Here is a 69,436-nt window from a genome sequence, read left to right as displayed (position 1 = left end):
GGGTGAGAGGATCAGGGGAACTGGGAGGGGGGAGGGGGTAATGCAGTTTAAAAAGTGTGTTGATGTGTGTGTCCGTGTGCATCGAAGGGTGGCCTCTGGGGCTGAGGGGCTATGTGTGTGTGTCCACTCATAGCAGAAAGGCTCGCCTCTCGAAGCATTCACCCCCATCCCTGCGTTAGCCCAGGCCCTGCCCTTCCAGGGGGCCTTACTCAGCTTCTCCATCCCAGGCAGCCACCAGCCCCTCCCACCTCTCTCTGATGCCAGCGTCTCCCCATTGCCCAGCCAGCTTCCCAAACCGGTGAGACCGAGTTCCAGTGAGTCCTAGCGTGGGCCCTCTGGGGCCCTGCAGTTCATTCTTCCAACCCCACCCAGCCCAGACGCCCTTGCCCTTGCCTCCTCCACGTCTCTATCTCCCTCAGCCCTCTCCTTACCTGGCCCCCAACTCCCCAGGCGGGCACCTCAGCCGTCCTACCAAGTGTAGCATAATGGCTATAAGGTTAGAGACGCGGCCAAAAGGGCAGTGGGGATGACGACCTCACACAATAGGGCCAGACTCAGATGCCACAGAAGTGTCCTGGACCCAGAAAGCCCCCATCCTGAAGAGAGAATTACTGCTGCAATGTATCAAATATCTACTGTGTGCCTGGCTCTTGGCAGGTTCTTTACAGCCTCAGAACAGTCTTGCAGGGGCTTCCCTGGTGGTTCAGTGGTAAAGAATCCGGCTGCGAGTCACAGGTTCAATTCCTGGTCCAGGAAGATCTTATGTGCCACAGAACAACCAAGTCTCTGTGCCAAAACTACTGAGCCTGTGCCCTAGAGCTGGTGCTCCGAAACAAGGGAAGCCAACACAGTGAGAAGGCCGAGCACTGCAGTGAAGGGTAGCGCACTGCAACTAGAGAAAGCCCGCACGGCGATGGAGATGCAGAACATACAAAAAAAAAAGTCTTGCAACATAGATAGCAATTCCCTTCTGCCATAGGCGAGGCCAAAGAGTGAGAAGCAACCTGCCCAAGATTCCCGTGGGAGAGGGGTGACTGAGCTGGGTTTGAAACTTTTCTCCCTAAATCCATGTTGCTCAGAGAAGGGAGCTAGAGAAGGAACACTCTGGTCTCTCTATCCCTTTAGGCTGTCAGCTGAGGGAGGCAGAGAGTTCCAGAAGGGAGAGAGGGAAGGAGAGAGGGGTAGGGAGGAAGGGAGGAAGGGGAGGAAGTAGACCAACCAGCCTCACTCTTGGGCCTGATTCCATAGCTGGGTCCCACCTCCCATGGTCAGCTCCCTGCTGCTGCTGCTAAGTCACTTCAGTCGTGTTCGGCTCTGTGCGACCCCATAGACGGCAGCCCACCAGGCTCCCCCATCCCTGGGCTTCTCTAGGCGAGAACACTGGAATGGGTTGCCATTTCCTTCTCCAATGCATGAAAGTGAAAAGTGAAAGTGAAGTCGCTCAATCGTGTCCAGCGCTTCACGACCCCATGGACTGCAGCCTACCTAGCCTACCCATGAGATTTTCCAGGCAAGAGTACTGGAGTGGGGTACCATCGCCTTCTCCGATGGTCAGCTCCCTAGATTGGACCAAATGTTAGTGGGCCTGGGATCATCACACAGACTTGCTGGGATCACTTAGAGCGTGTGTGTGCTCAGTCCCTCAGGCATGTCCAACTCTGTGACCCCCTGGACTGCAGCCTATGCTCCTCTATCCCTGGGATTTTCCAATCAAGAATATTGGAGTGGGTTGCCACTTCCTCCTCCAGGAGAGCTTCCTGACCCAGGGATCAAACCTGCAGGCAGATTCTTTACCACTGGTGCTATCCAGGGAAGCTCCAGGTTATTTAGACCAGCCTCTTTTTGAATCTGGAGAAATGATGGCCAGGGTCAGTGGGGGTGGGGAGGGGGAGTCCCATGGAATCCCCCCAAATTCTTGTAAATTCCAATGGAAAAAATTCCCTGCTTAGGTTTGAGAAATAGCTCTTGAAATCTCGCCCTAGTGTTCCTTTTCTCTGGGAGAGTAGGGTTTCCCTGGGGACAAAGAATGACGGGTCCAAGCCCCACTCAGCTTCCCCACTCAGGGGCCTTCATGGCTCCAGCAGATGGCCCCTATTTCCTGGATGGAGGAAACTGAGGCCCAGGGAGACTAGACTGGGCTCCCAGGACTGCATAATCAAACTCCAAGATGGCTTGGGGATTAGGAATATAAACAGTGGACACATCACCCCATAATCACTACCTGCTTCGGTCCCAGCTGGCGCCGGGGAACCTGGATAGCATCTCATTTGACCCCCAAACAGCCTTTGGGGTGGGAGCACCACTCATGCCCATGACTCAGGTGGAGAAACTGAGGTAAGAGGAGGACATAGCTTGCTTACCCCTTCCTGCCATGTAGACCTGATCCTCTGTATCTGCAGAACTCACTGTGGTAGGTCCTTTGGTGAAGAAGAGGCCAGGAGAACTTGACATCTTCTGTTTTGAGTCATTTTTTCAGCCCTCCTTTAACAAGAGTGCTATGTTATAGTTCTGGAGCAGGATAAGTGGTGACCATTCGAAATTCCTTCCTTTTGTTTTGAGCATTTGACTAAATCCTGGTGGCTTTCCTACAGGAAGAGGCTAAGAAGGAGTGAAAGTGAAAGTGAAGTCACTCAGTTGTGTCCAACTCTTTCCAACCCCATGGATTGTAGCCTACCAGGCTCCTCCATCCATGGGATTTCCCAGGCAAGAGTACTGGAGTGGGTTGCCCTTTCCTTCTCCAGGGGATCTTCCCAACCCAGGGATCGAACTCAGGTCTCCTGCAGGCAGATGCTTTACCATCTGAGCCACCAGGGAAGAAGTGAGGTTCAGTCAGTCTAGCTGAGGGGAGTCTGGTCTCCTTCCCTGGCCCCAGGTGGATGTGGGGGACAGGGGGCTTTTTGGAGGCTTCACAGCCATGAAGGACATCTCATTAAAAATTTTTGTTATCTCCAAATGAGGTTGTGTACACAGAGACAGAAATCAAGTCAGGAAATGCTTATCACATAACTTTAACCTTTTGAGTTTCCCTGGTGGCTCAGATGGTAAAGAATCTGCCTACAGCGCAGGTAGATCCGGATTTGATCCCTTGGTCGGGAAGATCCCCTGGAGAAGAGAGTGGATACCCACTCCAGTATTCTTGCCTGGAGAATTCCGTGAACAGAGGAGCCTGGCAAGCTACAGTCCATGGAGTTGCATAGAATCTGACACAACTGAGCGACTAACACTTTCCAGTTTTTTTTTTAGACATAATTATTTTGATAACCCATTTTTTTGGTAATACCTTGAAATCCTCAAAAATGGAAATGTCTCTGGCCTTGGTGCTCTTCTCCTGCCCCCAAAACATACTCTGGGTGGAGCTGGCTTCTCAGGCACCATCATCAACGGCCGGGTCCAGGGTTCACCCGCCCCCACTCTCCCTGCCCTTCCCCCTCACCGCTTCCAGGTTCTGTGCAGGAGTCATAAATTATCCATGAGCTGTAAGTTGCATGCTTCTTCAACTGGAGGCTGAAGTGCTGATGAAATATTCAAGGATCTCAACTCTCAAATTCCCTGGTGACTGCTGGATGGGACTAGGGCAGCTGGCATTAATGTACCAGGCTGGGGGGCCTCCAAACCTTGGCTCTAGTTCCCAGAGAGGTGGAGTCCAGGGCTGGAAGACTGGGAAGGCCAGAGGGCTGGAGGAGGTTGGGGAAGGGTCTCTCTGCATAATCTGCATAATCGGTGGCTGTGGGTTGTGGAGTCACCTGCTTAGAGGGTTTAGGGGAAGTGAGGGAGGTTACTGATTTAGACCCCTGAGGAGGGTCAGCCAGCCCTGGGCCGCCCCATTCCTCCCCCAGGGTGTCTCTCTAATCCCAAGGTTTGCCTCAAGTCCTCCTTCTCCCCCAGGACTCTTAACAGGTAGGGGAGAAACTCCTGCTGTGTGTGTGTGTGTGTCTGTGTGTTCACACACATGCACGCGTGTAGGCAGGGGAGGGGTGGCCTCTGCGTGGGAAGGGCACCTGTCAGGGCAGGCATCCCTCCTGGCTTATTGAGCGAGGGAGGGGCAGGCAGGCTGGCAGGGCGGGTGGGGCCCCAGCTGTGTCAGCCTGTGCTGGAGTCACCCAGGCCAGGAGCAGGAAGTGGGGTGACTCAAGCGGCAAGGCCTCGCCTCCTCCCTTCCCCCAACCCACTCAGGACGGGGAGGGGGTTGCTCAGAGACCCAGGGAGACTCAGCTCCAGAATAGAATCCTGATGCTTGAGGCCCACCTTGTTGGGCTCCTGAAGACCTTGGGACGTTGAGGGTAGGTAAGGGCTTCCCTTGTAGCTCAGACGGTAAAGAAGCTGCCTGCAGTGCAGGAAACCGGTTCGATTCCTGGGTGAGCAAGATCCCCTGGAGAAAGAAATGGTAATCCACTCCAGTATTCTTGCTTGGAGAATCCCATGGACAGAGGAGCCTGAGGGCTACAGTCAGACACGACTGAGCTACTAAACCACCACCAAGGGATGGAGGGAGAAGAAAGACATTCTCTGGAGAGGCCCTGACCTCCTCTAGTCTCTCCGTTCACCACCCCGGGCCCCTGGTATCTCGCCCTGCCTTTTCTATTTCTGGGCCATCCTATCTCTGTTTTCTTGTCTCCCTGTTTTCCCTTTGCATTCCATCCCCGCCCACACGCCTTGCCGAGAAGTGTGGCGGGAGCTACCTCTGTAATTTAAGAGCCCTCTCCTGGCGCTGGGCACACACCCACTGGACCAGGCTGTGGGCAGGCTCTGGCCTCCAGGCGCCTCAAGGACAAAGGGCAGCAAAAATGACAGGAGCACCCCGCCCTCACCTCTGGGGCCTTGCACCATCCGGCCCTACTGCCCCTCCTGGTGAGGCTTGGGCCACTCCAGCCAGAAGCATTTCGGAGGCTCTTTTGTAACCCCTGCCCTTTCCCCAAACCTGACGGGGTCACCCTGAGCAAGTCCCCTCACCCAACGCCAGCAGACAGGGGGCAGCAGCGCACACGGATCTAAGTAAGGTTCAAGGCAAGCGAACTCTTCAAAGATATACCAGCAAGGACCTCCGGTATAGCACAGGGAACTCTGCTCAATATTCTGTGATAACTTAGAAAAGAATCGGAAGAAGAATGAATATAGGTATATGTATAACTGAATCACTTTGCTGAAACAAACACAACATTGTAAATCAACTCTAATCCAATTAAAATTAAAAACAAACAAACATGGGTATGTGAAAATGCTTAGAGAAAATGCTGGAAATAGGAACAATATATGAACAGTGATTATCTTACTATGATGGAAATATAGCTGATTCTTTTTCTTTTTTATTTTTTCAATACTTAACAGGTATTGTTTTGTAATAAGGAGAAGAATAAGTGTTCTTTTGTTTAAAAAAAAAAAAAGTACACTTTGCCAAGTATACCTCCACCCTGACCTGAAAGCTGGGATGTAATTGAGACCTCTGACGCTTTCTCAGAACACGGCAGCCTGTGGAAAACTCCTTCCTGGCCCCCAGCCCCTGGGCCATCTCCCCTCTCCTTCACACTCCTGGCTCCTGCCACACCACCAAGGGCCTCCAGCACGTGGGTGTAGGCAACTCAGCTTGCACGTCCCCTCTGTGTGCACCCCTTTCCCATTGGTGCCCCTTTGTCGTCTTCCCTTGGCCTCGGAAGCACACACCTTGCACGGTGCTGCTGTCCGAACAGAAGGAAGAGCCCAAGCAAGAGACCCACAGGCCCAGAAGCAGGGTCAGTGCTGGACAAATACCTGGAGTGTGGTCTCTAAAGGGAGAAGCGTGAACTCTGTGTAAGTTCGTTCCCTTGGCCCTGTGTGGAGGGGCGCAACCCCAGAAGGACCAGACCCAGGGTCGAGGCCCTTCCCTAGGTCTACAGATGGCTCTGCCCAGTGGCCTGGGACTCCAATCTGCCACTGGGAGTGACTTTTACTTCTCTGTGCTCCTTTTCCACTGCTGGGAAGAGCTGCTGGGTGGTGGAAAGGGACGGTCATCAGCCTGAAGGTTAGTGTCCCATCTGTTCACCTGGTCTCCGTCTGTGAAGGCGGCCATCCTTGAGAGTGCTGGTGTGGCTGGGGTTCATGTGTCTTAATCTGTACCTGGGAGTATATGTCCCTGAGATGTGAGCATGGAAGCTTGTGTGTGTGTGTAACATGGTGTGTAGATCTAAGTGTCTTGCCTGCCTCTGTCTGGGGAAGGGGCCCCACAGAGAAAGGGCTGATTGTAAACAGACAGAGATTCGTGCACCTCCTTATATGGCCCAGAGGCCTCCTGGGGGTTGAGAGGAAGTGAGATGGTCACCTTCCTCCAGGAAAGCATTTCCCGATCCCCCGCCAACTCCCCTCATGGGATCCCTCTTTGGCAGTAACTCCTGTCTCTGGGGCAACTTGGGAGGGGCCACTTGATGCCCTTTCTTTCTTTACTCTGAGGTCCCAGAAATCTCCAAGTTGAATTAACCATATGTGTTCTTGGTGGCTCAAGGACTCTGCTTCCACTGAGCCCCGGGTGAGAGAAATGAGTTTAAATTGCAGGGACATGAACAGAAGCTAGATACCAGAAGGAATTTACCAGTGTTGGAATAAGGACACAAGGGTATTCATATAAGGGAGGCTGGAGAATAGCCTTTCCTGGAGATTTGTCAGAGATATCCGTGCCTTTAAGGGCTTGGAGGTAGGGGACTGGGTAGGATGGTCTTGTGGTCTTGCCTTCAGGCTCAAGTTCCAGAAGGGACTTGACCACAGGGACTCTCATCCCTTATGCCTAGGCACCTCTCTGTTCCGTAAGACCAAATTCTCCTTACAGACAGTTGAATGTAGTAAATATTATTTTCTGATTCTTTTCTGTATCCCACAGATGAATCCTCAGTGTCAAACAGCCAGTAGTAGGTACTTAATGAACGCACAGAAACCCACTGGATATGGGAGTCAAAGCTGCTAGCTCAGTCTTTCCTGCTGCTTGTGGTAATGCCTCCACCCAGTCCCAGCCTGAGCTTTGGGGCCAGCTTGTTGCAGCATGTTCCAGGCTGATATGCAGGGAGAATTCTGCATGGGACACACACACAGAGGCTTTATTCTGAAGCCTTATTTCTGCTTCTCCACCCCACTCAGGCTCCTCCACCCCTCTGCATTCAGCGAACCCTACCCTGCCTACATGCTGAAGTCAAGAGAAAGGAAAGGGTTAAGCCAGGCTTAGGTCTGGGAAGTGTGCGTGTGCGTGTGCGTGTGTGTGTGTGTGTGTGTTTGTGTGTTGCCTTTGTGTGGGGTGTGGGAAGTGGGCAGGGAAAGATGGCAGGTAGGAGAAGAAGGAAGTGAAACCGTGGTGGGGGTAGCAGCCTAGAATTGGGAGCTCTTTTTCTCCCAAGCTGGGGGCCAGCTGCTGGATGGCTTGGCAGGGTGGCAAGCAGGTGGGTGGGGCAGGGGGAAGGTAGACAGGAAGATGCTGAGGTAAGCTGGAAAAAGGGGAGTAAGGGAAACAGCAGACAGGGCAGTGGCCCAGACATGTGGATGGTAACTGGCTGGGGATGTTGATGTCTCCTCGGCCCATTCCAGGAAGACTTCTTTGATGGCACAAACCTCAGAAGTGGGACTGGTTTGCCACGACTCCTTTCTCTGGTGGGGAAAGTGGTCAAGGATGCCTCTAAGATACCTTCATCCAGCCCATCCTGTGTGCTAGCTTTGGGCATGTAAAGGTTTTTTGAGGGGAGACCCTTTCCTGAACGATCTCCTCTCCGGCACTGACACAGAGTTGTTAACAGGACCTATTTACACTTGGCCCTCCGGAAGTCCTTTGAGAGTTGGGGTCATTTTGCTTTGCCATGTCACCACAGTCTAACCCAGTGTCTAGCACACAGTTGGTTCTCAATAGTTGTGTTAACAAAGCATTCATTTTATCAACCACAGAAAGGAAAGACCCTTGTCTTCTCAATGTGCTCATTGGAAAGTTCTTTCCAATAACTAACCCAGACTCTTCCACCACTGAGGGGCCTGCTGCTTCATTTCTTTATGCCAGTACAGATCTCTTTTAGATCTGCTGCCTGACTTCTTCCAAACCCACCACTTCCTTCTCTTCATCACAAATCATTGCTGTTCTGTCTCTTCCCCAAATATTTGCTTCCACTTTTTCCTCAGCCCCTCCTCTCTGCTTGACATTTTATGGCTATGCTATTATTCCACCAGGAGAACGTGTGGTTTGGTGGGCCTTGAAATTAGAAGAGAAATGGGTTCTTGTTTAGAATGTGCCATTTTCTAGTTTTGTCATCTCTCTGAAGCAGTTTCCTCATCTTTGAAACGGTCATTTTGTTGCCCTAACAAATTTTCAGAATTGTCATGAAAATTAAATATATATGTAATTAATTTAATCCTAAGATTTAGCAGTTGTCCAAGTGATTTCACAAACTTTCTTTCACTCGCATGAGAGAGAGGTGATGTACCCATTTTACAGATGTGGAGAAACAGGGTGAAAGACAAGTAACTTAAGATCATCTAGCTACTAAGCAGCAGAAGTCAAATCCAGGCTAATTCTGAATCTCATAAGCACGCCGTCTTTGGAGAAAAAAATCCTAACCCAGAAAAAAGCCTATGAAATGCTATATTAATATGTTATTACCACTTTGTGGCAAGGGTGAATAAGCTCAAAGAAGCATCATGCCTGACGCTGAGTTGGCTGGCTAGTGAAGGCGTCTGTCCTTTCCCATGGCGCACCCTGACTCACCTGTTGGACAGGTAGGGGGAAGGGGAGAGTAATCAGCCTTACCTGCTTGGAGGTAGGGTGGGGCGAGACACACCCCATCCCTCCCATTGGTTCTTTCCTTAGTCTTACTGACAGTTCTTTGCCCAATCAGGAGGAAGTAACCTTCAATCTGCCAATAGGTGCGGAGTTAGGCTGGAACCTCAAGTTGGAGACCGTCCCTAGGGCCGAGTGGCAGTCCCTGAGGCCAATGGTCAGCGGATAAACAGAGGCGGCGGTGAAAGGGGACTGGACGCGAGACTCCACCCCCTCGATGGGACAGTCTGGCGAGGCAGCCAGTGAGCCCACATCGGCGGGTGGGCGTCTCCCTTAGGGGCGGAGCTACGAGGGGCGAGAGGCGTGGCTTGGCTGTCAGGTCCCTTCGCCTTTTGTTCGGTTACCGAGTTGCTGCCTTGGCCAGAGTCTGGAGCAGCCGCCGCCCGAGCGCGCAGATCTCAGTTCGCAGCCAGCGCCGGCTCCCATCCCGGCCCGACCCCTACCCAGCCCGGCCAGGCTCCAAACGCAGGTGCGGACGATCGGTGGGCAGGTATAGCTGGGGCGAGGGAAGGGTAGAGAGAGGCCGAGAGGCCGATCCCTGTCGTCTATGGGCAGGTAAGAGCCGGAGCCAGGGAGCGCCACCCTGCACTGGCGGCAGGGGGCGCGCTGGGGTCCTGGGCGCTGCTACCAAGCGGGCGCGAGGTTCGGGCGGAGCGCTACTGGGGGCTCTGGGAGAGGGCGCGGAGGGGTCAGGGCAGGTGCCTCTGGATCGCGCCTCCCCTGGGGCCCGCGGAGCTCTCTCGACGCCGCGTCCCTGACTCTGGCCCTGCCTCTTGCGGGGGAGACTTTCACCTGCTCGGCCTGCTTCCCAGCGCTCACTCTGTAGTCAGGAATTTACTGTTTGGGAAACTTGCTGCCGCTGGTCTCTTTGGGGCCACCCTCACCCCACCTCACGCGTCATCCTCGCTTTCCCTCCCTCTCTACTCCCCCAGGCCTGGGTGGGGCCCTATTGTCTGCGCCCGGTTTGCCCAACTCTGGGGGCTGAGCGCACATTTTCCCAGCGACGCGGGCCCCACCTGCCAAGCAGGTGAGCACAGGGAATCCAGAGGCCCTGCCCTCCAGCTCTGCGAACCCAGTCGGGACTGTACCTGCGGCGCCTCCCTCTGCTCCGCTCCCTGGGTGCCGGGTTCCTAGCTCTGCCATCGGAGGCGGGATGGGATGGCAGTGGGATTGGAGCTGGGCCCGGCTTCCCCGTGCAGCCGGTGTCTGGCACCCGCGTCAAGAACTGGGGTCTGGGCGGAGGGGTTGTGCACGCCTGGAGAATTCACCCGCCCAGTTACCGCAGCTGAGGCTTCCAGAGTGTTATGGGAACAGAACTACCCTTGCTCTCTGTCCTTTTCTTGGAGGAAAAAATCACCCCAAACAAACTTTTCAGGAAGTATTTACCGCAGCTTTCCCTAGAGCTTTGCCTGCCTCCTGGCCCGGGGCTTCCCCTCAGGCTTAAGGGGTCCTTCCCGGAGCAAAGTCCCCTCCCCCATTCGTCCAGGCTGAACCTGGGCTAGTGCCTGCGCTGTGACCCCGTCCACCCTGCCCCCACCTCCATCCTGTTTGCTGGGCCCCTGGGGCCTGAGATGGGGCCCGGAGTAAGGGGGGGCGGTGGGTGGGCCAAAGGGGAAACAGCTTCTTCCTTCTCTTCCTGCCTCCGGGGACCACCACACCCCCTCGCAGGAGGCCTGCCCTACAGGCTCGCTCCCGATCTCCGCCCCCCTCCCCAGGAATGGGGGTGGGGCAGGGCCGGGCGGGGGGAGCGATTGCTCTGGTCTTTTTTTTCTCTGTCCCATCCCCCACGTCATTTAGCTGGCTGGTGACTTGAGTCCGAAAAGCGGAGCGATAGGGCTGGATTTCCATTAAATTTCTAGGTTTTCGAAGGTACATTCCTTCTGGAGGTTTTCGCACCCACCCCCTTTCCTGAGAGAGTTCGAAGGGGAAAGGAGGAAGGCTTCAGCAGGAAGGGTTTCAGGCAGAGCTGCTTTCGCCGCCGCTGCCTGCCCCCTCCTCCCGTTTCCTGAGAGCCCTTTCCCTGGCCTCCTTGGGGGAACAGAGTAGGGGATGTAAGAGCCAGGCTCCCCTTCAGTCCTGGGATAAAGGGAAGATTCAGGGGGTCAGGGTTGCTTGCTCTGATTTGCTTGGGAAGACCCTTCCTACCCTACAACTCTACTGTGGGGGTAAATGGGAGAGTGGGGGTGAAGGTCAGAACCCTCCCCGCCCCCCAGGAGTGCCCTGGGTCAGGGGGGTCCCCATGCCTCTTTTGCTCCAGTGGGTGTCACAAGGGCAAGGAGTTTGGGCAAAATAACCTGATTTCCCTCTTCTCTGTGCCAAAGTGGAGGAGGGGAAGGCATTGTAATTACACTGGTTAGATGGTTAGTTTAGCTAATCTGGTTTGTGGCTGCGATGAAAAGATAATATTGAGGTGCGGAAGTATTGCTAGGAGGAGCAAACCAGCTACTTACTGGACTGGAGGGAGAGGGGAAAAGGTAGGATCCAAGTGGTCACTTCTTGCTAGATCAGACCTCAGCTAGAAACCCTCTCCCTCCTTTCTCCCGGACCCACCCCAAACCCCAGTTACACCCTATTTCCTCTGGAACCTCTGTTTGGGCTGCCAAGGATGAGGCTTTGAGAATGCATTGTGTAAAAGGGTACCGATCAGGCAGGTACAGGTGAGGGGGTTCTCTCCCTGGCCTGGGAGTGCTTGGGGAAAAGAGCCACCTTCGAATGAGATGGGGGCAGCTGACTCCTGTACAGAAGAGCTGTTATTTGGACAGATATTATAGTGGGGCAGTTCTGAGCATAGGGATTTAGACTTGGTTTGAGCTAGGTTTGGTTCCCAGCTCTGTCACTCATTTCCCATTGGAGTAGTCACTTCACCTGTCTGAACCTCAGTGATCTCCTGAGCAAAATTGGTAACTTAAAAGACAGGGGACTACTTACAAATTCCAAGCACTTTCATTAATTATTCTCATTTAATCCTTACGATCATCCTTCTAGGCAAGCATCGTTCACCATTCTACAGGTGAGGAAATGGAAACTCAACTCAAGGGAGTTAAGTAACTGTCCAGTATTGCACAGCGAGACCTGAGCAGGCATTTGGGTCCTTTGGCTCCAAGCCCAGAGCTCGTCCTGCTATATCACTCCACTGAGGCTCTGGGAAGAATTTTTCTGCCACTGCTTTTTTTAAGAGCCTCTGCTTGGGAGTCTGGTGAGATGAGAGTTCAAAGGGGCCCAGGATGTTGTGTGTGGGTGGTGAAGGTGGGGGCAGGTTTGTCAGGGGTGACTCATGTCCCAGCCTCCAGCCTTCTGAAACCTCCCTGCTCCATGGCTTGGTTTTCTGGAGGGGGCTGTTTCCCAAAGGCCAGGGGCTGTGGCGGATGTGTGGAGGAGGTTGTGACAGGGAGAGGAGGGCAGGGGTCAAAGCTGCTGCTGCCTCCCGGCTTGAGCTGGGCAGAACCACGGACTTTTCTGGGTTTGTCCGTGTATAGGAAGTGGGAGTTGTCTGCTTTGCTGGGGGCTGGGGCTGTGCCAAGCAAGTCGGGGGTGGGGGTGAGGTGGGGTAGGGGGAGCTGTTCCCTGGGGAGTAGAGAGAAATGAGAGTCAGATTTAGGACTGGGCTGGTGTCCTACTGGACTCTACCAGTCAGCGCTGCCAGGCTGCTCTTGGGCAGGAAGTTGGCTATCCTCAGCTTTGGAGCTGGGAGCCCTGGGGGCTGGGAGTAGATTTTCTGCTGCTGAGAAGGCCTTTCTGGTCATGGGGGTGGGGTCAGCAGAGCCTTGGTCCTGGAGGGAGGGGCTGGTGTCCCTGTCCTCAGACCCGCCTGGCTCTGGCACATCTGCCAACTGGCCACCTGACACCCGGATGGACCTGGGAAATGGGCCTCTATCTGTTTCAGTACAGCCTGGGTACTGAGCCTGTCAGCCTTGGGCTTCCAGATCACTTGAGGTCAGGAGCGGACCCTAGGCATGGGGAATTACTGATCCTGCAGAAGAGAAGACTGAGGGGACTTGATACAACAGATGAGGAAAGAGAATGAACTCAGTCCTGGCTAATTGCTACAAAGAGGGGGACAGGCTTGCAGTTTTCCACCCTTACCTCCCCTGCACCTCCCACCCAGAACACAGAAGCGATCAGGACTCTTTTTTTTCAATCTTTTAAAAAAATTATTTATTTTTAATTGAAGGATAATTGCTTTACAGTATTGCATTTGTTTTTACTGAACACCAACATGAATCAGCCATAGGTTTACTCATGTCCCCTCCTACTTGAACATCCCTCCCACCTCCCTCCCCAAGTTGATTTCTTTTTCTTCTTTTTTTTTTTTTTCACCTTTTTGGCACATGGGGGTCTTAATTCACTGACCAGGGATTGAACCCGCACCCCCTGCATTGGAAGGCAGAGTCTTAACTACTGCGCCACCGTGGAAGTCCCCAGGATGCTTATGGAAGGAATGGAGGCTAGACAGGAAGAAGGACTTCCCACCTGTTAGAGATGAGGTCTTGAGTTGATAAGTAAGAGGGAGATGCCAATGGAGGCTCAGAGTTGACTCTTCTCTGAAGCAAATGAAGCAGGGCCCCATCCATGTGAGTTGGGGAGGGCCAGCCTACCCTAAGAGAGCAGGCAGGAATCACTACTGTTTGGGGGCAAGTCTGAGGTCTGGTGGGTCCCTGCTGGGGAAACTTTTAGTCTTGTGTCTTCTGGGAGGAGATATTTGTCTCCTAGAGGGGCAGGGAGCCATGAGCCACTTACCCACTAACCCCTGCGAAGAGAAAGAGCAGTGTGACTGGGGCAAGTCATCAGGGTTTGTGTCTCTGCAAGGGACACCATGAGGCCTGCCTCCTGGGTTGAATCTGGTGGAGGTCTTGGGAGGCATGGACTGCCTTGATTTCCAGAAGCTTCTTTGGCCAGGCCAAAGAGAAAACTCTCTGACCACTCCCCCTTTGCTCAGCCTCTTGGCTCCTCAGCTGTTGGGGGCCCTCGGGGCAGGAAGCTCAGCTTTCTGTGACCTACGGAGTGTAGGTTAATAGGTCAGCTATCTTTCCTCACTGTGGGGACAGCAGATTCTTGTCTCTGGCAAGTGGCAGGCATGGAGGACAATTGAGACAGGGCTGGCAGTCAAGACACTGCTTATTTGGGGGTGAGCGGAGGTTGTACTCACTATGACTCCCCCTCCCGCTTGATTGAAAAAGTAATATCTGCTCACTTTGCAAAATAGTTGGAAAGTTTAGGAAAGTTTATGAGAGAAGAAAAAAAGTCATCCATAATCCTATCCTTTGAGGTATCTACTGCTAACATTTCTTCCCTTCTCTTTTCTTAGCATGCTCCTGTTTCTCAGCCTTGCTCTTGGATGATCTCATGCTGTGTATACAATAACAAATTTTAACCAAACCATTATCCAAATCCTGGTTTTCTCCAGCAAATGCTGAACAGGGAAGTAACAGTTGGATCTTTCTTGCTTTTCCAGGAGGTCAGGCAGCAATCCCTGCAGAATGAAACTCTAGGGAATCACAGCCTGAGGGGTGGACACAAGCTGGGGTTGGGCTCTCCAGGCCCCCCTGGGGTGGTTGGGTGGGGACAGCAGGCACTTGTGTATTGAGATATGACACTGACCCTAGTGAGTCTTTAGCGGTTGTTTCCTGAGGCTGGTAAAGCGTTTTTCCATTCCCAGGAGTCTTGGTTTGGGGGTCTCTGCTGGTTTGGGATTTTTGCCCACCCAGGGTCCCCAGCAGGGAATGGATCTCCAGCTGGAGTCCTCTCCAGGGGAGCCCGGAGATTCCCAGGGTCCAGCCACCTGGCCGGGCATTTCCCTCTCCTTCAAGTCCCCTTCATTTTCCCACCCTGGTTTGTTTGCTTTGGGCAGGAGCCCAGAAGGAAGAAAATAAACAGCAGCTGGGTCGGCCTGACCTGAACCTCCTCCACCCCCAGCCAGGCCTGGGCCGCTGCTCGGCTGTCTTCCAGACCGGAAGTGAGGGGTTTCCTCCGGAAGCTCAGGATGGGCTTCTGTGTCTTCTCCTGGGCCTAGAGCCCTGGCCATGGCTGGTGCCCACTTCAGACTCTGCCCATTTGGAATGACCAGTCTGATGGGGGAGACCACAGTTTTGGCCAAGGAACATCTCGTCCACGGGTGGGGGTGTTTCTCCTGGAGCCACTAGTCTGAGGGGAGTGGCCTCTCTGGGAAGCCCCAGCCTGACGAGGGGGAGACAGGGCTCTCAAGGGAAGTAGTCACGTCTCTGTACTTCTAGAGTCTGTTTCCGACTGTGCTTGGGCCCGCCGGCCAAGTCTCTGCTGGAGCCAGAGAGAGTGAGGAAGGGTGGGGGCTGGTGACCCTGCAAAGCCCAGCCTCTCCCCTGGGGCTGCTATGCGGGGAATGTCCAAGCGTGATTGGCCTGCCCGCCCCCGACTGAAGACCGCAGCACATGTGACCTGGGAGAGGGGCAGCACTGTTTCTGCCCCTTCCCCTCCCAGGACCTGGATATAACTCATCCTTCCCAACCACACCCTGCTCCCCCAACCCCAGGGCCTCTGGCCTAGGACCAGGAGGCAACTCCCCTCCTAGCCCGTATCTGAGAGGTCAGGGAAGAGAAGCTTGGGTCTTAACCTTGGGTGTGCGTGCATGCTAAGTCGCTTTAGTTGTGTCTAACTGCGACCCTATGGACTGTAGCCTGCCAGGCTCCTCTGTCCACGAGATTCTCCAGGCAAGAATACTGGATTGGTTGCCGTGCCCTCCCGCAAGGGATCTTCCTGATCCAGGGATCGAACCTGTGTCTCCTACGTTGGCAGACAGGTTCTTTACCACTAGCACCCCCCTGGGAAGCCCCTGGGGTACTGGGTCCTAAAAAGCAGGCTGGCTGCCGGCTACCTTACCGGGCCCATCTTTGCTGGCCTCCTCTGCAACTTCTTTGCTTTCCTAATGGAAGGACACTTGCCTGGGTTCTTCCTATCAACAGAGGCCTTCTGCAGTCATGGTTGTGTACCATCCACAAAACTTAACAGTGGTCTGAAGAAAGCAGTGTCTTGATTGTCTCCACTTTATTTTTGGCTGTGCCGCTCAGCATGTAGGATCTTAGTTCCCCGTCCAGGGATTGAACCCATCCCCCTGCAGTGGAAGTGTGGACTCCTAACCTCTGGACTGCCAGGGAAGTCCCAGTCTCTACTTTACAGAGGAGGAATATGAGGCTTCAAGAAATCACATGACTTGCCCAAGGGCACAGGGTCAGTGTGAGGTGGGGCTGGATGGAGATTTCCCCTGACTGCACCCTGTCCTCAGTCCCCTTTCTCTGTCACTGCCTGAGCCCGTGATCTGCATCTGCAGAGTCTGACCTCTGGCCCAAGGACCTTCTGGAAGCCCTGCCTGCTCTGCTGCAGTGCTTCTGAGCCAGGGCCCAGCCACCGCTCGGGCAACCAATTCCTGTTCTGATTTCCAGATGTCTGATTGAAACTTGATGTCATACAGCCCAGCCCAGCTGGCGGGGGAAGGAGCCTGTAGCTCTGGTGGGAGTTTTTAAATTTATTTTTAATTTTTAAATATTTTTGGCCGTGCTGCACTGCACATGGGATCTAGTTCCCTAACCAGGGATCGAACCTGTGTCCCCTGCAGTGGAAGCGCAGAGTGCTAACTCCTGGGGAAGTCCTGGGAGTTATTTTTTTATTTCAGAGCTGGGCTGCACTCTGCCAGGACAGTGTTGGGTTTAAAGTGCCCAGTGACAGCCCACTGGGTTGGCCATGCAGAGGAGGAAGCAGGAGTGGAGGGCAGAGTGTGCCCCAAAGCATCCTCATTGCTTGCTTGCAGATTCCTGGCCAGTGTGGACCAGTGGGAGAAGGGTCCCTTGCACCCCCCTCTCCAGGGCCCCTGTTCTCTCTTCCTGCCCCTTGCGAGGTCCCCATCCCATCCTGTGATCTCTGAGCTGGCTTCTTCCTCCTGTGTCGCCAACAATAGAACCACTGCTAAACAAAGCACCCCCATTCAGTTCGGAGCCCCGCCCTGTGTCTGGCTCTGCCCATCTCCGGCCAGGGTGCCTGGGCAGGGCCCACGTCTGTCTCGCCTCCTTCCACCCTGGCTCTGACCAGGGGCATTGTGGTGGGTCTCCAGATCCAGGGCCGAGAGGGATGAAACCGAACTGGGTGCAGCCTCCTCCACCCTGGGAATTGCAAAACCAGCATTTTGGTTTCTTGTGAGAGAATTCCCCTAGTTCTCCTGGGGAGTATGTGAGAAGAGGTGGGGTTGCTTGACAGTCCTGCCTGAGGTCTTAGTTAGATCTTTCCTGTGCTGAGAGGAGCTCCCTCCACCATCCTTTCTTCATGAAGAGTTCTGTGTGTCTTCTCTGAACTGCTTTCTACCTCTGACCTTGCCCACCCTCAGCCTTTTCTTGACTACCATGTTATCCCCAGAATCTTAGATATCAAGGTTTCTCTGAGATCACCTGGGCCACCGTTTCTGTGGATTAAGCACAGAGAGGGAAATGTGTTGCCCAAGGACACACAGCACGTTGCCAGCCAAGCAATCAGACCTGTGATTCCTGATTTTGGAGCAGCCAGTGCTTGGCTCCACCTATGCTCCCTTCAGCTCCCTGCCTCCGGTCTCTCTGCAGGTGTCTGGCATTCTTTCCCTGATTCCAGGGTTTCCCCTCTTCCCCCAGATGCCCTGTTAGGAGCCAGGGGAAGAGGCTGGTTGGCAATGAGGCAGACCTGGGCTTGAGCAGAGCACCACTATTTTTCAGTGTGGTACTTGTTTCCTCATCTAGAAACTGGAATAATCAAATGCTGACCAGGGTTGCTTCTAGGAAGCATGAGATTCATTTGCTAATTAAGACACACACCCCGGCCTCCATCCTTCCACTATGGTGGATCCTTTGACCTCATTCTGGGCAGCTGTCCAGCCCTCAGCTTCTCTTAGCTCCAGACTTGGGCTGGTAGGGGTGCTGAGGGGCCTGCTAGGAAACACCTCTCTTATGGCTAGCCTTGACCTCAAGGGTCCCTTTGGATCTGGGGCCAGCGAGTGGATTGTTCCTTAGGTTCTGGCCAAGGCCCGCATCTCTCACTTGGCTGAGAAGCGCCAGGGGTAGGTGATGGTCTTTACTGGGAGCAGCGTTTTCTGGCTCAGATAGGCTGTTTTTACTGATAGGGCTGGAGATACTCAGTTTTGTGTTTTTAATAACTCACTATAGAATAAACAAGAAAAGTTATACAATCATCTCAAGAGATGTAGAAAGATCATTTGGTAACATTCAGCATCCATGGCAGGCAGGCCTGGAACTCAGCCCCAGCAGGGCCTTCCTTCTGCCTCTGAGTGCTAGTTTGAAATTTTTTTTTAAATTTTTGGTTGTTTTTTCCATTGGAGGATAACTGCTTTACAATATTATGTTGCTTTCTGCCCTACATCAGCATGAATCAGCCACAGGGAGATGTCCAGTTTGTCCTCAGCAAATCTGGCTGAGGCTCGGCAGCCAGATGGCAGCTCAGCTGTCTGCCTGGCGAAGTGGCCTTCACAGGGTTAATGCAGCTGTCTTTACTGACGCAGTTTCATCTTCCTTCTCCGGGCTCGGATGTCCAAGGCTTCCTGCCTGAATTTTCTCCCTGGGGGCTGCTCGGAGACAGGCTTTCTGTGTTCTCCTGTGTTCTCTGTCTTGTCTCTCCAGGGAAGGCAGGAGTGCTGGGTGGGCAGCGTGTGCTTAGGGCAGGGGCGAGGGGGAGGGCTCCCCCTGAAATAGCTGCATGGCCTGGAGAGCAGCTGGGCACATCTGGCGGCACCGAGCCTGCTTCTGTTTATCAGCCCGAAACTCTGAGTCACTTGGGGTGATGGGAGGAGAGGAAAGAGGCTGCAGGGAGTGGGCCTGGCTCCTGCCTCCGCCTGTTCCAGGTGTGCTTACAGGCAGGGGAGCGGAGGGGTCACCATAAAAGGCAGGGAGGCCTGAAGGATCACTGGCGTCCTCCTGGGAGGTGGCGCTGGGCCTGTCCGGGAAGACGTATCTGTGGTGACCTTTGTTCCTGGCGATGGACCAGGCTCACCAGCCACTGCAGCCTCGTCCCCGACTGGTCTCCAACGCAATGGGACAACAGGTTTGAGGTGCTGGGTGCTGCCTCCCCTCTGGGTGGGCCAGCCTGAGGTCTACTTGCCATCTGAGGCCATACTGGGTGTGCACAGACCACGGACAGGTGTCACTCACACCCAAGCCTGGTCCCGGCTCTCATTTCTCTGCTGTGCCCCCTCACCCGGTGGAGCCTCAGTTTCCCCATCTGTAAATTGGGAAGCAGAGCATGTGCTTTGAAACCCACTTGTGAGGATGTTGGCTGTCTTGAAAGGCACCAGGTAGGCCCTCACCGGGATGCAGCTTCTCTCATCCCTCTTCCTGGCTGTTGGACTCTGGAGGTCAGCACCCGAGACAAGGGAGCTGGACAGACCAAGTAGGAGTCACCTCGCTGGTACAGTCAGGCCCAGCTATTCATGACCCTCAAGTGTCCCCAAGTCTGAATAGTAGCAGTGACTCCCCTGAGGCCTGCTCCACCCTGAGGAGAGAACACACCCTGGGGAATACTGATACCCAGCCATGGCCACCGACATTGAGCACCTACTGTGTGGCCAGGTGCTCAGCTGGGTTGGTGGTGGGAGGTGGTGCTGCCCCATTTTACAGATGAGGATGGGGGTTCAGCTGAGCAGTGAATGGCCCGGAAGTATGTGGCTGAGGTCTGAACTGGTTGGTGGGACTCAGAATTCTGGGGAAAGCTTCTGAGCTGGAGTGCCGGAGAGATGGGGTTCTTAAGGCCTGAGCCTCTGGGGTCACTCATGATCCTGCCTCATATGCAGAAGATTCTGGAGTCTCTGAGGCTCCCAGAGAAACCTGTCTGACAGCTTCCCTGCCCCACCCGCTTTCCCAGTTTCCCACCCAGTGCCTGGGGTGTAGTTGCCTCACCTAGCAGCCCTTCCCAGGAGCCCCAGTGGATGTGAGTGGGCCTTCGGGACCCTAGAAGTTGCTGGAGGCTCTGAGTGATGTCTTTTGCCCTGGAGGTTTGGGGCTGTGGGCTGCAAGGTGAGTGAGCCCGTTACCGCCAAAATCTTGGCTTTCTCTGTGCATTGAAAGTGAAAGTGAAGTCGCTCAGTCGTGTCCGACTCTTTGCGATCCTGTGGACTGTAGCCCATCAGGCTCTTCCGTCCATGGGATTCTCCAGGCAAGAATACTGGAGTGGGTTGCCATTTCCTTCTCCAGGAGATCTTCCTGACCCAGGGATCGGACCCAGGTCTCCCGCATTGCAGGCAGACGCTTTAGCCTCTGAGCCACCAGGGAAGCCTGAATTTAAAAATACAGAGATAGAACTTAGAGGAAATAGAAAGGTAGCTTTAATCCTCAGCCGGCAGAGGGGGAGAACACAGTAGGTTTGTGCCTCAAGAACTGTTTCTCCCTCTTCCATAAGGAATCTGAAGGGTTATATAAAATGAAGGCTCGCAGTCAGGGGTAGGTGATGAGAAACAAACAAGGATTTTGCAGCCTCTTCTTACATTGTTTCAAAAGCAGTCATAGGCTGGCATCAGGTAGCCCGGTAATTGGGTCTGGCAGACCCAGTCCTGAAGCCCAGTAGTTGAGCCCACTGTCTTTTGTGTATTGTAGTGTGGCCTTCTTTCTGTAATGCAAAAAGAGAGAAAACTACCAGGGGTGGTCTGCAGAGAGAGTGCTGTGAAGGTGGGCACCAGATACAGGATGTAATTAGCATGAAATCAAAGGATGATAGGCACAAAATAGAGCTTAAGCGGAGTTAGGGGGGGAAAAGCAAACTTAGTTAGACTACAGGTTTGTTGTTCAGTCACTAGGTTGTGTCTGACTCTTTGTGACTCCGTGGACGGCAGCATCCCAGGCTTCCCTGTCCTTCCCTGATAAGGAACAGTTAAAGTGAAAACTAGGGGTAATCTGGCTTGCTCACTCTTCTCTTTATGATGTTCTTTGTTCTCAGGAAAGAAAAGAAAAACTCATTCTCCTTTGTTCCTTTTCACTGCAATAAACCCAGGGCTGGGTTGGAGCACCTGGCCCTTTAAGGCACCTGTCCCCTGGGGTTCATCCCACCCTGGGCTGGAGGTCAGAGATACAAGCCCAGGACTCACACCGGCTGTCCCACCCTGGGCAGTCCTCCCTGGGTTTGGTCCCTTCTGCCTCCCACCCTCCTCCACAGCCCACTGGGGCCCTTGGGGCCATGGTTGGGGGAAGGGATGACGGGCAGGGCCTGGGGAGAGGCTGGAGATGGGGGCCGTGCCAAGTGATGGGATGTCCCGCCTGGTCAGCTAATTTCCTGCCCCTCTTCTGTGTCCCCAGCAGCCACCATGGAGGTGATGAACCTGATCGAACAGCCCATCAAGGTGACCGAGTGGCAGCAGACATATACCTATGACTCTGGCATCCACTCGGGGGCCAACACCTGTGTGCCCTCGGTCAGCAGCAAGGGCCTCATGGAGGAGGACGAGGCCTGCGGGCGCCAGTACACACTCAAGAAGACCACCACCTACACCCAGTCGGTGCCCCCGGGCCAAGGTCAGGACCCCTGGGGACTCTTCTGTGGGGCTATCCCAGCAGAAAAGCAGCTGGCTCCTGGAGGGAGGTGAGGGTCAAAGGAGGCAGACCTCAGGAGGCTCCCAGTCTTCGGAGGGAGGCCCAGCTCCGGTGCTTAGACTCATCAGTCTGAGGGAGGAGGCTCAGCATCTTCGCAGCACCCCTCCATCTGGGAAGGAGGCAGATTCCCGTCCCGTGAACCTCTAATAAGAAGGAGAGGCATAGACCCTGCACGCGAGTCTGATGGAAGAGGCACAGTCCTTGCCATCACCCTCAGGGAACCCAGAGGCTCGGGGAAGACACAGTCCTTTTGCTCAAGTATGCAGCGGGGGCAGAGCCCAGTTCTGGGGCTTCGTCAGGATGGGGATGCCTGCCAGCCCAGGGTGCCCTGCCTCTCTGGGGGAAAGGAGAGTCCAGTCCCGACTGTAGCCCACAGATGGCTCTAGGGCCCTGAATGGTGTGGTACGGTGAGCCCTGGGAGCTGGGGAGGGTGGAGGATAGATGGTGGCAGCCCGGGGCACTGCAGTGCTCAGCCTCTGCACCCTGGGGGGCTCCTTCTGCCAGCACGCAGAGGCCTCTCGGCTTGGCGGGGCCAGGCATCGCGTTGGTTGCTAAAGTGCAGTATCCAGGCGGGAAAGCCAGGTGGATGTCCCCTCCTTCTCAGCTAATGGGAGTGGGGAACCTCTGTCTCCCTCTCCTCTGGGCTTTGGGACACTCACCAGGGCAGGGCTGCCTGGAAAACTGGGGTACCTGTCTCTGGGACTTCCAGACTTACCAGGGGGTGGAGCCTGGACCCACCTGAGAGCCCTTCTCCTGTTTTGTGAATCCCACAGTCCCAACTTGCCCTGTCATCCATTGTATTCTATTGGGTGACCCTCTGGTCCTCTATTTGCTACTGCTGCTGAGTCACTTCAGTCATGCCCGACTCTTTGTGACCCCCATGGACCACAGCCCTCCAGGCTCCTCTGATCATGGAATTCTTCAGGCAAGAATACTGGAGTGGGTTGCCATGCCCTTCTCCAGGAGATCTTCCTGTATCTCCTGCATTACAGGCAGATTCTTTACCGCTGAGCCACCAGGGAAGCCCCTGGGCCTCTATTTAGCTGACCATATAATGGGAGAATTGCCTCCTTTGGGGAGGTTGAGGGTGTAATTAGAATCACAAGATTTCAGGGTTGGAAAGAGACAGGTTGTATCATCCTACCCCTACCTGATTGTTAAGGGAGGAGCATAGAGTCAGGGTTGGGTTCTGGAGTCAGGCTGTCTGGGTTCGGGTCCCAACTCGGGTTCTTATAACCTCTTTGTGTCTCAGTTTTCCCATCTGTAAAGTGGAGATAATAATAGTCCTTGCCTTGTAGGGTTGTAAGATTAAATGAGAAAAATATAAGGACAGCGCTTAATTCACTGCTGGGCACATAGTAAGTATAGGCATAGGACTTCCCTGGTGGTCCAGCGGTTAAGGCTCTGTGCTGCCAATGCAGGCGACGTGGGTTCGATCCCTGATTGGGGAACTGAGATCCCACATGCTGTGCAGCATGGCCAAAAGACCTTTAAAATAGTATAGGCACACTTTTTTTTTTTTTTTTTACAAATTGAAGATTTGTGATAACTGCATGGATCAGGTCTATATGCGCCATTTTCCCAGCAGCATTTGCTTACTTCAGGTCTCTGTATCATGTTTTAGTAATTCTTGCAATATTTCAAACATTTTCATGATGATTCTCTTTGTGATGGTAATCTGTGATCAGTGATCTTTGATAATGCTGCTATGACTTGTTGAAGACTCGGATGACGGTCATCATTTTTTGGCAATAAAATATTTTAAAATTAAGATATGTACATTTGTTGGACACAATGCTGTCGCACACAAGATACTACAAATAGTGTAAACATAAGTTTTATATGCAGTAGGCAACCAAAAAATTCATGACTCTCTTTACCGCAATATTCACTTCTTTGTAGTGGTAGGGAACTACGTATCTTTTATATATTATACATTATATAACCACAATATCTTTTAGGTATGCCTGAACTCAAAAAATGTTAACTATTCCTTTTAATAATGATAAACTCTGACCTTATTTTTAGTGATATGTGCCAGGCACACGCATCCTTTCTTTTAAGAACAATTCACACCTATTACGTCATTTAATTCTCATAAGAATTCTCTGTGATGAACAGAACAGGAGGTGCCCCATTTTATCGCTGATGACCTGAGGTGATGACGACCTCCTCAAGGTCACTGGTTAAAGGCAGAACTGCGAGTGGTGGACAGGAAGTCAGCCCAGAGAGCCCAGATGGGATGCCTGCTCCCCAGTGTCCCCCTGCCTGCTTCCTGCAACTCCGTCCCTCTCTGCTGGCCCCCAGGTGACCTGGAGTACCAGATGTCCACGACTGCCAGAGCCAAGCGGGTGCGGGAGGCCATGTGTCCCGGTGTGACAGGAGAGGACAGCTCACTGCTGCTGGCCACCCAGGTGGAGGGGCAGACCACCAACCTGCAGCGGCTGGCCGAGCCATCCCAACTCCTCAAGTCGGCCATCGTGCATCTCATCAACTACCAGGACGACGCTGAGCTGGCCACCCGGGCCCTGCCTGAGCTCACCAAGCTGCTCAATGATGAGGACCCGGTCTGTGAGGGCCTGGCCAGGGTGGAGGCAGGACAGGGAGGGGAGAGTCAGGGGTTTGCAGGATAGGGCCCTGCCCGGGTGGAGAGAGATCATTGACCCAGAGCCTCATCAGTGGGAAGTCTGACCCGAGTCTGTCTGAGCTTTGTGGAGGTGTCTCCTGGCCCTTCCTTCTCACAGTGGCAGCCATCTCGGCCCGTCTGCTCACTCCCTCCCCTCCTCCTCCTTACCCCCCGAGGTGGTGGTGACCAAGGCGGCCATGATTGTGAACCAGCTGTCGAAGAAGGAGGCGTCTCGGCGGGCGCTAATGGGCTCGCCCCAGCTGGTGGCGGCCGTCGTGCGCACCATGCAGAACACCAGCGACCTGGACACCGCCCGCTGCACCACCAGCATCCTGCACAACCTCTCCCACCACCGCGAGGGGCTGCTTGCCATCTTCAAGTCGGGCGGCATCCCTGCCCTGGTCCGCATGCTCAGGTACCCACCCCTACTCCATGCAGGAGCCAGGGGCGTCCCCTCCCTTAGACTTCCTTGGTCTTCCATAGATTTATTGAGTACCTACTGTGCCAGGTGCAGAACCAGGCTCAGTCCTGATGCTCAGCTCCCCACAGCCTAGCAGGGGAGACAGGCAGGTAACTCTCAGGTTATTTATCAGGATACAGTGTAGATGAGGGCAAAGGTGTGCCCAAGATTGGTCAGTGGAGTTCCAAGCAGCTATGCACTCTGATGGCAGGGGGTTGACAGAGGAGAGGACTTCGACTGGTGTAGATGATGGGAAGAGTATTCTAGGCAGAGGGAACAGCCTGTGCAAAATCCCCTGCCACCTTTATCTTTCCCTGCCTTGCAATGTTGAGGGGCCTTTTTCCTGATCCCCATACCCAGCTGCGAGTTCCTTGAGGGCGGAGATACTGATCTGACTCCTCTCTGAGTCCCTTGCAGGCCTTTCTAGCATGATCCCTTCCACATGGCAGTTACTCAGGTGTCCAGGGGACCAACTCAATAGGGACAGGTATGCTTAGCACCGAGCTGGGAGTCCAGAGCAAGAGGAGTCATGGTCTCAGCGGAGAGAGGAGAGGTGCTGCGTGCTCTGTTCATAGAAATGAGACTGGACTCAAGGGACAATGAAATTTTAGTAAAGAGCTAATTCCATAGAGGTGTCAGTATTGGGGAAGGCTTCCTGCAGGAGGTGACCCACATTTACCTGGAACCTGACTCACATGAACCCTCTACCCCCATCCCAGCTCCCCTGTGGAGTCGGTCTTGTTCTATGCCATCACCACGCTGCACAACCTGCTGCTCTACCAGGAGGGTGCCAAGATGGCAGTGCGCCTGGCAGACGGGCTGCAGAAGATGGTGCCCCTGCTCAACAAGAACAACCCCAAGTTCCTGGCCATCACCACCGACTGCCTGCAGCTCCTGGCCTATGGCAACCAGGAGAGCAAGGTGGGCTGAGCCCTATCGTCTTCACACAACCATGTGCTTCCCCCAGTGCTTCCCGTCCCCAACCAAGACCTGCATCCTCCATGCCATCCCCCTCCATCCAACTGCAGCTTCGGGTCACTGCTTCCTTACTCTTTTTAGGTTAAATGTATATATGTAAATTCTGATGTCATGTTTCATCATACTACTGAATATTTTGAGGACAAGGGAAAGAAAAAATGATCCTCACACAACCATGTGCTTCCTCCAGTGCTTTCCTATGGGCATTTTTTATACAGTTGTAGTCATAACAATTTACAACTTGGCATGTTTTCTACTAATGTATGATATTAAAATTATTATTATTGTTTTTTGCTACTCTGTCCTCAAAACCACCCTTTATAAGAGCAAATAGCATTTCATTAAATGGAGACTCCAGACTTTATCCTGAGGAAGGGCATTTAGGTTGCTCCTGATCTTCAATTTTTATGAACAATGCTTTAATGAACATATTCAAGACACAGCTTTTCCCAAAAAGTAGGAATTTTTTTCATCAGTAGGGTTAAGGGTTTTTAATATTTCTAAGCTTTTACAAAAATTTCCAGGTACTTTCCAAAAGGATTCCCTTATTTACAATGCCATCAGCAGCAATGTATGTTAGTAGTCTCACCTCATCCTTGCCAGCATTGTGTATTATCATTTTTTTCAATATTTGGCTTATTTAATAGTCACAAAAGCTATTCAGGTTTTGGATGAAGCTCAGTAATAACAGCTCTGTCACCTACCCTCCCTTCTTTCCTTGTTCCTTGCCAGAGACCCAATGTGTCTCACACTCATTTCCCCCCTCCCCCACAGCTCATCATCCTGGCCAATGGAGGACCCCAGGCCCTCGTCCAGATCATGCGTAACTACAGTTATGAGAAGCTGCTCTGGACCACCAGCCGCGTGCTCAAAGTGCTGTCCGTGTGTCCCAGCAACAAGCCTGCCATTGTGGAGGCTGGTGAGTACTGCAGCCCGTGAGGATGGCCCACGTAGCCAGGTGGGTGGGAGCGGGGCCCCTGACCAGCCACAAGGGTCAGTCCGCTGTGCTCCCCTGTGGCTGACATGTGCTCATCTCCTACCCCAGGTGGGATGCAGGCCCTGGGCAAGCACCTGACGAGCAACAGCCCCCGCCTCGTGCAGAACTGCCTGTGGACCCTGCGCAACCTCTCGGATGTGGCCACCAAGCAGGTGAGGGAGGTGATCAGGCCTGTGTCCCACTCCTCAGCTGTCTTACTGCGTCCAGCCTCCTGTCTGGGAGTCTGACCTTAGAAGCCTGAGGCCTCTAAATCTTGCTCCACTGTGGCTGAGGCTGGAAGTGCCCTTCATCCCTTTAGCTAAAGGCTCTAATCCCTCTGAGGGGTTTCGGAAGAGAACTAGAGGAAAGGGGCTGATGGTTCCAAGCTGGGGTTCAGCTGGTACCAGAGGAGCAGTTACGCGCTTGACGTTGGGCAGGGAGCAGTAGTGTGCAGGCGATGGCTTGGGGGCCCTGGTGGCTAAAAACAACTTAAGGAAAAAATGCAGTTTGGGGACAAGTCTTCTGGTTCCTCCTTTAGATCTGTTTGTCGTTGCTAAGAATTACATCAATAGGCTGCTTATTGAGAACCCCCCACGTTCTAGGCTCAGTTAAGCACCTGGGACACTGGCTTCTTTACCCCTTTCAGTACCTGGAGGTAGAGTGTGGGGCTAGTTATTAGCTGAAGAAACAAAGGCTCAAGTGGTACATATATACAGAGGAATATTACTCAGTCATTAAAAAGAATTAAATAATGCCATTTGCAGCAACATGGATTGACCTAGAGGTTATTATACTAAGTGGAGTAAGTTGGACAGAGAAAAGACAAATATCCTATGACATCACTTACATGCAGACTCAAAAAAATGATACAGACGAACAGATTTGTAAAACAGAAACAGACGCACAAACTTAGAGGATGAATTTATAGTTACTAGGGTGAAGACTGGGGGGCAGGGATAGATTGGGAGTTTCGGATTGACATGTGCACACTGATATATTTAAAACAGATAACCAACAAGGACCTACTGTATAGCACAGGGAACTCTGCTCAGTACTCTGTAATGACTTAAGTGGGAAAAGAATTTGAAAAATAATAGATACATGTATATATAACTGAATCACTTTGCTGTACAACTGAAATTAACACAACATTGTTGATCAACTATACTCCAGTATAAAATAAAAATGTTAAAAAATTTTCAACTATATCCAATATAAGATAAAAATTAAAAAAAGAACATTTTCAACTGTACTCCAAGAAAAAATAAAAATTTTTAAAAAAGAAATTTTTCATAGAACGAAAAGAAAGAAACAGGCTCCGGGAGTTAAGAAGTGGCCTTGGTCATGGCTAATAGACAGCAGAGTTGGGATTTGAACTCAGGACTGTCTGTCCCCAGCACCTGGGGTTTCATATTCTGCCACAAGGCCCACGTGGCTCTCCCTGGGAGAAATGAGGTTTCTCGCTTAGGGATGTTTCTTGAAGGCAGATTTGGCTTGGGGACCACTGAGTGTGCAACAGCAAAGGCTCAGAAAGGGAAGAAGCATATAAAAGTGGTTCAAGTGGGCCACTGAAGCGTGGCTCAACAGCTTCATTCTGGCCCAGGGGCCTCCCTCGGCCTGAGTCGAGTCCTGTCCGGTCTGAGGACCCAGAGGAGGAGTCGAAGGGGCTGGAGAAGAGAGCATGGGGCTTAGAGATAGGCTTGGGTTCAGATCTGGCCCATGAGCTGTGAGTCTGTGAGCCAGGCCCTCAACCTCTCTCAGCCCCAGATCCTCCATGGGTAGAACTGCCGTCTCACAGGGAGTCGGCAGGATTGTGGGACTGAAGATTCTCAGGGCCCACGGAGTCTGTACTGAGTGGGCTGGAGACCCCCACTGAGGCCATCTCACTCCCCTGGACATACTTGGAAGCCCCGTGCTTGGGGTTTTCCCTCACTCTCCACTGCTTTCCCCGACCCCAGGAGGGCCTGGAGAGCGTGCTGAAGATTCTAGTGAACCAGCTGAGCGTGGACGATGTCAACGTCCTCACCTGTGCCACGGGCACTCTGTCCAACCTGACGTGCAACAACAGCAAGAACAAGACGCTGGTGACGCAGAACAGTGGTGTGGAGGCGCTCATCCACGCCATCCTGCGTGCGGGCGACAAGGACGACATTGCGGAGCCCGCTGTCTGCGCCCTGCGCCACCTCACCAGCCGCCACCCCGAGGCTGAGATGGCCCAGAACTCCGTGCGTCTCAACTATGGCATCCCGGCCATCGTCAAGCTGCTCAACCAGCCCAACCAGTGGCCACTGGTTAAGGTACTGCCCGCTGCCCGGTGGGGCCAGGCGAGGGGAGGAGCCCCGAAGACAGGATTAGAGCCTCCACAGTCCATGGTGGCCCTGCTCCCGAGACCCAGAATCCTATCTTGTAGCTTGGCCATCAGCTAGAATAGAGCTTCAGAGTTGAAGGCGCACAGGACCTCCCTGGGCAGTCTCAATTCAACTGCAGGCTCAGATTCGGTAGGCCTGGGGTGGGCCTGAGACTCTGCATTTCTAACGAGCCCCCAGGTGATTTTGGTGGTCCACGGGGTACAGTCGTTATGCTAGAGGGTCTGGATGTTCAAAGTCATCCTCATATGAATGGATGGGTGAGGTCACCCTCATCTATACATTCTAGCCCCGGAGACATGGAGAAGCCCTGAAGGGCTGGCAGTGATCAGAAAGTGAGACCACTTCAGCCCATACTCAGGAACTTGTTCCTTTGGCCACACGTGGATGGAAGGGTGTCAGGTGTCATGCGTCCTGCTCAAACTCAAGAAGGATGCTAAAGACACAGAGGGTAGAGAGGGTTCTGGGGACACTCGGGGTCTGCCACTGGGAGCCAGGGAACCTGGAGGCTGCCTGGGAAGAGGACAGATGTGCCAGTTCCGTGCCACAGACAGGGGAGGGGAGGGTGAGCCAGGACAGAGCTATAGGTGTGTGACACCTGCTGCCAGAGAGTGAGGGAGCGACTATAGACGGGGTCTTGTCAGAGGGCACCGGAGCCAGCTGGCAGGGTGGGAGCCTGGGGCAGAGACCTCATTCCAGATCCCACTGCTTCAGCTGGATTACATTGTGAGTGTCACCAATGCAGGAGGCTTTCGGGTCAACCTGAGCGAGGACTCCCTGATAATCAGAGTTTGGGAACCATCAGAAAAGCAAGACTATATTGTCCGTGAGGGAGCGTTAAGAGAGAGGGAACAGGGGTGAGGGTCAAGGCATGGGGGCTGGTGGAATATTCTGGAATGGATTTTAGCATTTTAGCAAGGGCTATTAGAGTCTGACATGAGGACCAACAGATCGTATGGAATAAGGGGCATGGGCTGGGAGAAGCGTCATTCTCTGGAGGAATTCCAGCACATCCATGGCTGGCCTCGGGGAGAAGAGATGAGGGGGAAGGAGGAGATGATGCTGGAGAAGTGGGATCCTCCAGATGTCCACGAAATGCCCTTGACGGGTGCCCTTTTTCTTGCCAGGCAACCATTGGCCTGATCAGGAATCTGGCCCTGTGCCCAGCCAACCATGCCCCACTGCAGGAGGCAGCGGTCATTCCCCGCCTTGTCCAACTGCTGGTCAAGGCCCACCAGGATGCCCAGCGCCATGTGGCTGCTGGCACACAGCAGCCCTACACGGTAAGTGAGCTGCTGGGGCCTGTGACCGCCTGCCCTGAGAGTCTGGCTGCCTTCTGTGTGAAAGTGTGTGCACATGAGTGCGTGACTAGGGGGGCAAGTTGCGACTGAGGCCAACTCCAAGGACCAGTGAGGTTTGCCAGTGTCCTGGCAGGGGGTGACCACTCCCTAGGCTCACAGTTGCTATACCCCAATGGCTCCTCTCGTGCAGGATGGCGTGAGGATGGAGGAGATTGTGGAAGGCTGCACTGGAGCCCTGCACATCCTCGCCCGGGATCCCATGAACCGCATGGAGATCTTCCGACTCAACACCATCCCCCTGTTTGTGCAGGTGAGTCTAGGGCAGGTGGGCAGGAGAGGTTTCCCCCAACACTTGCTTTCCCCCACTGCTGAAATGGGAATGTTTGAGGCAGTCTGGGCCGAGCATCAAGAGGTCTTTGGAAGCATTTGGAGAAAAGTGGCCACACCAGACATGATCACTTAGCAAATTCCAACATGGGAAAGGCTTTCCAAGCTCAGAGGTAAAGGAAGAGTCCACAAACGAAAACAGCAAGTATTCTTAATGTCAGAAACAACATTAAGGATTTAATGTCAGAAATAGCCTAACATAATTGAAACGTAAACAGCAAACTGGAAAAATATTTGCAAGCCTCGCAACAGACAAGAGTTTAATATCTTTCATATAAAAGGCTCATTAATATTAAACCTCAGTAGTTATCTACAGAGAGGCACATGTAATTCCCAGGTGGTTCATAAACAGTGCTCTATCAACCCCAGGAGTTTAAAAGAAATGAAGCTTATCCCACAGGGAGAGCCCATTTTCCACTATCAAATTGGCAAAGAAAAAAAAAAAAAAGGGAGTGCTTTGTGCTGGTGAAGATGTGATAAAATGGGCAGTCTTATACTCTGCTGGTGGGAAGCTAAGGTGGTAAAACCTCTCCAGGAAGCAACTTTGTGATGTGTATAGACAGCCTTGAAAATACTGGTATTCTTTGATCAAGTAGTACAGGTCTGGGACTCTCTATGAAATAACGTAATTTAAAATGTGGCATAAATGTATATGTGCAGCTGACAATTATAGTGTTACTAACAATAACTGAAAATTAACTGACTGTCCAGTGATAAGAGAATGGTTAAAAGAAGAATGGTCCATTATATCATGTGGACATAGACAATGGTGTTGAAGAATTTTCAGTTTTTGAATTTTTTCCCTTTAATTATTAATGTTCAGTGTAAGGAACCTATGCTGGTAGCTACTTCCACTTGTGATGGATGAGCTTTTTTAATTTCCATTGTTGTTTTGCTTTGTAGCATTCTCCTTCTCTCCTGAGTACCAGTATGAACTCATAATTTTTTTGTTTGTTTTTTAGCCATGTTTCTTCTCAGGCTGGCAGTTAGTTCCCTTAACAGGGATCAAACCCAGGCCCCCTGCAGTGGGATAGCAGAGTCTTAGCCACTGGGCCACTGGGGAAGTCCCTGAACTCATAGATTTTTTAAGGAAAAGTTACTGAATAATATGGGAAAATGCTTTATGCTACAACGTCTGATTAAAAAACAGGAATCAGGGACTTCTCTGGTGGTCCACTGGTCAAGACTTCGCCTTCCAGCGCAAGGGGGTACAGGTTTGATCCCTGGTTGGGGAGCTAAGATTCCACACGCCTGGAAGTCAAACAAAACAAAACACAACACAAGAGAACATAAACCAGAAACAATATTGTAACAAATTAAAGAAAAAATGGTCCACATCAAAAAAAGTCTTAAAAAAAAGAATCAAATACGTGTTTATGACTATGATGAAAAACCAATGGAAAGAAGCTGTGTCTGGGTAGGGGGTTGTGGCGGGTTTTTTTAAATTAAAAGAATTAAAAAAAAATCTTTTGGCCTTACCTCAAGGCTTATAGAATCTTAGTTCCCCAAGGAGGGATTGCACCCACGCCCCGGTACTCAAAACAGCCTTAACCACGCCATCACCAGGGAATTCCCTGCGTTTCCTTTCTTTAGATTTTACTTAGACTTTTCACACTTTTTACTATGGGCTTGAGTTATATCCGAAAATGGGAGGCCGAGATTGGCAGGGTGGTGAGGTGTGTTGCTGGCTCGCCTCACGCCCACCCCGCGCCCCTCGCCCCAGCTCCTCTACTCCTCCGTGGAGAACATCCAGCGCGTGGCCGCCGGGGTGCTGTGCGAGCTGGCCCAGGACAAGGAGGCGGCGGACGCCATCGATGCGGAGGGCGCGTCGGCCCCACTCATGGAGCTACTGCACTCGCGCAATGAGGGCACCGGTGAGGGGCTGGGCTGGGCGCAAAGGGGCGAGGAGGGTGAGGAGGGAGGCTGGGGGAGGTGGAGGCGAGCACCTGACCTTCCTGGCCTGTCCTTTTCCCTGCTCAGCCACCTACGCCGCTGCCGTCTTGTTCCGCATCTCCGAGGACAAGAACCCAGATTACCGCAAACGGGTGTCTGTGGAGCTCACTAACTCCCTCTTCAAGCACGACCCTGCCGCCTGGGAGGCTGTGAGTATCCTGGGCTGGGTCGCAGTGTCTGGCTGTGCAAGTTGCGTACTGCACAAGGACAGCACTTTGTCAAGGGTGTGTGGGGGGTGTTACCATCTTGTCAGCCTCATAGATTTTATTTTATTTTTTTAATATGCCGAATGGGGGACCTTAGTTCCCTGACCAGGGTTTGAACCTGGGCCCCCTGCAGTGGAAATGCAGAGTCCTAACCACTGGATTGCCAGGGAATTCCCAATAGATTTTAATTTTATAATTGAATCATTTATGACAATTTCCAGCAGATGAAAGTAATAGGTTGGACCGTCTACTGTTTTTGACCTACAAAATGGCAGTTTTATGTTCAAACTGATATAAAGTGTTGGGGCAGGAGTGCCTTTCCCTAACTTGCACAAAGGTGCTGTTACAGGCTGGCGGCTGCCCTGATCCTGTGTGGGGCCGCTTCTGACACCCGTTCTCTAGTCCTCTCCCCAACACTCCCCTCCCCAGGGCTGCTCTAATGCTGCAGGTGCCTCCAAAGGGTCTTTGCTTTTCCTTTGGCCCCCCTTTATCTGTTGTTTTTTGGTTGCACAGCATGTGGGGTCTTAGTTCCCTGCTGCTGCTGCTGCTAAGTTGCTTCAGTCGTGTCCGACTCTGTGCAACCCCAGAGATGGCAGCCCACCAGGCTCTTCTGTCCCTGGGATTCTCCAGGCAAGAATACCGGAGTAGGTTGCCATTTCCTTCTCCAATGCATGAGAGTGAAAAGTGAAAGTGAAGTTGCTCAGTCGTGTCCGACTTCGAGATCCCATGGACTGCAGCCCACCAGGCTCTTCCGTCCATGGGATTTTCCAAGCAAGAATACTGGAGTGGGGTGCCATTGCCTTCTCCCTGACCAGGGATCAAACCTGTGCCCCTTGCATTGTAAGTGTCTTAGCCACTGGACCACCAGGGAAGACCTCCTTGGCTCCTCAAGAGAAACATCTCTTGCTGCTCTTCTCTCCCCACCTCTCCCGTCCCAGTCCAGAGCGTGTGTTTTCTCCGTTCCCCTCTCCCCTAATGTTTCTCTCTGTCTCCGTCCTCAGGCCCAGAGCATGATCCCCATGAATGAACCCTATGCTGATGGTAAGTGAGTGCAGAGTTGCGCAGGACCCTGGAGTGCTGGGGCACAGGGGCGTCCTGTGTGGGTGTGTGTGAGCGAGGGAGCAGCTTTTTGTTCACTGGGCCAAAGGACCAGTGACAGTCACTGTAGTGTTCACACCAACTCCTGGCAGGTCCCTGACTTGAAGTCCAGGTCTCTCAGTGGTGGTGGGGGGGGGGTCCAGCCCACTGGGGCAAGAAGGGGTGGAAGGTGTGGCTGAGGGCTGTCCAGACCCTTGCAGAATAGCCTGAGACCCTTCTCCTTGCCAGACATGGACGCCACCTACCGCCCCATGTACTCGAGCGACGTGCCCATGGACCCACTGGAGATGCACATGGACATGGATGGGGACTATCCCATTGACACCTACAGCGACGGCCTCAGGCCCCCCTACCCAACTGCAGACCACATGCTGGCCTAGCTGCCCGGACCCTAGTATGGCGCCCCCTCCCCCTGCTTTGCAGCTCTCTCTCCCCCTGTGGGCTGCTGAGACTTGGGCTTCCCTTCCCTTAGGACCCCCTTCTCACGGGAGGCCTCTCAGGCTTTCCCTGAAACCCTGGCTCCTTTAAGGGGGAGCAAGCATGGGGCCTCTGGGTGCTGAGCTGCCCCAGGGAAGGCATGCCTTGCCTGCCTTGTTCTATTATCTTTGCTCTGGGCACCGAGTTCCTGCCCCTTCTGTAGATGGCGGGTGGGTGACACAGGAGTGGCACAAGCTTCCAAGGGCCATGGACCTGGCCTAATCCCTGTGTCTATGTCTGCTCCCCCCCAACCCCCCCAGGTGCGGTTCCCCATCTGAGAGGTTCTCCGTGCAGGTGATGGGGCCAGATAGCCAAGTGCCTGAACCTGGGCAGCAGGGCTGCAACTTCCTGCCGAGCCCCGTGCCTCCAGAGGTCCTCTGTGGGGTCTTTCTTGGGATAGTGATCTGCTCCTGCTTTTCTGTTCTGGGCTGTGGGTCCAGGGCCTGATACCCCATTCCCACCCCTGAGGCCCTGGCACTAAAATTTAAGACTCGAGGCACCCACCTTGTCCCCCCCTACCAAAGCTCCCCCCTCCTCCCAGGGTGCCCGTCTCCAGTGGCTTGGGCCCCACAACTCTGGCTTCTGATTTGGTCACTGAACTCCAACTGTGCTGAGCCCCCGGGATCTCCAGGCCCCAGGTTCAAGGCCAAAAGGCCCAGAATCCAAAGCTTGTCTTGGAAAGTTCAGGGATCCTCTGGGAAGATGGGGGGGGAGACACGGAGAGATTGTCCCCGCCCCAGGACACTCAGTTGGCTTTGGCCCCTCCTAGGGGAGCTTGGGGACAGCGCCCTGGAACCCTCCTCCTGCCAACACAACTACCCTAGCTGACCCCCGAGAAGTGCTCTTGGCTGACCCCTCTGGTGTGCGGTGAGGGGCTTTCTCTTCCTCTTCCTATTTCAAACTCCCCACCACCACCTCCTGCACATGGGTGTTGGGGGCTGAGGGAGGTCCCAGCAGAGTTTTATTATGATCGCTTTATGTTTTTGGTTATTGGTTTTTTTTTTTTTGTATAGACCAAAGCAAAGAAAATAAAACTAACACACTGATCTGATGGAGTTTGTTTGAGGGAGAGGATCGAGGGGGACGGAGCTCCCTTAGCCTGGTACCCCCTCAATGGCTGGTTCCTGAGTGTCTGTGGCCACCTTGTGTGTAGAAAAGGCAGGAGTGGGGAGAAGCGGAAAGAAGGGAGCATCCATGAGCTGGAGTTGATTTAATTAATACATATAACTCGAAACCTCAGGAGGGGTGAAGAGCTGACTAGAGGTGAGTCCCCCCTTTGGAGGACTGCTGCTGCTGCTAAGTCGCTTCAGTCGTGTCTGACTCTGTGCGACCCCATAGTTGCCAGCCCACTAGGCTCCTCTGCCCCTGGGATTCTCCAGGCAAGGACACTGGAGTGGGTTGCCATTTCCTTCTCCAATGCATGAAAGTGAAAAGTGAAAGTGGTGAAAGTGATTGGAGGACACCAGGCCATCTTTATCTCTTCAATGGGGACCCTCCTTGCTGGCCTCTCAGCCTACAGCCTGCTCTCCCTGCCCAACCCCCCAACCCCCCCATGCAGCCTTAATGAGCACTGGCTGATTTCTCCTGAGCAGAACACTCCATGTGGCCTATGGCTTGGAGGCCAGGTTCCTTTCTGGTCTGTGGTGGGCCCGGCCCAGCCCCTGCCTGCCTCCTCTCCCCTGTTCCTGCAGCCAGCATCTTCCAAAGCTGTTTCTTGACGCCTGATCTCGGCCCATGCTGTTTCCTCTGCTTTCATTTTATTTTATTTTTTTTCTGCTTTCATTTTATCCATCACAGTGTAACTGACAGCTTATGTGATGGTCCTGCACTGATGTCCCCAAATTCTCCTTCCTGGAGAGGGCTGAGTATGACACACATGTGGCCCCTGGGGGCCTTGCCGTCACCACATCTATTTCATGTCTACACCTGCCTGGAGCTCGGGTAGTGGAGGGAGGCAGTGGCACAGAGGTATTGGGGACAAAGCAGGGAACCCAATTAGGATGAGGCTGTGAGGTGCAGGCGAGAGGTGATGAGACACTGAGCCAAACTCCACTGAGATGAAATGGGAGGGAGAACAGAATTTTTATGGACCACAAAATGTGGTTTTTATTTTTTGCTGCACCATGCAACTTGTGGGATCTTAGTTCCACAACCAGGGATTGAAACTTGGGAGTAAAAGTGAGGAGTCCTAACCACTGGACCATCAGGGAATTCTCACAAGAAGGTCTTTCTTGAAAGATCAGTGCACTTTCTCATACTCTGTGTTCCAGGCCTGTCTGGTCTGCTAGGTTGCTGTAACAAAATACCATAGACTCGTGGCTTAAACCATGGACATTTATTTCTCACAGTTCTGGAGGTTGCAAGTCCAAGAGCAAGGTGCCAGTAGATTCCATGTCTGGTGAGAGTGCCCGTGGCTTGGAGATACCACCTTCTTGCAATGTGCTCACGTGGCCTTTCCTTGATGCCCACTCATGGAGAGAGATTCCCTCCCTCTCCTTTGTTGTTGTTCAGTTGCTAAGTCATGTCTGACCCCGAAGACTACAACACGCCAGGCTTCCCTGTCCTTCGCTTTCTCCTGGAGCTTGCTCAAACTCATGTCCATTGAGTCGGTGATGCCATCCAACCATCTCATCCTCTGTTGCCCCCTTCTCCTCCGGCCCTCAATCTTTCCTAGCATCAGGGTCTTTTCCAGTGAGTTGGCTCTTTGCATCAGGTGGCCAAAGTATTGGAGCTTCAGCCTTAGCATCAGTCCTTCCAATGAATATTCAGGGTTGATTTCCTTTAGGACTGACTGATTTGATCTTGCAGTCCAAGGGATTCTCAAGAGTCTTCTCCAGAACACCAGTTTGAAAGCATCAGTTCTTTGGTGCTTAGCTTTCTTTATGGTCCAACTCTCACATTCATACATGATTACTGAAAAAACCATAGCTTTGACTATACAGACCTTTGTTGGCAAAGTGATGTCTCTTCTTTTTAATACTCTGTCTAGGGCTTCCCTGGTGGCTCAGTGGTAAAGAATCCAATACAGAATCCTCAGGAGACCTGGGTTCAACCCCAGGTCGGGAGGATCCCCTGGAGGAGGGCACGGCAACTCCAGTATTCTTGCCTGGAGAATCTCATAAAGGAGCCTGATGGGCTCCAGTCCATGGGGTAGCAAAGAGTTGGACACAACTGAAGAGAGTTTGCTCGCAGGCACATGTGGACTAGGTTTGTCATGGTTTTCCTTCCAAGGAGCCCTCTTCTTTTAAGGGCACTAATCCCATCATGAGGGCCCCACCCTGTGACCTCATATAAACCTAGTTACTCCCCAAGGCCTCATGTCCAAACACCATCACACTAGGGGCTAGAACTTCAACAGATGAATTTAGTGGTGGTGGTGGGGGTGGTGGTGACAGAGACATTCAGCCCATAAGATGGCCCTGATAGGAAACACTCAGTTTAGGTTATTTGAGAATTTGATAAAGGGACAGTTTACAAAGATGTGGATTGTATAGGAACCAGGAAGGGAGAGGGTAGTGCCCTGGGCTAATTTTGGAGACCTCAGCTCCTCTACCCTCGAGCAAGAAGGGAAGGCGTGCTTCTTGGGAACAGCCCTACAGAGGAAATGCCTAATAAGGGGAGACTGTGACCTCACTGCTTCCTACTGTTGTGCCCTGTTTGCCAAACCCCATCAGAAACCAGAGAGCCCACCCCTGTTGTCTTCATGATGTGCCCCTCTGCCCAGAGCAGAGTGGAGAAGATCTGGGGAGGCTGTGAAAGATAACTGTCTCCCAGCCCCTGTCTTTCCTAAAGAGGCTTCAAGATGGCTTATAAGAAAGGATCGCTCGTTCAAGTCTCGAGACAGGCAGTGAGGACCGGGGAAGGAAGGGGTGGCACAGCACACGTGGTAAGAGTCCATACCGGCCATGGTTGAGCTTCCTCATTAGGTGCTGAGCTTCCTGGCAGCCTGGCCAAAAAGGGAAACAAGACAAGTCAGTAATGGAATGAATTGGCTGCTCCTTCGGTTTTCACATAGGAGCAGTCTGAGCCCCACGACTTTGAGAAAGTCAGTTTGCTTCTCTGAACTTCAATATCCTCTGTAAAATCGGGATATTGCCCACTCCACCTCCCGAGCATGAGGATGCAATGAGAAGGCACAACAGTTCCAGCAGGAAGGAGGGGAAAGGGCTTTCTTTCTAGAGAGGCATTGCCTTTTCCTTTTCCAGAAAAGATGTCCTCTCCAGGGTCATGTCTGGACGTGGGCTGGACACTGTCACATGATGGCTATCTCTTTCTACAAGGGCAGCTGGGAAATAGAATATTTCAGCTGCACACATTGCCTCCTTGATTAAAAAAAAAAATCAGGTTTCTGATAGTAAGAAAGGGGATATAGAAGACCTAGGGTAGACCAGCAAGCATGTCTGCTGCAACTGGGAAGTGTCTGGACCAACTGCTGCCTTTTAGGTGGGTTTGGTTGGGGAACCAGCAGAAGAGCTGAGTGTCTGGGTTTCAACAAAAGACTAGTAGCATATCAGAAGGAAACACAGGTTTAGGGGAGGTGGGCAGACTTGATTGAGCCATATCCAAAGAGTAGAAATCTGACCCTGTATGTCTGGAGAGCTGGAGGAAGGTCTCTGCCACCCACACACTCAATATCTCTACCTTGGTATCAACAATACCCATGCAGACAGGCATATCTGTGACAAGCAGGGGTCACTTGCTAGGTGGCTGAACCAAGCCCTCCCCCAGAAATGGTGATAAAGGGGCAAAGTTCAACGTGAGATTTTAATATCAAGTTGTTAAAATGTATCTTAAAAATAAATTCTTATCTTTAAAATAGCTCTTAAAGTCTGTCAATTAAAAATTGTTATGAAAAATAGTTATTAAAGGGAGTCTTACATTAAACATTTTAAAAACATTTCTACATGACCTCATCTTTACAGCATATAAATTGGCTTAAAAGATACAGTAGATAAGATAAAATAGCTAGAAGTAAGCCAGAAAGAAAAACACCAATACAGTATACTAACGCATATATATGGAATTTAGAAAGATGGTAACGATAACGCTGTATGTGAGACAGCAAAAGAGACACAGATGTATAGAACAGTCTTTTGGACTCCGTGGGAGAGGGAGAGGGTGAGATGATTTGGGAGAATGGCATTGAAACATGTATAATATCATATATGAAACGAATCGCCAGTCCAGGTTCGATGCATGATACTGGATGCTTGGGGCTGGTGCACTGAGATGACCCAGAGGGATGGTACGGGGAGGGAGGAGGGAGGGGGGTTCAGGATGGGGAACACGTGCATACCTGTGGCGGATTCATGTTGATGTATGGCAAAACCAATACAATATTGTAAGTAATTAACCTCCAATTAAAATACATAAATTTATATTAAAAAAAGATAAAATAGCTAGATAGGAAGTAATTAGATGGAATCCTAAATCCTATACTTTAAAAACATCTATGCACATATAAGAAACATTGGGAAATTCAGCTACACTCAGTAAGTGTAGGACGGATTTGAGAAATTCAGTTGAGCCCCAACTTCACCTAAATTGCTAGTATAATGAAGCTTTGGAAAATGACTAAAAATGCAGTCCTAGTCTGTACTGGGCTTCCCTGGTAGCTGAGGTGGTAAAGAATCTGCCTGCTAATGCAGGAGACCTGGGTTTGATCCCTGGGTCAGGAAGATTCCTCTGGAGAAGAGCATGGCAGCCTTCTCCAGTATTCTTGCCTGGAGAATTCCATAGAGGATACAGTCCCTGGGGTTGCAAAGAGTCGGACACGACTGAGTGACTAACACACACGCGTACACAGTCAGCACTTCTAGAAGTATAATGTCTCTGGAAGAATACAGTGGTACTACACTGGTGAGATTCATGGGTCATTCATTCAGTCACCAACTACTTCCTAAAGTGAAAGTGTTAGTCACTTAGTCCTGTCCGACTCTGCGATCCCATGGATCCCACTTTAGCCCAGTCTGCCAGGCTCCTCCCATGGGCGGAGGAGCCTGGTGGGGTCGCATAGAGTCAGACACGACTGAAGCGACTTAGCAGCAGCAGCAGCAGCCAGGCTCCTCTGTCCATGGAATTCTCCAGGCGAGAATACTGGAGTTGGTAGCCATCCCCATTTCCAGGGCATCTTCCTGACCCAAGGATCAAACTCAGGTCTCTCGCATTGGAGGCAGATTCTTTACCACCAGAGCCATCAGGGAAGCCTACTACTTCCTAAGGGCTGGCTCTTTGCTCGGCTTTGTTTAAGGCACTGGGGGTAGAGATGCTAATGTTCTTGTCTTCCGGGGGAAGATGGACTATAAACCAAGGCCAGTAAGACAGCATAGAAGTGAGGACGTGCTTAGGAGTCTGGGTGGGTCCAGGAACCCGAGAGGAAGTGGGGGACAATTGAACCTCATTCTGTGTACAGAGATGTTTGCTGGGCCTCACTGGGAGGCTCCAGCATTCCTGGCAGTGGGAACAGCAAAGACACAGACACAGGAAGCTGGGTGGGGAGTTTAAGAGATAACAGTGGTTGGTGTGTCTGGCCCATGAGAGGAAGGGGTGGTATAGTGAGAAACAGGGTGGAAAGCCAGGCAAAAGTCAAACAGCAGAAGGCATTATGCACCTGGCCACAGTGTGTCAACTGGTTACCAGATAAGATGGGGTGTGAGAGCTGCTGAGTTTTTTTTTTTTTTTTTTTAATTTATTCATTTGGCTGTGCTGGGTCTTAGTTTCGGCACACAGGATCTTTAATTGTCATTGCGGCATGCAGGGTCTAGTTCCCTGACCAGGGATTGAACTTGGATCCCCTGCATGGTAAGCATGGAGTCTTAGCCATTGAACCACCAGGAAAGTCCCGCTCCTGAGGTTTTAACAGGAAGGCAGCAGCGACCCCACCTGGAGGGTGAGGTTCTGTCTCGGGGTCATTCTTGGAGGGCCGGTCATAACAACAATCCTTTAGTTTTTCCTTCGTGCCTGACCTTGTGCTGGGTGATTTCTCACAGCAGCTTTGAGGTTGGAGATATGCCTCTCATTTTACTTTTGAGGCCAGAGACATTCCAGCGACCTGCCTATAATTCTGTTGTTTTAACTAATATGAACAACAGCAGTTATGAGCCCTCAGGTGCGAAGTGCTTTACTAAATAATCTCAGTCCCCACAGCCCTGCGAGGTGTATAAAAATGAAGGTAAATCAGACAAGCTGCAGCCCCTGAGACTCAGAGAGGAAACGTGCCAAAGGCAGCACGGCTGTGTGAGCGCCAGGCTGGGATCTGAATTCAGGACACCTGACTCTTAATCCTAAGGCACTTTTCCTCCAAGACTGGGACCCGGAACCAGGGTGTGCGTTGATGCCACAGCGCCACGGGTAACCCCTGGCTGGCTTGGGGGCCCCAGTGAGATCAGGAGGGATGGGGTTCACAGCTGGCTGAAGGATGGGGAGCCTGGGGAGGAGCACAGTGACGAAAGACCTGTCAGATGGGCCCAGGGCACTGGGCAGTGCAGCCTCGTTCCGGGGACCCCAGATGGCGTAACCAGGACAAGAAGTGGGGCTGGGGGCTGAGGTTGGGGTTACAAAGAAGATCTTTGAGCAGACGTCTGGAGGGAGACTTTTCTAGAAGGGCACAGACGACTACTGTCTAGGGGACCACTGGTCTAGAAGTCCAGAACCCTGGGCTCCCACCCTGCCTGGGCAAGTCAGCCCTCTCTGGCTTTTGGCGGGACACTGCCCCTCAACAGCCAAGACTCGCCCAGAGAGTCCATCACATGCTCATTCGACAAATACAGAGTATCTACTCTAATTAGAGTCCTGAGGATACAGAAATGGGTGAAACAGACACTGCCCTCATTGTTTTGGCTACACTCAGTCTTAGTTGCAGCATGTAGGATCTAGCTCCCTGACCAGGGATCAAACCCAGGCCCCCTGCATTGGGAGTGCAGAGTGCTAGCCACTGGGTCACCAAGGAAGTCTACTCACTATTTTTAAAATAATCATCTCATCTGACAGAACATGGTCCACTGGAGAAGGGAGTGGCAAACCACTTGCCATTGAGAATGCCATTCCTGCCTTGAGAACCCCATGAACAGTATGAAAAGGCAAAATGATAGGATACTGAAAGAGGAACTCCCCAGGTCAGTAGGTGCCCAATATGCTACTGGAGATCAGTGGAGAAATAACTCCAGAAAGAATGAAGGGATGAAGCCAAAGCAAAAACAATACCCAGTTGTGGATGTGACTGGTGATAGAAGCAAGGTCCGATGCTGTAAAGAGCAATATTGCATAGGAACCTGGAATGTCAGGTCCATGAATCAAGGCAAATTGGAAGTGGTCAAACAGGAGATGGCAAGAGTGAACGTCGACATTCTAGGAATCAGCGAACTAAAATGGACAGGAATGGGTAAATTTAATTCAGATGACCATTATATCTACTACTGCGGGCAGGAATCCCTCAGAAGAAATGGAGTAGCCATCATGGTCAACAAAAGAGTCCGAAATGCAGTACTTGCATGCAATCTCAAAAACGACAGAATGATCTCTGTTCGTTTCCAAGGCAAACCATTCAATATCACAGTAATCCAAGTCTATGCCCCAACCAGTAATGCTGAAGAAGCTGAAGGTGAACGGTTCTATGAAGACATACAAGACCTTTTAGAACTAACACCCCAAAAAGATGTCCTTTTCATTATAGGGGACTGGAATGCAAAAGTAGGAAGTCAAGAAACACCTGGAGTAACAGGCAAATTTGGCCTTGGGATACGGAATGAAGCAGGGCAAAACTAATAGAGTTTTGCCAAGAAAATGCACTGGTCATAGCAAACACCCTCTTCCAACACAAGAGAAGACTCTACACATGGACATCACCAGATGGTCAACACCGAAATGAGATTGATTATATTCTTTGCAGCCAAAGATGGAGAAGCTCTATACAGTCAGCAAAAACAAGACCAGGAGCTGACTGTGGCTCAGATCATGAACTCCTTATTGCCAAATTCAGACTTAAATTGAAGAAAGTAGGGAAAACCACTAGACCATTCAGGTATGACCTAAATCAAATCCCTTATGATTATACAGTGGAAGTGTGAAATAGATTTAAGGGACTAGATCTGATAGATAGAGTGCCTGATGAACTATGGACAGAGGTTCGTGACATTGTACAGGAGACAGGGATCAAGACCATCCCCATGGAAAAGAAATGCAAAAAAGCAAAATGGCTGTCTGAGGAGGCCTTACAAATAGCTGTGAAAAGAAGAGAGGCGAAAAGCAAAGGAGAAAAGGAAAGATAAAAGCATCTGAATGCAGAGTTCCAAAGAATAGCAAGGAGAGATAAGAAAGCCTTCCTCAGTGATCAATGCAAAGAAATAGAGGAAAACAACAGAATGGGAAAGACTTGAGATATCTTCAAGAAAATTAGAGATACCAAGGGAACATTTCATGGAAAGATGGGCTTGATAAAGGACAGAAATGGTATGCACCTAACAGAAGCAGAAGATATTAAGAAGAGGTGGCAAGAATACACAGAAGAACTGTACAAAAAAGATCTTCACAACCAAGATAATCACGATGGTGTGATCACTCACCTAGAGCCAGACATCCTGGAATGTGAAGTCAAGTGGGCCTTAGAAAGCATCACTACGAACAAAGCTAGTGGAGGTGATGGAATTCCAGTTGAGCTATTTCAAATCCTGAAAGATGATGCTGTGAAAGTGCTGCACTCAATATGCCAGCAAATTTGGAAAACTCAGCATTGGCCACAGGATTGGAAAAGGTCAGTTTTCATTTCAACCCCCAAGAAAGGCAATGCCAAAGAATGCTCAAACTATAGCACAATTGCACTCATCTCACATGCTAATAAAGTAATGCTCAAAATTCTCCAAGCCAGTCTTCTGCAGTACGTGAACCGGGAACTTCCAGATGTTCAAGCTGGTTTTAGAAAAGGCAGAGGAACCAGAGATCAAATTGCCAGCATCCGCTGGATCGTGGAAAAAGCAAGAGAGTTCCAGAAAAACATCAATTTCTGCTTTATTCACTATGCCAAAGCCTTTGACTGTGTGGAAACTTCTGAGAGATGGGAATACCAGACCACCTGACCTGCCTCTTGAGAAACCTATGTGCAGGTCAGGAAGCAACAGTTAGAACATGGAGCAACAGACTGGTTCCAAATAGGAAAAGGAGTACATCAAGGCTGTATATTGTCACCCGCTTATTTAACTTATATGCAGAGTACATCATGAGAAACACTGGGCTGGAAGAAGCACAAGCTGGAATCAAGATTGCTGGGAGAAATATCAATAATCTCAGGTATGCAGATGATACCACCCTTATGGCAGAAAGTGAAGAGGAACTAAAAAGCCTCTTGATGAAAGTGAAAGTGGAGAGTGAAAAAGTTGGCTTAAAGCTCAACATTCAGAAAACGAAGATCATGGCATCTGGTCCCATCACTTCATGGGAAAGAGATGGGGAAACAGTGGAAACAGTATCAGACTTTATTTTTTGGGGCTCCAAAATCACTGCAGATGGTGACTGCAGCCATGAAATTAAAAGACGCTTACACCTTGGAAGAAAAGTTATGACCAACCTAGATAGCATATTGAAAAGCAGAGACATTACTTTGCCAACAAAGGTCTGTCTAGTCAAGGCATGGTTTTTCCTGCGGTCATGTATGGATGTGAGAGTTGGACTGTAAAGACAGCTGAGCACCGAAGAACTGATGCTTTTGAACTGTGGTGTTGTAGAAGACTCTTGAGAGTCCCTTGGACTGCAAGGAGATCCAGCCAGTCCATTCTAAAGGAGATCAGCCCTGAGATTTCTTTGGAAGGAATGATGCTAAAGCTGAAACTCCAACACTCTGGCTGGCTACCTCATGCGAAGATTTGACTCATTGGAAAAGACTGTGATGCTGGGAGGGATTAGGGGCAGGAGCAGAAGGGGACGACAGAGGATGAGATGGCTGATGTCATCACTGATTTGATGGACGTGAGTCTGAGTGAACTCCAGGTGTTGGTGATGGACAGGGAGGCCTGGCGTGCTGCGATTCATGGGGTCGCAAAGAGTCGGACATAACTGAGCGACTGAACTGAACTCATCTGTCGGTCTTAGATGGTGAACTGTGAGTGTGGTAGGCCAGGATGCCAGGAGAGGGCAGAACAAGGAGACCTCCTGGTCTGGGAGCATGGGGGGCTTCTTAGAGGAGGGGGCCAACCTTAGAAGGAGCAAGCCTGCAGTCTGTGTGGGTGGTGGGTATTCTAAGGGTACAAGAACCTCTTCCCTTCCCCTGTGGCAGACAGCTTGGTGGGGCCCAGAGTGGAGGAAATCGCTCTCTGCCCAGGGTCCTGCCCATCCCCTCTGGAGCCCCCGCTCCGCATTCCAACCATCACCCCAGGTACTTCCCCTCTCTTCTCTCTCCTTGCTTCTCTCCCTTCCCTGTCCTGGACAACAGAGGACAGTGGCTGAGGGCCTCAGGCCCCCAGAGCATCCCCATGTCCTCGCCCCAGATCAGGGGAGTGCTCGGAGGGCTCAGTGTCCTGGAGTCTGGCCAGGGTCTTGGGAGGAGGAGTAAGGGAAAGGGGACTCTGAGGGGTGGAGGGGTGGGGGGGCGAGGTTATACTTGGGGAAGTGCTAGTGCTGGTTGGGAAGTGGGGCCAGGTGAGGGAGGGCTCCCCTGAGGCCCGCAGGAAAGGAGCAAGAGTAGGAGTCGGGTGAGGGTCTCTGCTTTCCCGAGTCCAGGGCCCGCCTCCGTCCTGCTCTCCAGTCTGTTGCAAACGCTAAGCCTGGTGCCTGGTCTGCCCCATCCCTGCACTGACCCTCAGGGGTTCTTTCCATAGGGAACTCTGTCCCAGGTGGCTTTATCCAGGTTCAGGCCAGGGGAGGTGGCCTGAGCTGAGTGGGTGCTGCCCAAGGGTGGGGATCAGTGTCTGTGCCCCAAGTTCATGTCTGTGGTAGGGAGTACGCCTGGCTAACCTGATTGACCCAAGCATTAAGTGGCAGGCCACAGTGCTTACTGCAGAGGGACTAGGGTCTGAGCCCTGATTTTTCCATCTGAAAAATGGAGTCACCATTCCTGCACTGCCTCTTTTGTGGGGAGATGATGAACCTGCAGGGGAGGGAGCTGAGGGTGGGTAATGGTGGTACGTGGACTGGCACTGCCCTCTGGTGGTCACAGTGAGAGTTGCCAGGCACCAATGTCTGGACCTAGACCGCACTGTCACCTGGGAGCTTGATGGGTACCCTTCATCTCTGTCTTCTCCATTCTACTTCTTTCTTCTTCACCGCAAACCTCCCAGTGGCTCAGGTCAGGGATGATTCAATTCAGAAAACATCTATTCAGTAGAAATTGAACGGGTCCCTACTGTAGTCCTGTTCTGTGCTTGGTATCGGAGCTGCAGAGATGTCTCAGTAACACGGTCCAGGAACTGCAACCTTGTGAAGTCTGGGCTGTGCTGATGCTGGGTCACGGCCATCTCCTGGTGTTCTCCAGCCTCCCCATCCACAGAAAGCCCTTGGGGTTCGGTTGTGTCTTAAAACTTTCTGCTGACAAAGACAAATATCAAATGATATCACTTATGGGCTTCCCTGGTAGCTCAGCTGGTAAAAATTCGATCTGCAATGCAGGAGACCTGGGCTCAATCTGTGGGTTGGGAAGATCCCCTGGAGGAGGACATGGCAACCCACTCCAAGAATACTCCAGTATTCTTGCCTGGAGAATCTCCATGGACAGAGGAGCCTGATGGGTTGCAGTCCATGGGGTCGCAGAGTCGGACACTACCGAGCTACTAAGCACACATGTGTACAATCTAAAACATGACTTCCCAGGTGGCTCAGTGGTGAAGAAGCCTCCTGCCAGTGCAGGAGATGCAAGATACATGGGTTTGATCCCTGGGTCAGGAAGATCCCCTGGAGTAGGAAATCACAACCCGCTCCAGAGTTCTTACCTAGAGAATCCCATGGACAGAGGAGTCTGGTGGGCTACAGTCTACGCAGAGTCTTGTCTGCAGAGTCGGACTGAGCTACTGAGCACACGAAATATGACAAATGAAAAAAATAGGGAGCTTCCCTGGTGACTCAGTGGGAAACAATCTATGTCAATGCAGGAGACATGTGTTCAGTCCCTGGTGCAGGGATCCCACACGCAGAGGAGCAGCTAAGCCGGTGTGCCGCAACTACTGAGCCTGCGTGCTGCAATCACTGAAGCCCACAGGCCCTAGAGCCCGCGCTCCTCAGCAAGAGAAGCCCCCGCCATGAGAATCCTGAGCACTGCAACTAGAATACAGCCTGTGCAACAGCTGAGACCCAGCACAGCCAAAAATCAATCTTTTTTTTTCTTTTTTAAACAAGGACTTTTCTGGCAGCTCAGTCAGTGGTTAAGACTCCATGCTTCCACTGCAGGAGGCGCAGGTCTGGGGAACCGAGATCCCACATTCTTTGCAGTGCAGTGAAAAAAAAAAAAGGAAAAAAAGAAAAAAAAAAAAAAAAGAGACCAAATGGAGCTATTTACAAAATAGTAACAGCCACATAGACACAGAAAACAAACTGAAGGTTATCAAAGAGGGTGTAAATTGGGAGTTTGGGATTAGCAGAATCAAACTACCGTATATAAAACAGATAAACAACAAGGTCTTACTGTATAGCACAGGGAACTATATTCAGTACATTGTAATAATGTGTAATTTAAAAATATGAAAAAGCATATATAAATATATATATATATATAAAACTGAACAACTTTGGTGTACACCAGAATCTAACACAACATTGTAAAGTCAACTATACTTCAGAAATACTAATAAAACTTTTTGCTGACCAACCATAGGAAAAACATGCCTGCTTTATGCACCCCTATGTTCATAATAGCATTATTTACAGTGGCCAAGATATGGAAGCAAAATGTTTCATCAACAGATGAATGGATAGGGACTTCTCTGGTGTTTCCAGTGACTAAGACTCTGCACTCCCAATGCAGGGGGCCCGGGTTCAATCCCTGGTCAGGGGGCTGGATCCCACAAGCCACAACTAAAAGTTTCTGCAAATCACAACGAAGATGGAAGAGCCCATGTGCCACAACGAAGTCAAATAAATAAATAAGTAATTAAAAAAAAACAGATGTCCTTCAATTAAAAATAAATTTTGAAAAAATAAAAAAACACAAGAATGGAGATATATATATATATATAGCTTAGTTGCTCAGTCAAGTCCAACTCTTTGTGACCCCATGGGCTGCAGCACACCAGGCTTCCCTGTCCTTTGCCATCTCTTGGAGTCTGTTCAAACTCATGTCCACCGAGTTGGTCATGCCATCTAACCATCTCACCCTCTGTCACCCCCTTCTCCTGCCCTCAATCTTTCCCAGCATCAGGGTCTTTTCCAATGAATTGGCTCTTTGCATCAGATGGCCAAAGTATTGGAGCTTCGGCTTCAGTATTAGTCCTTCTAGTGACTATTCAAGGTTGATTTCTTTTAGGATTGACTGGTTTGAACTTCTTGCTGTACGAGGGACTCTCAAGTCTTCTCCAACACCACAGTTTAAAAGCATAAATTCTTCAGGACTCAGCCTTCTTTATGGTCCAACTCTCACATCCATACATGACTACTGGAAAAACCATAGCTCTGACTATACAGACCTTTGTGGGCAAAGTGATGTTTCTGCTTTTTAATACGCTGTCTAGGTTTTTCATAGCTTTTCTTCCAAGGAGCAAACATCTTTTAATTTCATGGCTGCAGTTACAGTCCACAGTGATTTTGGAGCCCAAGAAAATAAAGCCTGCCACTGTTTCCATTGTTTTCCCATCTATTTGCCAAGAAGTGATGGGACTGGATGCCATGATCTGAGTTTTTTGAATGTTGAGTTTTAAGCCAGCTTTTTCACTCTCCTCTTTCACCTTCATCAAGAAGCTCTTTAGTTCCTCTTCCCTTTCTGCCATTAGGGTGGTATCATCTGCATATCTGAGATTATTGATATTTCTCCCAGCCATCTGGATTCCAGCTCGTGCTTCATCCAGCCTGGCATTTCGCATGAGGTACTCTGCGTATAAGTTAAATAAGCAGGGTGACAATATATAGCCTTGACGTACTTGTTTCTCAATTTTGAACCAGTCTGTTGTGCCATGTCTGGTTCTAACTGTTGCTTCTTGACCTGCATACAGATTTCTCTGGAGGCAGGTCAGGTGGTCTGGTATTCCCATCTCTTGAAGAATTTCCCACAGTTTGCTGTGATGCACACATCATGGGGGTTGCAGGACTTCAATTCCCTCCCTGACCAGGGACTGACCCTGGGCCAAGGCAGTGAAATCCTGGAATCCTAACCACTAGGCCACCAGGGAATTCCCATGGTGATCGTTTTGAAATGTAGAGGAATATTGAGTCACTGTTGTACAACAGGAATTAACATAGCGTTGTAGGTCAATTTTACTTTAAAAACAAATAGATCTGTGGTTACCAGAGGTGGGGGGCAGGGTAAGGGGGAAGTGGGAGAAGGCAGTTAAAAGATAAAAGTACCAAGGATGTAATGTATAACACGATAAATGTAATTATTTATGCTGCATGTTATATATGAAAATCAGTAAGAGAGTAAATCCTAAGAGTTCTCATCGCAAGAAAAAAAATTGTTTTTGTTTCTTAAAGAAGATCAGTGAACTTGAAGATAAACCAATAGAGACAATGGAAACTGAAGGAAAGAGAGAAAAAGGCTGAAAGAAAAAGACAAAGAACAGAGCCTCAGTGCCCTGTGGTTACTCTCAAGGGGTCTAACATACCACTAGAATTGAAATTCTAGAAGAGAGACTTAGAAAAAAATATTCAGTGAAGCCCAAGGAGAATAAAAGAAAACCCCACCAGAACACATCATGATCAAGTTGCTGAAAGCCAGTGATGAAGAGAAGACATTTTAAAGCATGTAGGAAAAAAAGACAGATTCCATTTAGGGAAATAAAGACAAGAATGAATGCCAGTTCAAACTGAGGTGTGTTGTAAGGTTACAGCCGCACTGGATTTACTATAAAAATGCAATCTCATTAATCATTGTGTTGATTACGTTTAAGTAATATTTTGGAGATTAATATTTTGGGTTAAATAAAATATATTATTAAAACTAATTTTGCCTGTTTTTTGGCTTAAAAAGTAAGCTTTTAAAATATAGCTGCTAAAATATTTAAAATTACGTGTGTGAGGAAACAAAAACTCATGGACATAGAGAACAGATTTGTGGTTGCCAAGGGGTAGGGCGTGTGGGAGGGATGGATTGAGGAGTTTGGGGTTAGTGGATGCAAACTTGGGGCTCCCCTGGCGGCTCAGATGTAAAGAATCTGCCTGCAAGGCAGGAAACCCAGGTTTGATCCCAGGGTTGAGAAGATCCCCTAGAGAATGAAATGGCAACCCACTCCATTATTCTTGCCTGGAGAATTCCACAGACAGAGGAGCCTGGTGGGCTACAGTCCATGGGGTCTCAAAGAGTTGGACATGACTGAGCAAATAACACCAGATGCAAACTATTATATATAGGATGAATACACAACAAAGTCCTACTGCATAGCATAGGGAACTATATTCAACACACTATGATTAATCACAATGGAAAAGAATATGATGAAATTACATCTGTGGTTTGTGTTTATGGCTCCCATTCAATTTCTACTGAACAGCATTGCTCCGGAATTCCTGCTTTACTCAGCAGCCAGAATAATCTTTTTGTAAATGTAAGTAAGACCATGTTGCTCTCCTGCTGGAAAATCCTTGGTGGTGTCCTATCCCAGGAGCATCCAATCGTGCACGACTCTTGAGGTCTTTGTTCTTCCTTTTCCCATGCCTGAACAGCTCTTCCTCCATATCAGTTCAGTTCAGTTTCTCAGTCATATCTGACTCTTTGGACTCTCTTCCCTCCTCAGGGAAGCCTTTCCAAAACACCCTTTCTGAAACAGTAGCACCTGTTCCTCCTCCTACTTATTTGGCTCTTTTTCTCTTCCGCAGTGCTCACCACCAGAGGATATCATAGGTGGTGTCATCACATGACATTACAGTTAGTGTTCAGTTCAGGTCAGTTCAGTTTAGTCGCTCAGTCGTGTCCGACTCTTTGCAACCCCATGAACTGCAGCATGCCAGGCCTCCCTGTCCATCACCAACTCCTGGAGTCCACACAAACCCATGTCCATTGAGTCGTTGATGCCATCCAACCATCTTATCCTCTGTTGTCCCCTTCTCCTCCTGCCCTCAATCTTTCCCAGCATCAGGGTCTTTTCAAATGAGTCAGCTCTTCGCATCAGGTGGCCAAGTATTGGAGTTTCAGCTTCAACATCAGTTCTTCCAATGAACACCCAGGACTGATCTCCTTAAGGATGAGTTGGTTGCAGAGTTAGTGTTACCTCGTCTGTTTTCCTGGAGTGGAAGCTCCTGAGTGTAGGGACTTGTCTTGTTCATCGCTGTATCCCCAGTTCCTAGAACAGAACCATGCCCTTGGCAGGAGCTCAGTGAAGACTTGTTGAGTGACTGAATGAAAGCATGGCAGATTCCAAGAGTTGGGAGAAATCCTGCATGGCCAAGTGGAGGGGATGACGGGGGATGGCAGAGGTGCAGATGGGTGAGATGGGAGCCCCAAACAGGAGTGAATGTGTTGCCCAAAAGTTGGACTCTTGTTGGCCAGGATGATAGTAAAACTATGTAAGATTGGAATACTTTGGGTGACAAAGTAGGAGAGATGCCAGAAACTGATTTTCAGCACTCATGGTAGAGGACAGGAGTTTTCAAGGGGTATTATTACTTTAAAAGTAAGATTTTGTTTATCTATCTATTGGCTGCACCGTGGGGCTTGTGGGATCTTAGTCCCCTGACCAGGGATTGAACCCATGACCTGGTAATAAAAGTACTGAATTCTAATCACTGGACTGCCAGGGAATTCCCTAAAAGCAAGATTTTATTAAGACACAGGCAATGTTCATAAAAGCACTATTTACAATAGCGAAGACACAGAAACAAGCTAAATGTCCACCAACAGATGACTGGATAAAGAGGATGTGGTGTGTATATAATGGAATACTACTCAGCCATAAAAATGAAAAATGCCATTTGCAGCAACATAGACGGACCCAGAGATTATTACACTAAGTGGAGTAAGTCAGACAGAAAAAGAAAATATCACTGATACTACTCATATGTGGAATCCGAAATATGGCACAGACTCACAGGCATAGAGAGCAGGCTTGTGGTTGCCCGGGGGAACAGGAGGGATGGAGTGGGACACTCTGCTTCTCCTTCCTGGGATGCGCCTCCTGTTCCAGGTTGTGTCATGGACACCCGGCTCATGCTGTTAGCTCTAGGAGGCTCTGTCCCAGGCCCAGACCTTGGGCACAGCCTCTGTCCTGGGCTCTGGCTTTGAGTGGTGGCTGTAGGAAAAGGGCTCCTGGAATAATCCTTAGCTTGAATAGGGGTGTGAGAGGGGTGGGTTAGATTAGAGATGGATTCATGTGGATGGGGGTGGAGTGGATGGGAGCATAGGATTACAATTTAGAAGGGAGAATGAGGAGAGAGAATCAGGCATCAACAGAAGGAGGGCTGAAAAGGCGGCGGCACATTAGGAGGGAAATTAACCAGGATTTGGTGACTGATAGTATTGGAGAGAAGGAAATTGGGGCACCAAGAATGATCCCGAGGCTTTAAAAGAATCGGTGATGTAGCCATCTTTTTGGTCTGTAGGTTCCTTCAGTCCAATGGCACAGAAATGGCCTCTGAACTCTGTTGCTCCACAGTTCATTCAGGGTTTACGGAGACCCCCACAGGGACCCGTCCTGCGCTGCGCTCTGAGAGACACGCTCCCTGTGCTGAGCGCAGGTCTTGTTTTGGAGACAGACACAGCGTGACCACTGCGGCCATCGCATAAAGGACCGGGTCGGAGGAGTTTTTATGCGAAGACACCTAAGTGGGGTCTCCCGGAAGAATGGGTGTTTGCCAGAGTGGGCAAAGTGAATGAGGGCGGAGGTAAGGCACGAGGAAAGGCTATAAGACGACTTGAAAAATAAGAAAGAAGGTTGTCGAGCGGCTGGTGCACCGGGGGTGTTAGCGCCAGGATCAGAGTGTGACGCGCCAGGCCTGGCAGCGCGTGGAGACCGTACTGGAGTTTGCATTTATCCCCCAATCAACGGGGAAAGACTCAACTCACAGATTAGCGCCCGGGAAGGCAGCCGAAAAGCCTCGGGCTGGAGCGGAACTAGGGGCCGTCCCCCAGTTAAGGACCTCCAAGTCCGGGTACCCGAATTCCCGGCCAGCTGCGGCTTTGGGCAAAACCATTCTCCGGAGTCGGAAAGGGGAGAAAAGCCCAGTACTCGGAGCCGAAGTCCGCGGAAACAGCTGGAACATCCACTCGCCTCTTCTCTTACATTTTGTGCTCCGACCCGCCCCCATAAGCTCATCCCGCTGCGCGTCCCCTCGCCCCGGGCACCACCATTTGCTCTTCGGCCGCCCCCTCCCGCGCGTGGTACGGCCCCGCGAGCGCACGTCCAGACACAGGTTATAAAGCCCTAGCTGCTCGAGTCAACAGGGGACTCAAGATGCGCCCTAAACGGTCGGGGCCGGGTTCTGTCTGGAACCGGCCGGGACCCGGGGATCCGGCGGCAATAGCCGCAGCTCCTCTATCCGCAACCAATCCGGCTCCGGAGCCCTGTGCCGTGCCCGAGCCCGCCTCTGCGCAAGCACCCGCGCCGGGACAGAGAGCAGGATCCGGTTCCACAGCCGTTTCGGGACCCTCAGCCGGGGCTCGCCGCGCATCCGTGGCTGGATCGGAGGCTGGAACCCAGCGGGCATCCGCATTCTCGGCCGTCCAGGGGAATGCCCAGTCCGTACCCAACAACTCGGATGCGTCGCAGACTCGCTTCATATTCCAAGGGCCGCCCTTTGGTCCCCGAGCCACTGGCCTGGGGACTGGAAAGGCGACGAGAATCTTGACGGCACCGGCTGCCTACATCGGCCAGCGGCCTGGGGTGTCCGGCCCCGAGCGCGCCGCCTTTATTCGGGAGCTGGAGGAAGGTAAACTTGGTCCCCGGACCCCCGGAGGAGGACTAGTCGGACTAGGGCAGCAGCTGGGAGGAGGAGGCCCCGTCGGATCCAGGCGCCCGCTGGCACTCAGTTCCACCCCTCCGCCCACCCTAGCGAAGTCACGGTCTGCGGCGCCTCTCGGGGCTCGGCTTCCGCGTATCCTTCCCCGCTTCTCTCGTTCCCAGACTTCCGTCGGTGGGTCGGGCCCCGGGGCCCCCTCTCCGCGCCTGTTGCTGCGGGAGACCTGCGCACTCCCAGTGCCCCCTCGCAAGGCTACCGCAGTGCCAGGGGAGGGGCGGGGGGCTGCGGGTAGGCGCTGCCGGGTGCCCTCGGAGCCTGCGCTGGTCCGTGGCGCCAGCCACCGGGAGGTGGGTGGACAGAGGGGGCGGTTTTGCCAACGTCGGGATCAAGATCCGGCTTCCCCCCAAAACTATCTTGGCGGTGGGCGGAGCCTCAGACAGAACCTGCCTCTCCTCCTCCCTCCGGAGAAGTCTCCTCCTCCTCGCTTCGCGCAACGCGTGAGGCGTGAGTGACTGCGTCTGTTTTTGTGACCCATGAGGCTCCAGTGAGCTGGCCAGGGCTGCCCTCTGGGTAAGGGATGTTGAGTCAGTCGGCGCTGAACTTCCGCTGGCCACCTCCAGTCTCCTAGCTTCCAGGGGCTGTAGGACTGTGATCACAGTACCTCACTTAGCACCTTTCCTCCAAGGGGGAAAATTTGAGTCTAGTTGGCCCTAGGAGCAGGGAAGGGAGTGCTGACTACGCGGGGCATGGAGAGGATATTGGCGGCAGAAAGGGAATTCCATCTTCATCCTCTTTGCTGGCCCTTGCTGTTGAGGGCAGAGAGCAGTAAGGTGCGTGCCCAGTCGCTTCAGTCGTGTCCGACTCTGCGACCCTATGGACTGTAGCCTGCCAGGCTCCTCTGTCCATGGGATTCTCCAGGCATGAATACTGGAGTGGGTTGCCTTTCCCTTCTCCAGGGGATCTTCCCGACCCAGGGATTGAACCCGGGTCGCTTGCATTTTAGGCTGATTCTTTACCGCTGAGCCACCAAGGAAGCCCCAAACGCTACGGTGCCAGGAATTATATGCTCCCTTTTTCCTGACTCGGCTGCCCACTTTTTCCTGCAGTGTTGTGTCCTGACCTACGTCCGCCCGTCAAGAAGATCACCCAAGAAGAGGTCAAAATGATGTCAAGTTTGCTGGAGGAGGTGCGTGTTGCCCGCCCTACCTGGGCCAGCCCCAGTCTCAGCCAGGCTCCCATTTTCACTATGTCTGTATGGGTAGGCGTCTTCCTGCCTGGCTATCTCTCTGGGGGCCAAGCTGGAGGTCCCTCTTGTGGAAGACAGGTAGATGTGGGATGTTCAGGCCGGAGAGCTCTTAGCACCATCCAGTCTGATCTCTTTTTCCATAGGGGGAAACTGAGTCAGGTCCCACAGTGGGTTCATGGTAAGCTCTTGTCTGGTTCCTTGGAGAACTAGGGGATGGAGGGGATTTCCCTGAGTGGCCTTGCTTCTCTCTGACCCCTAGCTTCTCCCGCGTGTCTGGGAGACCCCAGCAGCCAGGAACCCTATTCCCCAATGGATGGAGGTCCTTCTGTAAAGAGAGCGGGACCTGAACATGGCAGCCTGCATCGGCCAGTCCCTGGTGAAACAAAACAGCGTTCTTTTGGAGAACAGGAGCCGGGGAGGAGGTGCCTGGGAGGAGCAGGGAGGGGTGTATCTCAGGCCTGCTGCCAACCCACTGTGCCAGGGTCTGTGCCTGCCTCTGCCCGCGCCCGACCCTGGGCTCCTCTTCCCCTGCCAGATTTTACAGACAGCAGGTGAGCCTGCAGGATGACCTCCTTCAGCTGTACTCAGACTCTGATGAGGAGGAGGATGAAGATGAAGAAGAGGAAGAGGAGGAAGAAGAAGAGGAAGAGGAGGAAGAAGAAAAGGAGGGGGATGAAGAAGAGCAGAGGCCTGAGCATCCCTGTGAAGCCTCAGAGCTGTGAATGTCCTGCCCTTCTTTTTGTTTCAATTTTTCCCATGCCTCATGGCTTTCAGGATCTCAGTTCCCGGACCAGAGATTGAGGCCAGGCCACAGCAGTGAAAACGCCGCATCCTAAGCACTAGACCGCCAGGGAATTCCCATGAGTGTCCTGCCTTTGCACCGAGGCGGTCCCTTCTCTGAGCTTCAGTTTCCTTGTTTGGAAACAGGAGCGCCGTGTATCTGCCAGTGGGGTTGCTGGGGCTAATTGAGGCCACCGCATCAGCCTGGGATTGGTGGGGGTGGGGAAGCCCTGGGTGGGCTGGGAACTGGGTTCCTCAAGCCCGTGCACCCTGACTTCCATCACTCCCTCTGCTAGGACTCCTGTGACGGAGTCAGAGTCGCACCACTGCCCGCAGCTGGAGGCCCTGCAGGAGCAGCTGCGGCTACTGGAGGAGGAGAATGAGAGGAGGTGAGGACGGGGGAAGAAGGCGTGCTCCTGGGCAGAGGGTGTTGACTCCCCAGCCCCTTCCTTCCTCCCTCCCTCCAGGTCTCAACTCAGCGACCTTGAGGAGGAGGAACAGATATTCATCCTGGATTGTGTGGAGCAGTTTTGTACGTGAACCTGTAACTTGGGGTAGCGGCTTGTCCCAAGGCGCAGAGGGAAGAGCCCAGGACTTCAAGTCACAGCTCTGACCCTTCCTGTGTGAGCTTGGACAGGTTCCTTGACCTCTCTGAACTTCATCTTTAGAATGAGGGTTTGTCATCTTGGCCCTGCTGACCTCTCCAGGGGTTTCGGTTGAGAAAGTGCTTTGTGCACACAGTTAAGAGCTATACAGGCACTCTGGGGCTCCCTTAAGCCTGCCTCCTCTTGTTATTGGGGGAGAGCGAGGGAGGGGACCCCCTATCCCCCCAGGCACTGTATTAGGCAGAGGCTGTGCCTGGACCATGTGGTTATGAAGATGAGTGAGACAGTGTTTGTCCTCGAGGTGGCAACAGCGGAACAACAGCTGGAGTGAGGTGGTGTTGCCCTCACCCCAAATCTGGCCTTCCTTCCCTCGGGTTCCCTGAATGACCCCCTGGGGCCAGGCCCCTGGAGTAGGAGTCCTCACATTCTGTTGCTTCTGCCTCCTAGGAAAGGCTCAAGTCTCCTTCCTCTTCCCCATCCCAGCTACCTCTAGCCCTGGCCACCTGTTACATGGTTTCTCTGCCTCCATTCCTGCTCTTCCAGGCCCTTCTGCACACAGCTCAAAGTAGTTTTCTAAAGCCAGGCTATTGGTCCTCTGCCTAAAACGCCCAAGTAACTCCCTATTGACCAAAGGATAAACCCCATCCTCCCTAACCCAGCCCCAGTCATCTGGACCCTGCCCACCACTCCAGCACTCTCTCCTGGTGTCGGGTGGCCCACTCTGGGCCCCTCCGCACTCTGCCTGGGCCTTGTTGCTGCTTCTGCTTAGTGAGACCTACTTGCCCTGTGGAGGTCCTAGCTTCATAGATCTTGCCAGGCTGGACTGGGTGCGGCAGCTGGGACCCTGGATGCACCCTTTACACTTGCTGCACCTTAGTTCATAATTTGCACCTGTTGTGATTTGTTTTTCCCTCAGTCTCCACACTCACCTTGAGCTCAGTGTGGGCTGGGGCCGGTCTTGCTGACCGCTTCCCCAGCACCCTGCTCTGTGTCAGTCAGTAAACGTTTATTGAAAAGAAGACCCGAGTGAGGGATGTTAAGCCCCATGGAACCTTGGGTACCTGGCGGGGTGCAGCAGACAGGGGCATCTGGGAGACTGAGGGCCCCTGGGAGCCAGGGGTGGCTTTTCCCCACTCTTCCCCAGTGGAGGCCACCCAGCAAATGGCCGAGCTATCGGAGGTGCTCGCTCTCAGGATGGAGAACTATGAACAGCAGTGGAGGGAGGTCGCCCAGCTGCAGGGCCGGGTCATGAAGCTACAGTGCTGCTCCCGGTCGGTGCGTCGGGGCGTATGCGGGGCTTCCTCCTCCTGTCACAGCCCCCTGGAACCCATGCCCCCTTCTCCCTGCCCCACCCAGTGGATTCAGCTTAGAGGCCTCTCTCTTGTGTCAGAGTCAGAGTTGGAGGAGACATCAGGGGGCCTCTCGTCCTGTCCCCTTGTCCCAAGTCGGGGACTGAGCCTAAAGAGAGACACAGGGTGTTCCCAGGAAACAGGCCACGTGACTCCACCTTCTTTGGCCTTGTCCCATGTGACTTCTGTTTTAAAGAGATGGTGACACCCACTGATGTGCCTGGGGAGACTTGCTGGCAGCAGGGGCTGCAGGGGTGTGGGGAGAGCTGGGGTGGGGTTTCACTGGCCTTGGTTCCTTCCAGTATGGGGCTGAGACTGTGAAGTTGCAGAAGCAGCTGGGTTCAGAGAAAGAAATCCAGATGAAGCTCCAGGATGAGGTGAGGCTTCCCTCGAGCTCCCAGCACCCTTGGGTGGCTGCCTGAGTCTAACCAGCTCCTTGAACAGGGGCTGATGCTGTCCTTTCCGCATACTCAGGTTCTGACACAGGGCCTGGCAGGTAGCAGTTCAGTTGGGGCCTGAATGGAGTAGAGTCCAGGGGTCACCCTGTGTCATTATATGGGTCTAGAGTCTGGGCCCGTTGCCTCTTTGCCCAGGCTTCCCAGCCACTTTGGGAGAAAGTGGGCAAGGCGTCCGGGCTGGGTGCGCCCGGGTCCCGTCAGAGCCTGTGGGTGGGTTCCCAGCTGCAGGACCCGCAGGGGAAGTGCTCAGAGTGTGGGGACGTGCTGATGGAAGCCCAGGAGGAGGTGAAGACCCTCCGCCAGCAGGCCGTGGCATCTGCTGGCTCCGTCACCCACTGCGCGTGCACTGCACCTCTGGTGAGGCCCCTGGCTCCTGTCTGTTACCTCTGTGCACCCTGTGTCTATCCACAGTTCCTTCTTGGCCTGGAGGTGTGTGTGTGGGGTCTTCTGCTGAGATCTTCTGGTAATGTCCCCCCTCTCCGTCCATAGGAGGCACTTCCTGATTTCCAGGAGACCCTGGCTGAGGAGCTCAGAATGTCTGTAAGGAGGATTATCTCAGACCCTGTGTTTTTTATGGAAAGGTGCGTGCGTCCCTTGCCTGCCCCACACTCACTCTTGCCTGCCTGGTCAGCAGCAGCCTTTCTGGTAATGGGAGGTTGCTCGATCACCCTCCTCCCCCGCCGTGGTTTCTTTCCTTCTGCCTCATCGGTCCCTGGCCCTTCCACTCAACACCAGTCCTCTGTGTCCATGTTCTGGGTCTGTCACTTCTCCCTGGGATTTTTCTGCACCATGGGTCCCCAGGGATTTCACACTTTCAGCTTCCCATTGCCTTGGGACAGCAAAGGCCCTTTTCTCTTTTGAAGGAATTAGGAAGTGACTCCAGAGGAGACATCAGACCTGGGGTAAGCCGACCAGGGTCTCCCTCTTCACTTGCTCTCACTTTTCAGCATCCAGACAACCCCCTGCCACTGGCTTTGTGATCCTGCAGCCCTGGAGAAGTTCTGGCTCTCGGGCCGACTGGGCTGAGATGTTCTGGGAGGGAGACTCTCTAACACTTGCCTTCAAAACTTGCCCCATAGGTGGCCCTCTGATTAGAGGCCTCTCCAAGCAGGTACTGAAGCCTTCGCCTCTCCCAACCAGAGCCTAAAAGGCAAATGGGCACTGGCCTAGGATCCAGGAACGCTGGGACTAAGTCTCAGCTTGAGCCCTTTACTGGCTGTGTGTGCTTGGACAAATCACTTGACCTGTCTGAGCCTTACTAATATGGATTTGTTCCTATGGCAACCAGACCTGGGATGGGTTATGAAAGTTGAATAATGAAGGAAGAGGGCAGAGGAGATGTTATTGCTAGTCTGTTCTATGCAGCAGGGTGAAGTTACTAGGGGAAGGGGGGCTTGTGCAGAGTTGGTGACCATTGTTCTTTTTGCCAGGGCCATAGGCTGGGTCTTTGAGGCCTTGAGGCTTGTACCCAGCTGCCTTCTCCCTTGGCTGGGACAGAACTTGGGAGTAACCATCAGGGTCTGTGTAGAGCCTGGGGTTGAGTGGGAGCCCTGGTGGCTGGAGCCCCCGGGTGCAGATGAAGGGGGAGGCTCTGGTTTAGAGGGGGTAGGAAAAGACTTTCCTGTCTGCCTGCCCAGATATGAGCTTCGCTACAGAGAGGAGAGAGCACAGGAGCAGGGGCTCGAGGCTGGGGAGGGGCTGATGCCGGCGAGGATTTTGTGCCTGTGGAAGAGCTGGTGCTCGAGGAGCAGCTGGGGGCTATAGAAGAGGCAGTGCCAGCTGAGGAGAGGATAACAGAAGAGGCGGAACTGGTGTCTGAAGAAGCTGAGGCCTGGGAGGACCTGGAGCCGGAGGTAGATGAAGTGACTCAGATGAACATGGTGACCTCAGCCCTGGAGGCCAGCGGCTTGGGCCCCTCACACCTGGACATAAAGTATGTCCTCCAGCAGCTGGCCGACTGACAGGATGCCTATTTCAGGCTGCAGCTGAGGCAGAAGATGCTCCAGAAAGGTGAGTGTTCCCGTGGGGGCCTCCCTCTGGCCAGCCTGACAAGCTGCAGATTATCAAGGTGATGAAAGGTGAGGGTAGGTGAGCCCTTCAAGGGCTTACTTACCCCAGCCCAGGCCCACCCAGCATGCTGATTTGCATGGATTTTGCATATCATTTACATAGACCCCTCAGGTCCCCAGCAGTGGAAACTGTGGCCCTGATGCTTATTTTCATGGTATTTGCATAGGATTTCAGTTCTCCACCCTCTGGTCCTGGGGGTTGGGCTGGGGGTCAGGGCTGGGCTGCAGCCTCCCGCTGTGCCTCAGCTTCCTGTCTCTGCCTGCCCCCTTCCCCTGTACCCCACCCTGCCTCCCCAGTTCCCAAGGTCCCCCAGCCCTGCAGCAGTGGCAGCAGCAGGCCGAAACAAACATGGGGGGTGGGATTCTGGAACCCGGGGTGCCAAACCAGGACTTATGGAGGCTGGAGGAGGAAATAGCCAGCCATACTCCCAAAGCCTGGGAGGAAGGGGGGCTTTCTTGGACCCCCCAGGCAACTGGGATTAGGGACTCTGACAGCAAGGGCCACAGTCGGAACAGTCCCCTGGCTGAGTCTGAAGGTGTGCTAGGGTCTCCTCTCCCCAGCTGGAAGCCCCAGAGGCTGGTGCAGCATCCTCTGAGAACAGGCCATGTCCTGGGCTATGAGAACCCTCCCTTGAGGAGCTCATGGAAATAATCAAAGATGATTTAGTGACTCAAATTTTCTTTAATCCTCACACCCCTGTAGGTAGGTATTATCCCCATTTGGTGAGAAACAGGTTCAGAGAGCAGAGTGATTTGCTCGAGGTCACTGAAGCTCTTTTCTTCCCTGCTATGCCATAATGCCTCCCTTTTCCCATCCCTCTTCTCTAACCTGGTCTTTGTGCCTCCTTGGCCTGCTGGGTCTGCTGTGAAGTTTATAACCGGTCGGCAGCCTCATCATTCTATTTGGACTGCCCTGACTCGGATGGCCCTTTGGTCACTGCTGGGTGGCCTCATCGGGGTTGCCCCGTACGGTTGTGCAGGTTGTACTCTGAATGGTGACCACTATGGCTGGGCAGTGGACAGCCTGCATACGTATCAACAGCTTCTGTCTCTTTCTGATGTAGCTGAGCAGACCCAGCCCCTGCATGCTGCCCAGGCCAAGCCTGTGGTCCTCAGGCCTCCCGTTCACATCCACTCCCTTCTCTTCCAGGCTTTGCTGTTCCCCAGCAGCCTGCAGAGGCCCCACAGACTGCCTGAGGCCCTTCCTTCTGCTGCCTGCCCAAGCCCCACTCTCCCCAGACCCCAATTCCCGTGCTCCAAAGCAGGACCCCTAATCTGTCACCAGCTCACTCCAGACAAGCCTGGACTGGAACTTGAGGGCCCAAGCCTCAAGCCTCTTCTGGGAGAGGCTGAAGGAACCTCGGCCCTTGTTCTGCAGCTGGTACAAAAGCTGTGGCTGTTGGACCTGGGTCACGTGGTGGCTCTGGGGGTGAAGAAGCCCAGGGGGAGGCCCCACCAGCTACCAGACCCAGCTGGATCTCCTGTTCTTGGCTCTTTCTTCCCAGTTCCTAATTACTCTTTGTAACCGGAAGCGTCTGTCTGTGTGGGTGAGGACTCCCTCTGCCTGGTGGGGGCCTCCCCACCCCATCTCCTCTCCTCCCCACCTGTGACCTGTGAGTATCCAGGCCCCCTCCCAAGGCCCTGTCACGCACCCACATCTTCCCCTCAGTGCCCCTTGTTTCCTTGTTTTGGGTATTTTTCCCTCTCCCCATCTTTACTTTTAGAAAGTGGAGTTGGGGCCCAGGACCCCCCTGCTATCTGCCCTGATCCCCACAGTGCTTCTCACGCTCCTGTTGCTTGTCAGTCTGTGTACGTGCTGGTGCAGGAAATAAAGGACCTGTGTGCTACCTGGCCCAACCTCTGCCGTCTTTCTCAGGGAGTGCACATGAGTGTGTGTGTGTGTGCATGGGTGTGTGTGCATGAGCATGCGTGTGCGTGTGTGCATGTGGATGCGTATGTGTGCGTGTGCATGGGTGTGTGTGCATGAGCATGCGTGTGCGTGTCTGTGTGCGTGTGTGCATGCACTTCGGTGGGGCAAAGCTGTGGAGAGAGGATGGGCTCTAGTGTTGAATGATGTGCTGTGGGCTTTGATTAAATACATAATTATAGCCACAAATCCTTCGGTGTGGGTGATATGATAAATGATCGTCAGGTGATGAAGCTGACGTCCAGGCAGGTAAAGTTACCCTCCCGAGGGTCCAACAGGGCCTTTGCTGGTGGCTCAGTGGTAAAGAATCTGCTTGCCAGTGTGGGAGACGCAGGTTTGATCCCTGATCTGGGAAAGTCTCACATGCTGAGGGGCAGCTGAGCCTGTGCCCTAGAGCCTGCGAGCTGCGATGGGAGAGGCCGCTGCAGTGAGGAGCCTGCGCACCGTAACCAGAGGGTAGCCCCTGATTGCCACAACTAGAGAAAAGCCTGCGTGGCAACGAGGGCTCGGCACAGCCAAAAATAAATAAAAATTAAAAAGAGTTAAACAGCTGCTTGTAGAGCTTTGAACGCAAGCCCTTGGGTCTTCAGAGCCCGTGTTAGACAGCCCTCCTTCCCTGATCCCTTCTGCTCCTGGGATCCTGCCCTGGTGCCCAGCTGCGAAGGGTGAAGCAAGGAGAGTCACCTCTGTCTTAGGTAGAGGTCCCCCAGAACAGCATGTGAAAACGAGTCGTTTCTTCCATGAAAGGAGGCTGTTAGACTGATTCTTGCCAAGGCAGGATTCTCAAACATGGAAGCAGAGAGGGGCAGAAAACAAGGTGAGATCAGACTCCCAGAAATTTGGTAACGAGTCTGCCTTGAAATGTTCAATTTCCAGTTTAGAGTTTATCGTTTTGGAAAGCAACAGCTCGGTTCTCAGAGAGGTTTAGTCATGTTCTCGTTTTCGGTGAAGGTGTTTCCAGAGCATTGATAATAAGGATTTGAATCATGAAGGAAAAAAACAAGTTGTTTATTTAGAAGATGATCCCAGGAAGCCCTCTTGGGGCAGAGTAGGGAACTGAGAACAGAAGGGAGCTAACGATGGTACTTAACCTGGTGGTCCAGGGATTAAGACTCCAAACTTCCACTGCCGGGGGCATGGGTTCGAGCCCTGTTTTGGGAACCAAAATCACACTGGCTGTGCAGCGCTGCCAAAAAAATGGAGGCTCAGTCATACTGGGGAACCCTGGAGGAAGAGCAGCCTGTTGCAGCTTTGAGTGTTGTCTGTGGACCAGCATCATTAACATCCCCTGGAAGTTAATCAGAAATGCAGAATCTCGGGTCCCACCCCATGCCTATATTGTCAGCATCTGCATGTTGACGAGGTCCTCAGGTAATGCGCATGCATATTGAAGTTGGAAACACACAGATCTAGAACCCATTTCAGTTATCCCATCCTAGGGGCGTGGAAACTAGGGCAGGCCTCCACCAAGACTCAGTCATCGTTGGCTCAGGGCTGCTCCTGGGGGCGTTAACTCTCTGGTGCTCTGGTCTCTCAGAACATGTGCTGGGAAAAGCCTTCTGGCAGAGACTAGCTGTGTTTGTCATGGACCATGGTCAGTGTGCGCTGACCATGTACTCAGGGTGTGGGCAGGTCACTGACAGGGTCTGCTACAGTCCAGATCCTGTGCCTCTCAGATGCACTCAAGCCCCATGTGGAATTCACTCTGGCCAGGCATTGCTTGTTTAAGAAGGTGGCTGATCACAGTATCTTATAAAGAAAAATTACATCTGGAAGATGAGTGGTATACGCTGTGGTCCCCAGTGTTGCGGTTGATCCTGAATCCCTAAATGATATTTCTCATCTCCTTCCCCTACCACCCTTCTCTTTTGGCCGGCACTTCAGCTGGTCCAGGTTGCTTTCCTGGCTGAAGTAATCTACGTCTTCATTCCTGAGAGGTCTGAACACTAGGCCGTTGGCCCTGGTCAGGCTATTGTTGGAGCGACTGCGTGTTTATGGTTCTCACCGGGCAGGAAGCCCCAGGACACAGCTCAGTGAATCCCCCTGAGCGCCAGACCCTAAATACTCCTTCCTGCCCCTACTATGAGGCAGGGATGCTAGCTCCTTGTGTTAATCAGGGCCAGTAACCCTGGCTAGTACTCGACTTTTGCCTGATAGTCTAATGGCATGAAAAGCCCCAAATGCAGGAAATCCCTATAACTTTATTTTTAATTTTTTTTCTTTATTTCTGTTTTTGGCTGTGCTGTGTAGCTTGCATGTAGGATCTTTGTTCTCTGACCAGGGATCGAACATGGGCCCCCTGCTTTGGAAGTATGGAGTTCTAACCCCCTGGGCTGCCAGGGAATTCCCAAGCCCCTGTAACTTTTTAATTTATTTTGAAAACATTTTTATCTTATACTGGGGTATAGCCAATTAACAAACAATGTTGTTATAGCTTCAGGTAAACAGTGCAGGGACTCAGCCATACATATACATGTATCCATTATCCCCCCAACTCCCCTCCCATCCACTCTGCCACATAACATTGAACAGAGTTCCAGGTGCTCTACAGTAGATCACTGTTGGTTATCTATTTTAAATATAGCAGTGTGGACATGTCTATCCCAAACTTCTTAATTATCTCTTCCCCTCATTTTCCTCCCTGCAGCCCCACACGACCATAAGCTCCTTCTCTAATTCGGTGAGTCTGTTTCTGTTTTGTAAATTCATTTATATAATTTCTTTTTAGATTACACATACAAGGGATGTCATAAGATATTTCTCCTTCTCTGTCTGACTTACTTTACTTAGTATTGCTCTCTAGGTCCATCCACCTTGCTGCAGATGGCATTATTTCATTCTTTTTAATGCGAGCCCCCTGTAACTTTAGATTTAGGAGAATCTTTACTGTTTTCCTTTGTGGAAACATTTCCTGCCAGGAACCAGGATTTCTAGTCCGAAACTGTCCAGAATCGTGGGGAGAGGAAGTACACATTTCTGAGGTGGTTGCCTGGCAGCAATGGTCATGGGGCCACTTTCTGCTTGGTTCCTGGCTTCATGTGTTCTAGCTGTCAGAGATACAGAACTGTTTAAGAACCTCTGATTCAAAGTACATTCTGCATCCCCACCTCCAGTGTACATCCCCAAGTTAGTGCCTTAATGGCACCTTTAATTCCAATCTTGTGGAGGTTCCTTAAAAAGCTAAACATAGAGTTGCCATACAATCCAGCAATCCCACTCCTGGGCATGTATCAAGAGAAAACTCTAATTTCGAAAGACTCATGCTGTGTTCATAGCTGCACTATTTACAACAGCCAAGACAGGGAAGCAACCTAAATGTCCATCAACTAATGAAAGAATAAAGAATATGTGATACGTATATACAATGGACTATTACTCAGCCATGAAAAGGAATGAAACAGTGCCATTTGCAACAATGTGGATGAACCTAGAGATTATTAACTGAAAAAGGTCAGAAAGAGGAAACCAAATACCGTATGATATCACTTCAGGTGGAATCTAAAATACAACACAAATGAACCTATCCACAAGACAGAAACAGACTCACAGACACAGAAAACAAACTTACGGGGGATTCCCAGTGGTTAGGACTCAGCACTTTCAGTGCCATGTCCCAGGTTTGATCCCTGATCACAAGCCCCACTAGGATCCTGAAAGCCCCACAGTGAGGCCCAAATAAATAAATCCCCTACCTCATTAAAAAAAACTTACAGTTATCAAAGGGGAAAAGGGTTGGGATAAATTAGGAGTTTGGGCCTAGCAGATACACACTCTCTGTGTGTGCGTGTGTGCTAAGTCGTGTCCAACTCTTCGCAACCCCATGGCCTGTGCCTGCCAGGCTCCCCTGTCCATGGAATTTCCTAGGCAAGAATACTGGGGTGCGTTGTCCTTTCCCTTATTCTAGGAAATCTTCCCGACCCAGATATGGAACCCATGTCTTTTGTGTCTCCTGCATTGGCAGGCGGCTTCTTTACCGGTGCGCCATCTACTATATAAAACATATATAAACAACAAGGGCCTGGATAGCACAGGGAAGTATGTTCAATCAGTTCAGTTCAATTCAGTCACTCAGTCGTGTCCGACTCTTTGCAACCCCATGAACCGCAGCACGCCAGGCCTCCCTGTCTATCACCGTCTCCTGGAGTTCACTCAAATTCACGTGCATCGAGTTGGTGATGCCATCCAGCCATCTCATCCTCTGTTGTCCCCTTCTCCTCCTGCCCTCAATCCCTCCCAGAATCAGAGTCTTTTCCAATGAGTCAACTCTTCGCATGAGGTGGCCAAAGTATTGGAGTTTTAGCTTCAGCGTCAGTCCTTCCAATGAACACCCAGGACTGGTCTCCTTTAGGATGGACTGGTTGGATCTCCTTGCAGTCCAAGGGACTTGCAAGAGTCTTCTCCAGCCTCGCAGTTCAAAAGCATCAATTCTTTGGTGCTCAGCTTTCTTCACAGTCCATCTCTCACATCCATACATGACCACTGGAAAAACCATAGCCTTGACTAGATGGACCTGTGTTGGCAAAGTAATAGCTCTGCTTTTTAATATGTTATCTAGGTTGGTCATAACGTTCTTTCCAAGGAGTAAGCATCTTTTAATTTCATTGCTGCAGTCACCATCTGCAGTGATCTTGAAGCCCCCCAAAATAAAGTCTGACACTGTTTCCACTGTTTCCCCATCTACTTCCCATGAAGTGATGGGACCAGATGCCATGATCTTTGTTTTCTGAATGTTGAGCTTTAAGCCAACTTTTTCACTCTCCTCTTTCACTTCCATCAAGAGGCTTTTTAGTTCCTCTTCGCTCTCTGCCATAAAGGTGGTGTCATCTGCATATCTGAGGTTATTGATATTCTCCTGGCAATCTTGATTCCAGCTTGTGCTTCTTCCAGCCCAGCGTTTCTCATGATGTCCTCTGCATTGAAGTTAAATATCTCGTAATAAACCACAGCGGAAAAGGATATGTGTACGTGTGTCTAATTGAACACTTTTGCTGTATGCTAGAAGTGAACCCAACAGTATCAATAAACAATACTTCAATTAAATAAAAATCTTGAAATCCAGGTTTCCAGGAATCCTTTGGGCTGGAAGAAGGACCTATCTTGTCAAACGGGAGCAGCTTACCTTTACCTGGAGAGTGCAAAGGTTCCTTGAGGCTGATGCCTCCTACGATGATGCTTCTTGAGTTTTGCACCTGCCTCCCTTAAGGGCTTCTAAATCAAAAGCTAACATCAGGTCCTAGCATGTGGAGAAGTACTGCCCCACATAACTGAAGAAAGGGATTGTTCACCCCCAAATGCTGCAGGATCTGAATAACCTGAATAATATGTACCAGCAGGAACCAGGACAACATACATGGAGTGGATCGTTGAGGTTGGTAGTTCAGGAGGATGAACTGCAGAATGGTAGAATGATTGGCTAGGGGAACATGAAAGTGTTAGCTGCTCAGTCGTGTCCGACTCTTTGTGACCCCATGGACTGTAGCCTGCCAGGTTCCTCTGTCCATGGGATTTCCACCGGACAAGTAGGGCTTTCCATTTCCAAGTAGGTTGCCATTTTCTTCTCCAGGGGACCTTCCCAATCCAGGGATCAAACCCCAGTCTCCTGAATTACAGGCAGATTCTTTACCATCTGAGCCACCAGGGGAAAGTTTATTTTACTTTATTTTTGCTGTGCCATGTGGCTTGTGGGATCTTAGTTCCCCAACCAGGGATCGAACCTGGACCACAGCAGTGAAAGCACAATGTCTTGACCACTGGGTCACCAGGGGATTCCCAGGGGAGAGTTTATTGATATAAGCATCAAGGGTGCTCTCTTATGACTCAGGATTTAATTTCCTGGCAAAGACACTTGAAGCCTAATGCCTCACTGGGAATGACTCCTTGAAGCTCAGACAAAACAACAGTCTACAGCAATTGAGTTGAAGACTTCTGAATTGCCTCAGCAGAGTATTGAGGAAGGAGTCAAAAGGCTCAGAGAGGCAGGCTCACTAGAATGGAGTTGTGATGTAAGATGAGAAAATCCACAGATGATTGTGACGTTTCAGGAGTTATGAGCATCCCACTTAACACAGCAATGGAGTCTGACTGATGCAGGACCCAATCTCAGAATCCCATCACAAGAGTTTGCTTCCTACAATTCCCCTAGTACCCACTGTCTTGGGATGAGTCCCCCCGGATGCAGACTGGGAGATAAGGATTTGACAGCAAGTATTTATTTGAGTGGTCATCTCAAGAAACACCAGGAGCAGCCTGAGGATATGAGACAGGGAAGAGAAGGGAGCCAAGAAAGGACATTGCTGATCAGGTGACTGTTATGGATAACTAGGGCTGAGTCCTGCTGAGGATCTCTGCAAGGCAGAGTAGCATACATTTCAGAATTAACCACCCCAGTGGTGAGGGAGCTGGGGCATTTCTTTTTAAAGATTTTTTTTTCATGTGGACCATTTTTGAAGTCTTTATTAAATTTGTTACAATATTGCCTCTGTTTTTGTTTCTTGGCCACAAGGCAGGTGGGATCCTAGCTCCCCGACCAGGGAGGGAGCCTTTAGCCTTACACAGGAAGATGAAGTCTTAACCACTGGACTGTCAGTGGAGTCCCAGAGGTGGGGTATTTATCCTCCAGCTTTCAATCTGTCATTGACTGAGAGATGCTTCCAGAGGCACTAACTCCCCGGAATTTCCAGGCTGCTTTACATTGCCAAAACCCTCAGGTGGAGAGTAGCAAGTGACTTTGGCAGGATGCTGTGACCGGCATAAGAGCAGTAAGGGAATATGAATGAGATGCCAAGTGTGTGTGCCAGCCGCTTGCCTATC

At 51.7% G+C, this 69,436-nt stretch overlaps 2 protein-coding genes and 1 non-coding gene across 5 annotated transcripts; 2 read left to right on the top strand and 1 right to left on the bottom strand.

Moving 5' to 3' along the window:
* Window positions 9,100-35,225, top strand: JUP (junction plakoglobin). Of its 3 annotated transcripts, XM_013972225.2 has the most exons (15): window positions 9,100-9,242; window positions 21,058-21,273; window positions 23,659-23,918; window positions 24,154-24,392; window positions 25,157-25,358; window positions 26,190-26,334; window positions 26,461-26,564; window positions 28,350-28,688; window positions 29,885-30,040; window positions 30,249-30,368; window positions 32,169-32,319; window positions 32,426-32,547; window positions 33,606-33,645; window positions 33,931-34,096; window positions 34,440-35,225. In XM_013972225.2, the coding sequence occupies exons 2-14, from the start codon at window positions 21,066-21,068 to the stop codon at window positions 34,080-34,082; spliced, it is 2,238 nt and encodes a 745-aa protein (XP_013827679.1). In that variant the 5' UTR covers window positions 9,100-9,242; window positions 21,058-21,065; the 3' UTR covers window positions 34,083-34,096; window positions 34,440-35,225. The 3 variants fall into 3 exon arrangements, with proteins under 3 accessions (XP_013827679.1, XP_017920586.1, XP_013827680.1); XM_018065097.1 differs by having other exon boundaries at window positions 21,061-21,273; window positions 33,931-35,225; XM_013972226.2 differs by lacking the exon at window positions 9,100-9,242 and adding an exon at window positions 11,759-11,783 and having other exon boundaries at window positions 33,931-35,225.
* On the bottom strand, window positions 32,702-32,774 carry TRNAG-UCC. The gene has a single exon. It is a non-coding gene; the product is annotated as a tRNA-Gly (tRNA).
* On the top strand, window positions 53,276-61,896 carry HAP1 (huntingtin associated protein 1). The gene is given in 13 exon segments (XM_018064009.1): window positions 53,276-54,162; window positions 55,299-55,378; window positions 55,698-55,894; window positions 55,983-56,156; window positions 56,515-56,628; window positions 56,686-56,750; window positions 57,968-58,098; window positions 58,475-58,549; window positions 58,853-58,987; window positions 59,120-59,211; window positions 59,953-60,332; window positions 60,335-60,640; window positions 61,850-61,896. Coding segments are annotated over 13 exon segments (2,271 nt in total). The 5' UTR covers window positions 53,276-53,687.

Source organism: Capra hircus, chromosome 19 (genome assembly GCF_001704415.2).
Source record: "Capra hircus breed San Clemente chromosome 19, ASM170441v1, whole genome shotgun sequence".
Lineage (NCBI taxonomy): Eukaryota > Metazoa > Chordata > Mammalia > Artiodactyla > Bovidae > Capra > Capra hircus.
Note: the sequence above shows the minus strand (reverse complement) of the source record. Positions and strands in the feature narration are given on the sequence as shown.

What these genes read in the sequence shown, in the direction of transcription:
- JUP (XM_018065097.1), top strand. Translation starts at nt 21,066, where the DNA reads ATGGAGGTGATGAACCTGATCGAACAGCCCATCAAGGTGACCGAGTGG. An exon ending in GTCGGTGCCCCCGGGCCAAG is followed by an intron (nt 21,274 to 23,658) that starts GTCAGGACCCCT and finishes GCTGGCCCCCAG; the next exon opens with GTGACCTGGAGTACCAGATG. An exon ending in GCCCTGGTCCGCATGCTCAG is followed by an intron (nt 24,393 to 25,156) that starts GTACCCACCCCT and finishes CCCCCATCCCAG; the next exon opens with CTCCCCTGTGGAGTCGGTCT.